At 35.9% G+C, this 72,089-nt stretch overlaps 1 pseudogene; it reads right to left on the minus strand.

The window, feature by feature from the left end:
• Positions 1-50,054: 50,054 nt before the first annotated feature.
• On the minus strand, positions 50,055-50,587 carry LOC132357601 (ADP-ribosylation factor-like protein 5A; annotated as a pseudogene).
• Between the last annotated feature and the right edge of the window lie 21,502 nt (positions 50,588-72,089).

A 72,089-nucleotide genomic window follows, 5' to 3' on the forward strand; every position in this document is an offset into this window, starting at 1 on the left:
CCTTTTAATGTGTTGTTGGATTCTGTTTGCTAGTATTTTGTTGAGGATTTTTGCATCTATGTTCATCAGTGATATTGGTCTGTAAATTTTTGTGTGATATCTTTGCCTGGTTTTGGTATCAGGTTGATGGTGGCTTTGTAGAATGAATTTGGGAGTGTTCCTCCCTCTGCAACTTTTTGGAAGAGTTTGCGAAGGATAGGTGTTAGCTCTTCTCTAAATGTTTGATAGAATTCACGTGTAAAGCCATCTGGTCCTGGACTTTTGTTGTGGGAAGGTTTTTAATCACAGTTTCAATTTCATTACTTGTGATAGGTCTCTTTATATTTTCTAATTCTTCCTGGTTCAGTCTTGGAAAGTTGTACCTTTCCAAGAATTTGTCTATTTCTTCATGGTTGTGCATTTTATTGGCATATAGTTGTTTGTAGTAGTGTCTTATAATCTTTTGCATTTCTGTGGTATCAGTTGTGATTTCTCCTTTTTCATTTCTAATTTTATTGATTTGAGTCCTCTCCCTTTTCTTCTTGATGAGTCTGGCTAAGGGCTTATCAATTTTGTTTATCTTCTCAAAGAACCAACTGTTAGTTTTATTGATCTTTTCTGTTGTTTTCTTCATTTCTATTTCATTTATTCCTGCTCTGAACTTTATTATTTATTTCCTTATACTGACTTTGGGTTTTCTTTGTTCTTCTTTCTTTAGTTGATTTAGGTGTAAAGTTAGATTGTTTATTTGAGATCTTTCATGTTTCTTGAGGTGAGATTGAATTGCTAGAAACTTCCCTCTTAGAAATGCTTTTGCTGTGTCCCATATGTTTTGCTTCGTCCTGTTTTCATTGTCATTTGTTTCTGTGTATTTTTTATTTCTTCTTTGCTTTCTTCAGTGATCTCTTTGTTATTTAGTAGCAGACTGTTTAGCCTCCATGTACTTGTGTTTCTTACAGCCTTTTTTTTTTTTTTCCTGTAATTGATTTCCAGTCTCATAGCATTGTGGTCAGAAAAGATACTTGTTATAATTTCAATTTCCTTAAATTTACCAAGGCTTTATTTGTGACTCAAGATGTGATCTACCTTGGAGAATGTTCCACATGGACTTGAGAAGAAAGAGTAATCTGCCGTTTTTGGATGGAATGTCCTATAAATATCAATTAAATCTATTGGGTCTGTTGTGTCATTTAAAGCTTGTTTTTCCTTATAAATTTTCTGTCTGGATGATCTGTCTATTGGTGTAAGTTTGGTGTTAAAGTCCCCCACTATTAGTGTGTTGCTTTCGATTTCCTCTTTTATAGCTGTTAGCATTTGCCTTATGTATTGTGGTGTTCCTATGTTGGGTGCATATATGTTTATAATTTGTATATCTTCTTCTTGAATTGATCCCTTGATCATTATGTAGTTTCCTTCCTTATCTCTTGTAACATTTTTTAATTTTAAAGTCTATTTTATCTGATATGAGTATTGCTACTCCAGCTTTCTTCTGATTTCCATTTGCATGGAATATCTTTTTCAATCCCTTGACTTTCAGTCTGTATGTTTCCCTAGGTCTAAAGTGGGTCTCTTGTAGACAGGATTTATATGGGTCTTGTTTTTGTATCCATTCAGCCAGCTGTGTCTTTCGTTTGGAGCATTTAATCCACTTACATTCAAGGTTATTATCAATATTTATGTTCATATTAACATTTCTTAACTGTTTTGGGTTTGTTTTTGTGGGTCTTTTTCTTCTCTTGTGTTTCCCACCTAGAGAATTTCCTGTAGCATTTGTTGTAAAGCTGGTTTGGTGTTGCTGAATTCTCTTAACTGTTGCTTGTCTGAAAAGCTTCTGATTTCTCTGTTGAGTTTTAATGAGATCTTTTCTGGTTAGAGTAATCTTGGTTGTAGGTTATTCTCTTTCATCACTTTAAATATATCCTGTCACTCCCTTCCCGCCTGCGGAGTTTCTGCTGAAAAATCAGCTGATAACCTTAATGGGATTCCTTTCTATGTTATTTGTTGGTTTTTCCTTGCTTCTTTAATATTCTTTCTTTGAATTTAATTTTTATTACTTTGATTAATATGTGTCTTGTTGTGTTTCTCCTAGGATTTAGCCTGTTTGGGACTGTCTGCACTTCCTGGACTTGACTATTTCCTTTCCCATGTTAGGGAAGTTTTTGACTATAATCTCTTCAAATATTTTCTCAGACACTTTCTTTTTTTCTTCTTCTTCTGAGACCCCTATGTTTTAATGTTGGTGCATTTAACGTTGCCCCAGAGGTCTCTGATATTGTCTTCAGTTCTTTTCATTGTTTTTTCTTTATTCTGTTCATCAGCAGTTATTTCCACCATTCTGTCTTCCAGCTCACTTATTCATTCTTCTGTCTTCAGTTATTCTGTTTTTGATTCCTTCTAGTGTATTTTTCATTTCAGTTATTGTGTTGTTCATCTCTCTTTGTTCTTCTGCTCTTGTAGATCTTTGTTAAACATTTCTTGTATTTTCTCATGTGTGCCTCCATTCTATTTTTGAGATTCTGGATCATCTTTACTATCATTACTCTGAATTCTTCTTAAGGTAGGTTGCCTATATTCTCTTCATTTATTTGGTCTTGTAGGTTTTTACTTTGCTCCTTCATCTGTGACATATTTTTTGTCATCTCATTTTTTTAAATTTTTTGATAGGTGAGATTGTGTTCCTGTCTTACTGGTTGTTTGGCCTGAGGCTTCCAGCACTAGAGTTTGTAGGCTGTTGGGTACAGCTGCGTCTTGGTGCTGAGATGAGGACGTCTGGGAGACCTCACTCTGATGAATATTCCCTGGGGTCTGAGGTTCTCTGTTAGTCCAGTGGTTCAGACTTGGAGTTCCTACCACAGGAGCTCTGGCCCAACCCCCAGCTCATGAACCAAATCCTGCAAACCACACAGGGCAGCAAAAAAAAATAAAAGGAAAGAAAAAAGAAAAAAATGTGCAAAACAATAGCAAAGAATAAAAAATAAAATAATATTAGAAAACTAACAGATATGTTAGAAAGAATAAATAATAAAAAATATAGATGAAACAACAACCGGAAGGTAAAACAGAACCACAACAGTAAAAACGAGGAGAAAAAAAAAAAAGCCAGAAAAGGCCTTGGCTGGGGGGGCGGGGCTTGGGAAGTGGTGGGGTTTAGGCAGTGGTCGGGGCCCATGCTTAAGACCCACAGGGCCTGAAAAGGCCCTAGGGTATGAGGGGTGGAGCTTAGGTTCTACACAGCAGGAGGCTCCCAGGAATGCCTCTGGCCTTGGAGGTTGGAAGACTAGGTCCAAGACCCCAGCTGGCTCACTGGGGCCAGTTGGGCTGGGGAAATGCTAAGCACATTGCCCCCTCATCCTCTGATCCTGCAGGGACCCTCCCCATTTGCATCTCTTCTTCCCCCACCATGCCCCTAGGAGCCATGAAACCAGAGGGGGCTTCTGAAGCCCAACAGGCTTCCTGGGGCCAAGTGCGTGGGGGAAACGCCCTCTGCATCCCCCTGAGGCTCCAACCCCAGAAGGACCCTCCCCATCTGCCTCTCCTCCTCTTCTCCCTCCTACGCCTGGAAGACCAAAGTGGCCTGAAGGGGGCCTTGGAGGGTGGAGGACCTGGTGTGGTAGCCCTGCAGGCTTCCCAGGTCCTGATTGGGTAGGGGAAATGCTAGGCACATTCCCCCCCTGATCCTCTGAGCCTCCAAGGTTCCCTCCAGGTGTGGTAACCCCTTGCCCCTCCCAGTCACCCCTCAGGGGCACTGGTCCTGTCTAGCCTCCACTTCTCCTCCCCCCTCAGTTCCCCCATGTCCTAACTGGTAACTTGGCACCTCCTCCCATCTACTTGGGTGTCTAGGTACCCCACCAGCATCTGGCAGGCGCCCTGTTTGTGGGGATTCGTGAACTCCACATCTTCCCATGCCGCCATCTTGACTCACATCTTGACTCATCTTGCCCCCTACCTTCTTTAATCATAAAGATATAGAGGTTCAGAATGATTAAAGAGACAACTATTAGTTGGCAGAGACAAGATTAGAACCTAGCAGGACTTTTACCTCCTCATCCAGTAGTCTATACAATATAAGTTTGCCATATATAATTAAAGAAAAACAAAGTGTATAAAAGGAGACAAATGTGCTAGTGATTGTACATTTAAATGTTACCCATAGTATGTTGGGAAAAAGATTGAAAATTGTTGGTTTAAATAATGCTACATTTACTTTGCCTTCCTCATCAGTATGCACACCAGTTGGTTTTTGTCATTGTACATTTTTCATCTTCTATTCCTTTTGCATTACAACTTAGGAGCAACTTCCATTTATAGGTTTAGCATAGCTCTTATGCTGGAAATTGAAAGGTATTGAATAATCTTCATAAGTAGTGAAGGAAAGATTCTATTCAATCAAAAGATGACACAAATTGTTCTATAATAAGAATTTTTGTCTTACTTTTAGAAGAGGCCATAAAGGCTAGATTTATTGGTTACATCTTTTTTCTCTGTGTCAGCTCCAGATGAGTGCATAGAATACTGAACAGTGATACAAGTGTTATAATAAAAAGCTACGTTATCTAGTTTTTCAAAAGTGAATAACCTCGACTTACTATTTCTTTTGGAATGGGACAATTGTATCTAGCATACCCCTCTTTAATTATACATCTCAATTAGATTGTTATAAAGAATAAAAATACCAGTAAACAAATGGAAACTGTATTTATATAATTTAACTGTGAGAAATTTAATCATTTAGAAAAAATCTTTTGTTCTTAAAGCAATCACAACCTTAATATAATTAGGTTTGTTCTCCTAGAAGGAGTTTTAACAGAGTGATGACTGCAAGATAATGAAGTAGAATATTCTGGACTCTCCTCTCCCCATGGAGACACTGATTCAACAGTAACACACAGATCAATTCCCTCTGTGAAAAATTCATAAACTTGTTTAGAGGCTCCTGTGTCCCTGGTAAGTGTGAAACTACCCACATCAAAACTGGTAGAAAAAGCAGAAACACACTTTTATCATTATCACTATGCCTAGCACAGTGCCATAAGATAAGGAGGGAACCCCAACAATCATTCTCTACCTGAGGAGTGAAGGGTTGGACTGCAAATCTAGCACCCCAACTTCTGGATGATACCAGAGGCTCTGGTTGCTAACTCACCTTTCTCTGAGTTGACAGGGTCAAATATACACTAGTCCCCTGGGGTCTACATACAAGAGAGCTCCCATACAAGAGAATTTTTTCTCAGCAGAAGTCTTGCATGTTAGAAGGGAGTGGGCTGATATATTCAAAGTAATAAAAGGAAAAAAAATGAACAGCCAATCAAGAATACTCTACCTGGAAAAACTGCCTTTAAAAACTGAAGGAAAGATAAAGACTTTCCCAAACAAATGAAAGTTGATGGAGTTCATCACCCCTAGTCCTGCATTACAAGAAATACAAAGGAAATTTTCAACTTGAAATGAAAGGACGCTAAACAACAGTACAATAACATAAGAAAGTATAAAACTTATTGTTAAAAGTAAATATATACAAAAATACAAAATATTGTATTATCGTAGTGGGGTGGATAAATCACTTTTAACTCTCATGTAAAAGTTAAAAGAGAAAATTATTAAAATATATTAATAAGTATAAACAGGAGATACAAACAGGTGTAAACTGTGACACAGATAACATATAATGTCAAGGGAGACAGGTTAAGTGTAGAGTTTTTGTATGCAACTGAAGTTAACTTGTTATCAGCTTAAGACAGATGGTTAAAACTGTAAGATATTTATGTAATCCCATAGTAACCACAAAGATAATATGCATATAAGTTACAAAAATGAAAAAGAGAAGGGGAAAAATAAAGCATATTAATACAAACTGAAAATAGAAAAAGAGCAACAAAAGAACTGCAAAACAAAGAGAAAACAATTAACAAAATAGCAACAGTAAACCGTTCCCTATTAATAATTACTTTCAATGTATATGAATTAACCCCCCTGCCCCAAGTGAAAGACACAGAACAGCTGAATGGATTAAAAAGAAAAGAATACTACATACTGTCTATAAGATACTCACCTTAAGCTGAAAGTAAAAGGATGGAATAAGATATTCCATGCAAATTGTAACCAGAAGAGAACAGGGATGGCTATACTTACATCAGACAAAATAGACTTCAGGTCAAAAACTCTCACAAGACACAAAGTAAGACATTTCATAATGACAAAAGGGTCACTCCTCCAGGAAGATATAACAATTATACATATATATATATACACACATATATCCTCAACATTAGAACACCTAAATATATAAAGCAAACACAGAACTGAAGAGAGAGAAAGACATTAATAAAATAACAATAGGAGACTTTAATACCCCACTTTCTATAATGGATAGATCAATCAGACAGAAAATCAACAAAGAAACAGTGGAATTGAATAACACCAGAGACCAAATGGACCTAACTGATAGAAACAGAATTTAAACCCAACAAATAGATTATACATTCTTCTCATGTGCAGATAGAACATTCTCCAGGGTAAATCATATGTTAAGTCATAATGCAAGTCCTAGAAAATTTAAGAAGATTGATATCTTACCAAATATCTTTTTCTTCCATAATGGTATAGAACTAGAAATCAATAATAGGAGGAAAACTGGAAAATTTATAAATATGTGGAAACTAAACAATGCATTCCTGAATAACAATGGGTCACAAAATAAATCAAAAGAGAAATTAGAAAATATCTCAAGAAAAACAAAATTGAAAACACAACATACTGAAACTTATGGAATGCAGCAAATGCACTACTAAGAGTGAAGTTTATAGCAATAAACATCTACTACATTACCAAAGAAAAAAGATCTCAAATTATCAACCTAACTTTGTATCTCAAGGAAACTGAAAAAGAAGAAAACACTAAACTTAAATGGATCAGAAAGATTAAAATAATAAAGATTGTAGCAGAAATAATGAAAATTTAAAAATAGAAAACAATGGAAAAAATAAAGCTAAGAATTGGTTTTTTGAAAATATAATAAGATTGAGGAATTTTTTACTAGACTAAGGAAAAAGGACAGAAAACTCAAATAAATAAAATCATAAATTAAAGAGGAGACATTGCAATTGATGCCACAGAAATAAAAATGGTCTTAAGAGATTGTAAACAGTTAAAAGGCCAAAAAAAAAAAAAATAGCCTAGAAGAAATAGATAAAGTTCTAGAAACATGAACCTACCAAGACTGAACCATGAAGAAACAGAAAGTCTGAACAAAACTATATTTAGTAAGGACATTGAATCAGTAATCAAAAAATTCCCAATAAAGAAAAGCCAAGGAAGAGATGGTTTTCCTGGGGAATTCTATGAAACATTCAGAGAAGACAATTCCAATCCTTCTCAAACTCTTCCAAAAATACTGTATTCATTAGAGAAGGGGTGTTAAGGAAAGCTCATCTGAATATACAAAACACTATATTCAGACACCCATAATCTCAAACCATCAGGATTTGATATACCATTCTGAGGGGATTTTACAAATAATCATTAAGACTGTTGAGGAATTTGAAATATTCCTGTGAAATCTTGTACCTAAAATGTCAGGTGGTTTTCAGGGGGAATATTTAGGGGAAGAGCCTGTATTTTATTTGCAGATAATGAATGTCGGAAGTAAAAGGTTATGGAAGCAGTACCAAAATATTTCCAAAAACCCTTACCTTTGGATCAATATTCATTTAGTAGTAGTTTTGTATTGAAAATCAATTAAAATCTTAGGTTCAAAGAGTTTGAAAATATTCACTACTTCATTCTTTTTCTCTTGTTTCTCCATACTCCTCTGTCTCCCTAATTTTTTCCCTTTACTTCCTGCTTTACACAATATGATGTGTTTATTGGTGAATGGGCATACTAAAAAGAAAAGTATCAATTGCTCAAGCTCTTGATGAAATGTATTATTCAAGGGGTAAAGATAATTGATATAATTATTAATGTTTTGTATATTTTCTAGTTACTGGACCAGGTTTCCCACTGGCAAGATTTTGATTTTTTTTATTTTCTGAAGTGATGGTTTTTCTTGTATAATATCCCTGGTTTCTGGATTAAACCATAGCATGGCTTGTGGAGCATTAAAGAACAACCAGTGGCTTCTGCTGAACATTTATATATTTTATTTATTTTATTTTTTTGTAGCAAAAGAATCCTTGGTTGTGGAATGTTTTTAAATGTTATAAGTTGTTTTCTCTCTGATTTCATAGTATAGCTGAATGTTAATCATAAGTTGTACAAGTATGAAGGTGATGGATTTAACCAGTAATCTGTGATTTTGTTTTGTTGGGTTGTATTTGTGTCCAATTGAAACCTTGAACAAATGATAAAACCTGCTTGCAGTATTTTAATAGCTTAGGAGTATTCAAATAAATACATTACAAAGATTTATTTATTTATTTATTTATTTATTCTTTGTTCTGGAGGTGAGATGACCATTAACAGCAGTTTATAACCTTTGCCACAAATCAATTGTTTTCAACAAGATGATGACTTTTTGAGAACTTCAAAGACAAACAATGCTTAAAAATCTTTTCAAAAATTCAATCTGGAGGATTAACCAAGATGGTGGAGTAGGAGGACGTGCTCTCACTCCCTCTTGCGAGAGCACCAGAATCACAACTGGCTGCTGGACAATCATTGACAGGAAGACCCTGGACTTCACAAAGGAGGATACCCCACGTTCAAGGACAGAGGAGAAGCCACAGTGAGACGATAGGAGGGGCGCAATCAGAGTAAAATCAAATCCCATAACCGCTGGGTGGGTGACTCACAGACTGGCGAACACTTATACCACAGAAGTCCACCCACTGGAGTGAAGGTTCTGAGCCCCACGTCAGGCTTCCCAACCTGGGGGTCCGGCTACGGGAGGAGGAATTCCTAGAGAATCAGACTTTGATGCCTAGTGGGAATTGATTGCAGGACTTTGACAGGACTGGGGGAAAGAGAGACCCCACTCTTGGAGGGCACACACAAAGTAATGTGTGCATCGGGACCCAGGGGAAGGAGCAGTGACCCTGGGGGAGACTGAACCAGACCTACCTGCTAGTGTTGTGGGGTCTCCTGCAGAGGCGGGTGGTGGCTCTGTTTCACCGTGGGGATAAGGACACTGGCAGCAGAGGTTCTGGGAAGTTCTCCTTGGCGTGAGCCCTCCCAGAGTCTGCCATTAACCCCACCAAAGAGCATGGGTAGGATCCAGTGTTGGGTTGCCTCAGGCAAAACAACCAACAGGGAAGGAACCCAGCCCCACCCATCAACAGTCAAGTGGATTAAGGTTTTACTGAGCTCTGACCGCCACAGCAACAGTCAGCTCTACCCACCACCAGAGCCTCCCATCAAGCCTCTTAGATAGCCTCAACCACCAGAGGGAAGACAGCAGAAGCAAGAAAAACTACAATCCTGCAGCCTGTGGAACAAAAATCACAGTTACAGAAAGATAGGCAAGATGAAAAGGCAGAGAGCTATGTACCAGATGAAGGAACAAGAAAAAAACCCAGAAAAACAACTAAATGAAGTGGAGATAGGCAACCTTCCAGAAAAAGAATTCAGAATAATGATAGTGAAGATGATCCAGGACCTCGGAATAAGAATGGAGGCAAAGATTGAGAAGATGCAAGAAATGATTAACAAAGACCTAGAAGAATTAAAGAACAAACAAACAGAAATGACCAGTACAATAACTGAAATGAAAACTACACTAGAAGGAATCAATAGCAGAATAACTGAGGCAGAAGAACGGATAAGTGACCTGGAAGACAGAATGGTGGAATTCACTGCTGCGGAACAGACTAAAGAAAAAAGACTGAAAAGAAATGAAGACAGCCTAAGAGACCTCTGGGACAACATTAAACGCAACAACATTCGCATTATAGGGGTCCCAGAAGGAGAAGAGAGAGAGAAAGGACCAGAGAAAATATTTGAAGAGATTATAGTCGAAAACTTCCCTAACATGGGAAAGGAAATAGCCACCCAAGTCCAGGAAGCACAGAGAGTCCCATACAGAATAAACCCAAGGAGAAACACGCCGAGACACATAGTAATCAAAGTGGCAAAAATTAAAGACAAAGAAAAATTATTGAAAGCAGCAAGGGAAAAATGACAAATAACATACAAGGGAACTCCCATAAGGTTAACAGCTGATTTCTCAGCAGAAACTCTGCAAGCCAGAAGGGAGTGGCATGATATACTTAAAGTGATGAAAGGGAAGAACCTACAACCAAGATTACTCTACCCGGCAAGGATCTCATTTAGATTTGATGGAGAAATCAAAAGCTTTACAGACAAGCAAAAGCTAAGAGAATTCAGCACCACCAAACCAGCTCTACAACAAATGCTAAAGGAACTTCTCTAAGTGGGAAACACAAGAGAAGAAAAGGACCTACAAAAACAAACCCAAAACAATTAAGAAAATGGTCATAGGAACATACATATCGATAATTACCTTAAACGTGAATGGATTAAATGCCCCAACCAAAAGACATAGACTGGCTGAATGGCTACAAAAACAAGACCCGTATATATGCTGTCTACAAGAGACCCACTTTAGACCTAGGGACACATACAGACTGAAAGTGAGGGGATGGAAAAAGATGTTCCATGCAAATGGAAATCAAAAGAAAGCTGGAGTAGCTATACTCATATCAGATAAAATAGACTTTAAAATAAAGAGTGTTACAAGAGACAAGGAAGGACACTACATAATGATCCAGGGATCAATCCAAGAAGAAGATATAACAATTATAAATATATATGCACCCAACGTAGGAGCACCTCAATACATAAGGCAACTGCTAACAGCTATAAAAGAGGAAATCGACAGTAACACAGTAATAGTGGGGGACTTTAACACCTCACTTACACCAATGGACAGATCATCCAAAATGAAAATAAATAAGGAAACAGAAGCTTTAAATGACACAATAGACCAGATAGATTTAATTGGTATATATAGGACATTCCATCCAAAAACAGCAGATTACACGTTCTTCTCAAGTGCGCACGGAACATTCTCCAGGATAGATCACATCTTGGGTCACAAATCAAGCCTCAGTAAATTTAAGAAAATTGAAATCATATCAAGCATCTTTTCTGACCACAACGCTATGAGATTAAAAATGAATTACAGGGGAAAAAAACGTAAAAAACACAAACACATGGAGGCTAAACAATACGTTACTAAATAACCAAGAGATCACTGAAGAAATCAAAGAGGAAATAAAAAAATACCTAGAGACAAATGACAATGGAAACACGACGACCCAAAACCTATGGAATGCAGCAAAAGCAGTTCTAAGAGGGAAGTTTATAGCTATACAAGCCTACCTAAAGAAACAAGAAAAATCTCAAGTAAACAATCTAACCTTACACCTAAAGAAACTAGAGAAAGAAGAACAAAGAAAACCCAAAGTTAGCAGAAGGAAAGAAATCATAAAGATCAGAGCAGAAATAAATGAAATAGAAACAAAGAAAATAATAAAAAAGATCAATAAAACTAAAAGTTGGTTCTTTGAGAAGATAAACAAAATTGATAAGCCATTAGCCAGACTCATCAAGAAAAAGAGGGAGAGGACTCAAATCAATAAAATCAGAAATGAAAAAGGAGAAGTTACAACAGACACTGCAGAAATACAAAGCATCCTAAGAGACTACTACAAGCAACTTTATGCCAATAAAATGGACAACCTGGAAGAAATGGACAAATTCTTAGAAAGGTATAACCTTCCAAGACTGAACCAGGAAGAAACAGAAAATAAGAACAGACCAATCACAAGTAATGGAATTGAAACTGTGATTAAAAATCTTCCAACAAACAAAAGTCCAGGACCAGATGGCTTCACAGGTGAATTCTATCAAACATTTAGAGAAGAGCTAACACCCATCCTTCTCAAACTCTTCCAAAAAATTGCAGAGGAAGGAACACTCCCAAACTCATTCTATGAGGCCACCATCACCCTGATACCAAAACCAGATAAAGACACTACGAAAAAAGAAAATTACAGACCAATATCACTGATGAATATAGATGCAAAAATCCTCAACAAAATACTAGCAAACAGAATCCAACAACACATTAAAAGGATCATACACCACGATCAAGTGGGATTTATCCCAGGGATGCAAGGATTCTTCAATATACGCAAATCAATCAATGTGATACACCATATTAACAAATTGAAGAATAAAAACCATATGATCATCTCAATAGATGCAGAAAAAGCTTTTGACAAAATTCAACACCCATTTCTGATAAAAACTCTCCAGAAAGTGGGCATAGAGGGAACCTACCTCAACATAATAAAGGCCATATATGACAAACCCACAGCAAACATCATTCTCAATGGTGAAAAACTGAAAGCATTTCCTCTAAGATCAGGAACGAGACAAGGATGTCCACTCTCACCACTATTATTCAACATAGTTCTGGAAGTCCTAGCCACGGCAATCAGAGAAGAAAAAGAAATAAAAGGAATACAAATTGGAAAAGAAGAAGTAAAACTGTCACTGTTTGCGGATGACATGATACTATACATAGAGAATCCTAAAACTGCCACCAGAAAACTGCTAGAGCTAATCAATGAATATGGTAACGTTGCAGGATACAAAATTAATGCACAGAAATCTCTTGCATTCCTGTACACTAATGATGAAAAATCTGAAAGAGAAATTAAGGAAACACTGCCATTTACCATTACAACAAAAAGAATAAAATATCTAGGAATAAACCTACCTAGGGAGACAAAAGACCTGTATGCAGAAAACTATAAGACACTGATGAAAGAAATTAAAGATGATACCAATAGATGGAGAGATATACCATGTTCTTGGATTGGAAGAATCAACATTGTGAAAATGAGTATACTACCCAAAGCAATCTACAGATTCAATGCAATTCCTATTAAATTACCAATGGCATTTTTTACGGAGCTAGAACAAATCATCTTAAAATTTGTATGGAGACACAAAAGACCCCAAACAGCCAAAGCAGTCTTGAGGGAAAAAAATGGAGCTGGAGCAATCAGACTCCCTTACTTCAGACTATTCTACAAAGCTACAGTAATCAAGACAATATGGTACTGGCACAAAAACAGAAACATAGATCAATGGAACAAGATAGAAAGCCCAGAGATTAACCCACGCACCTATGGTCAACTAATCTATGACAAAGGAGGCAAAAATATACAATGGAGAAAGACAGTCTCTTCAATAAGTGGTGCTGGGAACACTGGACAGCTACATGTAAAAGAATGAAATTAGAATACTCCCTAACACCATACACAAAAATAAACTCAAAATGGATTAGAGACCTAAATATAAGAATGGACACTATAAAACTCTTAGAGGAAAACATAGGAAGAACACTCTTTGACATAAATCACAGCAAGATCTTTTTTGATCCACCTCCTAGAGTAATGGATATAAAAACAAAAATAAACAAGTGGGACCTAATGAAACTTCAAAGCTTTTGCACAGCAAAGGAAACCATAAACAAGACGAAAAGACAACCCTCAGAATGGGAGAAAATATTTGCAAATGAATCAACGGACAAAGGATTAATCTCCAAAATATATAAACAGCTCATTCAGCTCAATATTAAAGAAACAAACACCCCAATCCAAAAATGGGCAGAAGACCTAAATAGACATTTCTCCAAAGAAGACATACAGACGGCCACGAAGCACATGAAAAGATGCTCAACATCACTAATTATTAGAGAAATGCAAATCAAAACTACAATGAGGTATCACCTCACTCCTGTTAGAATGGGCATCATCAGTAAATCTACAAACAACAAATGCTGGAGAGGGTGTGGAGAAAAGGGAACCCTCTTGCACTGTTGGTGGGAATGTAAATTGATACAGCCACTATGGAGAACAATATGGAGGTTCCTTAAAAATCTAAAACTAGAATTACCATATGACCCAGCAATCCCACTACTGGGCATATACCCAGAGAAAACCGAAATTCAAAAAGACACATGCACCCGAATGTTCATTGTAGCACTATTTACAATAGGCAGGTCATGGAAGCAACCTAAATGCCCATCAACAGATGAATGGATAAAGAAGTTGTGGTACATATATACAATGGAATATTACTCAGCCATAAAAAGGAACGAAATTGAGTCATTTGTTGAGACGTGGATGGATCTAGAGACTGTCATACAGAGTGAAGTAAGTCAGAAAGAGAAAAACAAATATCGTATATTAATGCATGTATGTGGAACCTAGAAAAATGGTACAGATGAGCCAGTTTGCAGGGCAGAATTTGAGACACAGATGTAGAGAATGGACATATGGACACCAAGGGGGGAAAACTGCAGTGGGGTGGGGATGGTGGTGTGCTGAATTGGGCGATTGGGATTGTCATGTATACACTGTTGTGTATAAAATTGATGCCTAATAAGAACCTGCAGTATAAAAAAACAAACAAAACAACTAATACTAAACTTTCATTAGGTTATTTGTATGGAAATATGTTAATATAAATGTTTCAGACATTACATGAAATTTCTAAAAATCTTATATTTGTATGTGTATGGAAATATGTATGGAAATATGTTAATATAAATGTTTCAGACATTACATGAAATTTCTAAAAATCTTATATGTTCTGGTATAATGTTATATGTAATAATCCTAGTTATTACTTTAAAATGTATATCTCAGAAATAAAAAAAAAAAAATTCAATCTGCATCAAATGAGAGGATGTGCTTCATTTCTATACGTGAGAGAATAGGAAATCTTTCATTAGAACGTAAATTAATTCTATTTTTCCTTATCAAATAAACGTAAATAAGTTGGATGCAAAATGAGAGCTACCAAAGTCAACAGAACTAAATGAACCCTTGTAGATCTTAAGAAATTTAATATTAAAGGTAAAACAACAAGTCTCCTTTAACAGTAAGCCTAACAGTTCTATCTGTATTTCAGTTTTCATTCTTTTGCTTGGAGATTACCTCTTTTAGAAATAATTCTTTTCATATTTACTTCTGCTTGTAAGAAGGGAACAATATTAAATGTTAAAGTAGCTTACAGTATAGCTAATTAACCCAAATTTTCAAAACACAATTTATACATATATACTACCTAATTTCTCTTATCCTATAACTAAGTGGACCTCAAAATTATAATTATTATATTTTCTAGAAGGTTTTTTTCTTTACAACTCTTCCATTTTTATTATTATGTATTTTTCTAGGAATATATAATTTTATGTGAACTAGAAATTATAATTAGGGAAAAGGAGATCATTTATTCAGCAGTTCTCAGACATTTTGATATCATGACCCCCTTAAAAATTGATGGCTGCACATAACTTTGTTTATGTGGGTTATATTTATCAATATTTATCATATTAAAAATTAAAAGAGAAATTTAAAAAATATATTTATTTAAAAACAACTGTAACAACCCATTAGATATTACATAAACAATGTATTTTTATTAAAATATATGTATATTTCCAAAACAAAAACTAATGAGAAGAGTTGCATACTTTAGTATGCAACATAAGTTCTTTATCTATATTTCCATTTCATTATGCAGAATAATAAAAAAGACATATACTATGGTCAAGATTTAATAAAATTAATAATTTTTATTGTTTTATCAAGAACATCCTTAAGTAATGAAATCAATCTTTTTTTTTATCTGCAGCAAGTGTATAATGTTGAAGCATACAAGAACTACTAGAACAGCTTTGCATTTCTAGCTTGATTCATGTTAAGGTACCAGCAGTTTTACCCACCACTGCTTTTTCATCATTAATGTAAATATTAATGTATCAAAAAAGCAAATAAAGTCCTAAAATTATTATTAAAAATAATTAGACTTCCTGAATCTTGTGAAAATGTCTCAAAGTTCCATGCACTTTGAAAAATTCTGGTATATGTTAACCTTACTATCAGTGGCATACATCATAGGCTTCTAAACAATAATTCTATCAAAAGGAAAGAAGCATTATTAATTGAAGTATATTCTAGCTAAAAATAGACTTTTCATATGATCTGTTGAATACGTACATATATACTCATTTTATATTACTTGTTTAGGGAAAAGAGCTACACTATCACAAAATATCACAAAAACGCACAGATAAAAAGCACTGTATCTTCATCTCAAACACTTTTAGGATGATAGGGCAATCGATTTTGCTAATGACGAACCTGATACTCTATAAATTTGAAGCCATCAAATTGAAATTGAAATTGTCTTTCCAACCATCAAAGAAATTTTCGTCACTAACATATTTCATTTCTTCTAGGTCTCATATATGGAAGCTTTTTACAGTGTGTAAGATATGCAATTAGCCTACCTTTCCCAGCTACTCTTTTGAACCACTTGTGGCACCAATTGTGCTGGCATTTGTTCTCTGGGAAGCAGACACAGTTACAAAGTTAGGAGTGCTCTATAACTTTAAAATATGGGGAAAAGAGTGGGGGAGTTCATGAATATTTCTTAAGAGTACTAAAATAACTGATTTCAATATATTATTCCCAATGGGTTGTCAATTTAATTATGTGGATGATTACTCCAAAAACATAACGGGAATCAGAAAGACCACATCTAGTCTCTAATATTTCTGAGTCTTAAAAGAATCATATTGCACCATGTGAAGATTTTCTTTGTAACTGTCCTCCAGTCTTACTAAAAATTAAAAAAAATACTCTTGTGTTCCATATATTGTATTGATAAGTATTGGATTCTGTTTCAAGATTGTTGGTGCATTTTACAAGGTCTCTTTAAAAGCAACAAAACTGTAGCTAAAAATATACTATGCTTATTGACCTTTTGACATATTATGTTGTATAAGTCTCTTGTGCAACAAAACTGATTTTTCTTTCAGAAATTGGAGGCCACAGCTTTCAATTTGAGAAACAGCAAAAATAACCACACCAACTAATGTCAGAATTAGTTCGCAGAAACAAAATGTTTAGCAATTAATTTCTTCCCTGCTCTTTCTAAAATATTACTGTCCAGTTTTCAAAAATGCTACCTGTTTGATGTTCTTGGTTTGTTATGCCAACTATAGATACCTAGTCTCCCAGTTACATAGAACTACATCTGCAATAAAGGGTTTATGATTATATACATTTACAGGTCTGCAACATTAAAAAATAATTATAATGCTATATCAGCAAAGAGCACACATCATATATAGAACTCACTCTTTGGAATCAAAAGCTTGAAAATTACTTCCCCAAGCTGAGGCAGGGAAGAAATTAGTTCCTGGATCATCAGGAATTGTATCACTGCCCTCTAGGATGCTCAATACTATGCAGTGGACAAGTTCGTAGGTATCCTGTCATCTCTGTAAAATATTGGGGGAATAAATCTCCAAAGAGTGATAGGAATGAGATAAGGGGTTAGATATATAATTGAAAAACTCAAACTCAGGAAGGGAGACCTCATTTATAACTACCTTGCAGAGAGAAGTGCTTTCAGCATCAAATTTTCCATTTTAGAAAATGTCTTATTCAAAAAATTCCCTAGAGTTTACTTTAAAAAGCAAGAAAATTCAGTAGTAAGCTAAAGGAAGGTAATAGATATTCTTATACTATTTTCAGGTAATTTTTGTGTTGTCAAAAGTAGCATATAGGGCTTCCCTGGTGGCGCAGTGGTTGAGAATCTGCCTGCCAATGCAGGGGACGCGGGTTCGAGCCCTGGTCTGGGAAGATCCCACATGCCGCGGAGCAACTGGGCCCGTGAGCCACAATTTCTGAGCTTGCGCGTCTGGAGCCTGTGCTCCGCAACAAGAGAGGCCGCGATAGTGAGAGGCCTGCGCACCGCGATGAAGAGTGGCCCCCACTTGCCGCAACTGGAGAAAGCCCTCGGACAGAAACGAAGACCCAACACAGCCATAAATAAATAAATAAATAAATAAAATTAAAAAAAAAAAGTAGCATATAAAATCCATTTTGTTAATTTATAAACCTTTGTGTGAAGTTAGTAAATTTTAACATAAATTTTAATGGAATGAATTCTACATATTAAAAAATCTATGTCCATACTAGATTATTTATTGATGATAAATTATTAGATTAATAATAAAAAGCTAAACTACATTTTATAGATACTGTTTTAAGGACTATAATGATAAGGGGATGTTTAGACACATCATATGCCTTATGACAATAGAGAAGATGTTTTCCCCATATGGATCTTTAAAGCAACAAGAACAAAACCTTTTTGCTGAGTTTCACAGAAAGAACCAAAGTGAAAGTGTCTATCAAACCTATTTTTCCTTCTCTCAAGTAGACCCACCAAAGTAATAGTTTAATAAGTAGTCATCAATACAAAGCATAGCCTAAACTAAGGATGGCAGTGGTACTCATTACTTCAAGTGATGTTATGAGAGGGAGCCATAGGGGAATGGGTAGTAAGATTCTAATTTTCTTTATAAATAAAACCATTGAGATCTAATTTTTCCTTATGTAAATGCCACTAAGATGATTATTTTTAAGATATCAAACTCAAAATAATTTGATTGGAATAAGTACTTTGATCACATTTTCTAAAACTTTAATGATGATTCATGAAAAGGTAACTCCTTTATTTTTAATAACAACCACTTTGAATAAATAATAAGAATTAAAGGTGTATGAATAACTTAATAAGACTTTGCTATCTCAAGATAAATCTTTCAGTGAACAATAATTATGAAGTATAATTTTTGAAACTCTAACTTTTCAAAGCAATTTTGAGAAACTATAAGCATCTGTATCAGGACACATATATGTGTATCTATATCTATCTATTTATCTATCTATCTATGTATCTATCTGTATATATATATGTTGAACATATATGTCCAACCATAACATATATATGTTTGTACACATATCTATGTATACATGTATGCATATATATTCAATATACATATACATATGCACACATCTATATAGTGTGTCTCTACATGTTTGTATATATACTCATATATGTGAAATACATTTGTATTTCAGGGAATTGGCTTATGCATTTATGGATATTGTCTAAGCAAACTCTGCATGGTGGTCTCTGTGCCCAACGCTGGAACACAAAGTCTCTGGAAGGAAGGATCATAAAAAGTCTGGAATTCCACAAGCATGAGCTGAAACCTGAAAACATACAAGAGAGAATTCTGGGAAATATAGTTCAACCCAACTAAATTGGCACATTATAAAGACATCAGACCATCTGATGTTAAAATATCTCTCAGGACCGTAAAACACTCCAAAATATCTGTAATAAAAATAAAATTATAATAAAGTACTTTGCATCCCAAGTCTACATGGTCAACATTTTTAGCTAGCAGTGTGTAATACTATAGTATAAACTAGAAAAACATAGCAACACAAGGGTTCAAAGAGAGAATAATGGATGAGCTGTAACATTTCTTGTCAAGGTGTAAGCTGCCTTTTTGGAAAGAAAGAAAGAATAATAGTTATTGCATGTCTGTTAGGTGGAGTGTGCCACTTATCGATTTATTGCCTCTCAGCTCCAAATTCACTCTTTAATAATCTGTTCTCCTGTAATGGGTAGAATTCCTTTAAACATTTATCCTTTACAGTGAATGTCATGTTGAGCTTTCTCAGTAGAGTCTCAGTAGAGCCATGCTCCCAGAAAACAGTCTTTTGGGGGCTTTGTAGTCCCAGCCCAACCTGATAATCTTTCTAAACCTGTCCCTAAACTGGCTCTGCATTCTCCAGGCATCCTGCTCAAACTAGTATCACTCTGAATAGTTCTGCTTGTCTGTCCCCAAAGAGGTTTATCCTCTATGATCCCTCTGGAGCCATAGCCCTTCCAATATAGACATTAAGCTCTACAGCTCTCCCTCCTAGCTACATCAAAAACCCCATACCACTGTACTTAGTCTCTGCTGATGCACATATCCAACGACCTGTTGAAGTTTGTTCTCTGGAGGGTTGCTTATTGCTTGCCCAGCAACTACTGACTAGCTCAAGTCTGGACAAATCAGCAAACATCTCTAACATCCACTGGGCTACAAATACACAATCACAAATGAGATCTGAACCACAGCCTTGGGGAAAGTATATTAATCCAAGATTGACCTTCTTTGGGTGATCCCCTTAAGTCTTTGTGGTATTCTATAACATCTTCTTACCTCTTACAACCTTTCACCATAGTTTAATAATTCTTTATATTAAACTACCCCTGTTTAAATAACTGTGTGGTTTCTGTCTCCTAAATGGACACTGGTTGATACATAGGAAACATTTTATTTGAGAAAGTGAGAACTAAATTGCTTATATAACTTTGAAGAGGTGTTAAATACCTTGATAGAACATGAAGGAAAGAATTGGGAGGTGGGATCAAGATGGCAGAATAAGAAGACGTGGAGCTCGCCTCCTCCAAGGAACACATCAAAGATACATCTATATGTGGAACAATTCACACTGATAATTAACTTGAAACTGGCAGAAGTACTACTGTACAAACAAGGCTGAAAGAAAGACATACAGATAATCAAGTAAGAAGGGAAGAAAAGCAATCAGGTCGGGACTTCTGCTCCTAGGAGGGGACTCAGAGAAAGAGAAAGATTACATGGGCAGATACCAGCCCTGGAGAGTGAGAGGTTGAAACCACAGACTGGGCATCCAAGTCCTGGGGTCTTACATGGGGAGACAAGTTCCCTTGGTTAGTTGGAGGACAGCTAGGACAAACATAAGGGCTGTGTGAAACCTAGACTCTGTTCATGAAGAGCAGGAGCATGCTTGCTAGACCCCAAGGCAGGGCAGAGATAGGTCTGCTATAGGAGCTGCCTGATTTCCTGTGACCACCTCATCACACTCCCCAGCCTGAGTAGAATAAGCACTCTGGCCCTGCTGACTCTGCCTTAGCACAGCACTAAACTTGGGGCAACCACAACTGGGGAAAAGACTCAACTGTGGGATGCAGAAGCAGCCTGATCCCAGTGTGGAGCCTGCATGAGTTGGAAGTGACCATTGTTGGCACTTACTCAAGCAGCATACCAGAAGCAGCTCAAAACTCTGACAGCAGCCACTCTACCACAGCTTACCCCTTGATACATACTGAAAGTCCACATGGGCTCTTTGCCAGCAGTTCCACAACAGGGTGGGAGCAGCACAGGCTGGGGGCAGTGATTGGCTGAGAGGGACAAAGGGGACTTGCACATGAGGCTGTGTCTGAGCAGAGACACAGGCACCTGCACAGAAAGTGCACTGAACATCTGTCTATACATGGGCTCCACTTGCTCCAGCACTCCCCTCCTCTGGAGCAAGGATCCCAATGCAGGAAGAAAGAAAATCACACACTTAAACTGAACAGAGCCAGCTTGGTCCGACACTCAGGGCTTCTGCTCCAGCAACATGGTACTGGACCCAACCCATGATGGGACAACAATGGCCACTGAACAGAGAGGAAATACTGTTTCACACCTAGAGCCAGCTCTAGCCCCTCCATTTCCACCCCAACCCCTTAACATGGTAATTGCTTCCAGCACACCCCAAGGAAAAATGTGATTGCAACCATGTCAAAGCCAGCTCTCCCACCAAAGGCATTGGGCACACACAGTATATATAGGGATTCTCCCACATAAGAACACCCCTTTAAGACTGCAGTAAGTAACTGATTCACCTACATTAATAGAGATAGAGAAAGATAAGCAAAATGAAAATGGAGAGGAACAAAAGGGAAAAAAAAAACTGAGAAAAGAAATCATGAAACAGAAATGAACAATTTACCAGATAAAGAATTCAAAGCATTGGTAATAAAAACGTTAACTAAATTAGGGAAAGGAATTGATGTAAACAGTGAACACTTTACCAAGGAACTAGAAAATATAAAAAAAGACCAAATCAAAAATGAGAATTCCATAGCTGGGGAAAAAACACACTAGAAGGAATGAATAGCAGACTAAGTGGTAAAGAAGAACGCATAAGTGATCTGGAAGATAGAATAATGGAAATTACCCAATCAGAACAGTGAAAAGGAAAACTAATTTTTAAAAATGATATCAAGTTAAGTGATCTCTGAAATAATATTAAGCATAACAACATTCACATTATAGGGGTCCCAGAAGGAGACGAGAAAAAGAAGGGTATTGAAAATATATTTGAGGAAATTATGGCTAAAATCTCCCAAACCTGAAGAAGGAAACAGATTTCCAGCACAGGAAGCACAGAGGATCCCAAACAAGATGAACCCAAACAAACCCACACCAAGACATATCATAATTAAAATTGCAAAAGTTAAAAATAAAGAGATAATTCTAAAAGCAACAAGAGGAAAACAGTTATATATAAAGGAACATCCATAAAGTTATCAGCTGATTTTTCTGCAGAAACTTTGCAGGTCAGAAGGGAGTGACATGATATATTCAAAGAGCTGAAAGGGAAAAAAACTGCAACCTAGGATACTCTACCCAGTAAGAGTATCATTTAGAATAGGAGAGAAAAAGAATTTCTCAGACAAGCAAAAAACTAAGAGTTCATCAAAACTAAACTTACCCTAAAAGAAAAGGAAACACTTGTACACTGTTGCTGACAATATAAATTGATGCAGCCACTATGGAAAACAGTATGGAAGTTCCTCACAAAACTAAAAATAGAACTACCATATGTTCCAACAATTCCACTTCTGGGTATGTATCCAGAAAAAAAAATGAAAACACTAATTTAAAAGGATATATGCATGCCAGTGTTTATAGCAATACTATTTACAATAGCTAAAATATGGAAGCAGCCCAAGTGACTATCAACAGAAGAATGGATAAAGAAGATGCAGTACATATATACATATATGAATATTACTCAGCCATAAATAAATGAAATTCTGCCATTGGCAGCAACTTGGATGGACTTAGAGAACATTATGCTTAGTGAAATAAGTCAAAAAGAGAAAGACAAATACTGTGTGATTCACTTATATGTGGAATCTAAAGAAATAATACAAATGAATGCATATAGCAAAACAGAAGCAGATCCACATATGTAGAAAACAAACTCGTGGTTACCAGCAGGGAGAGGGAAGGAAGCAGAGGCAAGTTAGGGGCATGGGAGTAAAAGATACAAACCACTATGTATAAAATAGATAAGCAACAAAGATTATATAGTACAAAGAATTATACCCATTATTTTTTAATAACTTATAATGGAGTATAATCTGTAAAAATACTGGATGGCTATGCTATACATCTGAAACTAACATATTGTAAATCACCATACTTCAAAAAATAATTTGTACATCAATATACATATAGTTCTTTAGTCAATTTGGGAGTCACAAATGAAGTAAAGAGCATGATGTCTTGAACTTAAAATGTAATGTGGAAAAAAGACAAACAAATTGAAGAATAAGAATAGAAAAACATAGCATTGGAAATTCAGTGATGTACATAAAATCAATTACAGAAGTATTCACATGCAAAGAGTTGCTAGGGAGAGTAATGGAAAATGTGTTGTTGATGTGGTCATTTTCAGGGAAGAGTCAATTCTTATGCAGGATATTTAAATAGGGAAATAATATAGTTCAAGGAAAGGACTTAGGGGTGAATTCTTTGAGATTAGCTGAGTTTTTATAAATTGAAACAAGATTTATCTATTTTTGCATGATTTTCATATAAAACAATCCAACATACCTGGTATTGATAAATATCTTACAAAATTAACTTATATTAAAACCTGTCAGTCTCAACCCATTTTCTTTGTCTTAATGCTATGCCAAGAAATAGTGAACTCTAAGATACATAGATGGCAGTACTAAAAGTAGTGGACTCATAAAAAGAGTTTTGTCAACATATCTGCAATTTTTTGAATACTTTCCCAAAAACCTGCCTGAAATTCAAATATTTCACAGTACTTCAAGGGGAGCATTTGCCTAGAAATCTCCTTTTTTTCAGGCCTTTCTGCATTTAGCAGCAAAATGTACTGCTGAGACTAATCAACGTGTGTGTGTGTGTGTGTGTGTGTGTGTGTGTGTACGTGTATGTATGTTTTACATTTTTGAATCTGTAAAGGATAAAAAAAAATAGCTTCAAAATCTCACAAAAGGACTTATTCTTGAGAGGAAACATCCAGTTGTGCTTTCTGATGATCCAATAGTAGTATGAAGTATATCACAGCTAGTAACCAGCCCAGGAATTTCTAATGTGTACTTCATGTAGAAATTAAATCTATCTCCCTATTGGGGGCATTGTTAATGAACTGTCATAATTTTCTCCTTAACAACAGGGATGCTCCATGGGAATGAATGGAACATAATCATGTAGTTGAACCAAATACACTATTTTTTCTGTGAATGGATTTTCTTGTTATCTCAGCATGCACAGCATGGAAATGATGCTATTTTTAGCCCTATGCATCTTAGTATATTAAGAGTAATGAATTTAAATTATTTAAGAAAACTATTTTATATTTAGTTACCAACTTTTGAAAATACATCATGACATCATTTATTAGAAATATTTTATTTTCCAGTGATTTTTGCATAAGTGCTTCTTTTTTCATAAATGATTGATAATGAAATGCAAATGTGTTTAGTTGGGAATTGAGAATCCTGATATGTATTATTATCTTCACTTTAGAGATAATGATAGCAATATTAATAATAATAACCACATTGTTAAGGATAGCTGGCATTACTATTTACTAAGTACATATTATGTATTAAGATACACATGCAAAAAATTACTGATATATAAGTATATATACAAAATGTCAAAATAACTTAGTTCACATTTTCTTACTTTAATGAGAATGTTGCAGATAAAACAATGTGCATATAAAACCTGTAATTTTCAAAAAGAGTTGGCATTGTTGATTGTGTAAGGCATAAATATATCATTTGTCTAAGTTGGAAGTCATTTTTGTGATTTTAGGACTTTTATTTAACACTTAATGACTCTGAAGTATATCCATAACAGAAATATTACAATGGCCAATAAATACATAACTAAAAATACAACAACAAGATCAGATATGGTAGGATATTGAGAGACATCAGAATAGAAGGGTGACCTTTTTTAACACTAGATAATCTTGATCAAAGAACAAATAATTTCATTTCCAAAAGTAAACTGTTAAATAAAAAATAATAATCCCAATTATTCACTCCAAGACACAATAGTGACTTCTCATTGTTTTATAGTCCAAAGAAAATTTTATTTAGTTCCAATAGGCACAGAAGTAGTGGCTATTTGGGAATATATAGAGTACAGAGTCTAGAATAGAATTTTCTTGATAACTTGAATAAATTAATAACTTCCAAGATACCTAGAGAGTTATTTCTCTGTCTACTAATCTAACCCTAAAACCAACTCTAATCTATGTGTTAGAGAAGAGTTTGGTACATCTAGCAATTACACTGTGTGTTGCTTGAGGGAAGAAAAAATAGGAATGTGTCACTTATTTATTTGGCCCATGACTACCACTCTAATATAATCTGCTACTACCCTCCTATTTGTTCATCAGTTTTCAGCCTCACTCTTCTTTCTTCTTTCTTTGAATAAACTAAACATGCATCAAAATGTCATTCTCAAAAAGACTAACAGTTAATTTTCATTGAAAACAATGGAGGTCAGAAAACAGTGTGATAATATATTCATAGTACTGAAAGAAAAACTTTGTCAACCAAGAATTCCATATCTAGTAAAACTATCTTTCAAAAATTGAAGTTGAAATTAAGATATTTTCAAAGAAAAACAGAGAATTTGTCACTAACGTGCCTGATCTAAAAATACTAAAATGAGCCCTTCAGTCTGAAATAAAAAAAAAAAAACCAAAAACACTAAAAGGTAACTCAAATCCTCATAAAGAGATAAAGCACACCAGTAGAGTAACTATATAGGTAAATATAAAAGGAAATATAGTATATATATATATATATATATATTTGTTTTTAAATCTTTTTTTCACCTATCTACTTAAAAAACAAACTGCATATGGTAATAATTATATTACTGTGTTGATGCACTTATGATATTTAAAGATGTGCAGAGACCAACACAAAATTGTAAATCAACTATACTCCAATAAAAATTAATTTATAAAACAAAAATATTTAAAGATGTAATTTGTATAACAATAATAATACAAGGAATATGTGAGGGAATGGAGGTGTATAGGAGCTACATTTTTGTATACTACTGAAATTAGGTTGATATTAATCCAAACTTGATTGTGTTAAGATTGTAATTGTAATTGCCAGAACAACCACAAAGAAACTAACTCTATAAAATATATTGTATTTATTTCCCATTTCTGCTGTAGCAAATTACCAATAACATAATGGATTAAAGCAACACAAATGTATCATTTTACATTAATGGAATGCAGAGGTCATTAATTGGTTATATGAGGCTGAAGTCACATTCTTAACAAGACTGCATTCCTTTTGGAGGCTGTAGGGGAGATCCATTATTTGCCATTTCCAGCTTCTAGAGGCTTCCCAGATTTCTTGGCTAATGGCCCTCTTCTATCTTTAAAGCCCAAAATCACATCACTCATCAACTTCTAGCCTATAAGTATCATTGTGATTATATTGGGCTCGTCAAGATAATTTAGGATGACCTTGTCCTCTCGAGATTTTAAACTTAATCACACTTGCAAAGCCCCCTTTTCCATACTGCAACATATTCACAGGTTTCAGGACAAGGACATGTACATCTTTCAGGGGGCATTATTCTGCTACATAAGAAATTGAAAGGAAATTAAAATGGTACATGATAAAATATCTATTTAACACAGGAATAGACAATAATTGAATAATAGAGCATTGGGGCAAGACAGGCATATATAAAATAAACAGCGAAGTGACAGACATAAATCCTACCTTATCAATAATTACATTAAAAGTAAATGGATTGGAAACTCAAAACAAAAACCAGAGTTTCAAAAAGTGAATAAAAATAACATGACCAACTCTATACTGCCTACTAGAGAAATACTTTAGATTCAAAGACAAATATAGGTTGACAGTAAAAGAACGGAAAAAGACACACCATGCAAATGGTAACCAAAAGAGAGCTGAGGTGGTTAAGCTAATATCAGACAAAATAGATTTTAAGACAAAAAAATTATTACTAGACATAAAGAAGGGCATTTTATAATGATAAAAAGTTAATCCATCAAGAATGGGCAGAAGGTCAAAGGGTACAAATTTTCAGTTATATGATGAATAAGTTCATGGTGACTACAGTTAATAGTACTGTATTGTATACTTGAAATTTGCTAAGAGAGTAGATCTTAAGTGTTTTTACCAAACACACTCACAAAATGGTAACTATGTGAAATAATGGATGTGTTAATTAACTTGATTGTGGTAATTATTTCACAATATATACATATATCAAACCATCATGTTTTATGCCTTAAATATATTCAATAATTATTTGTCAATTATACTGCAGTAAAACTGGGAAAAAGGAATATACATAACGATTATAAAAATACACGTTTATTGTACAGCAAAGGAAACCATAAACAAAATGAAAAGACAACCTATGGACTGGAAGAAAGTATTTGCAAATGATGTGACCTACAAAGGCTTAATTTCCAAAATATACAAACAACTCATACAACTCAATAACAAAAAATCAAACAACCTCATCAAAAAACTGGGCAGAAGACCGAACTAGACATTTCTCCAAAGAAGACATACAGATGGCCAATAAGCACATGAAAAGATGCTCAATATTTCTAATTACTAGAGAAATGCAAATCAAAATCACAATGAGATATTACCTCACACCTGTCAGAATAGCCATCAACAAAAACGAACACAAATAACAAATGTTGGCGAGTATGTGGAGAAAAGGGAACCCTTGTACACTGTTGGTAGGAATGTAAACTGATGCAGCCACTGTAGAAAACAGTATGCAGTTTTCTCAAAAAAACTAAAAGTAGAACTACCTTATGACCCAGCAATTACACTCCTGGGTATATATGTGAAAAAAGCAAAACACTAATTTTGTAAAGATATATGCATGCCAATGTTCATAGCAGCATTACTTACGATTGCCAAGATATGGAAGAAACCTAAATGTCCATCAAGAGAGGAATGGATAAAGAAGATGTGATACACACACACACACACAATGGGATACTGCTCAGCCATAAAAAAGAATGAAATTTTGCCATTTGCAGCAACATGGATGGACTTGGAGGGCATTATGCTAAGTGAAATGAGTCAGAGAAAGACAAATTTGTGAAAGTAACAAAAAAGAAGTAGACTCACAGATATAGAAAACAAACTTGTGGTTCCTAATGGGGGTCCATATGGAGTGGGGGGAATGGGAGATACAAACTATTGGGTGTAAGATAAGCTCAAGGATGTATTGTACAACACAGGGAATATAGCCAATATTTTGAAATAACTGTAAATGGAAAATAACATTTAAAAATTGTATAAAAATGTTAAAAATAAATAATTATAAATAAATAATTATTTAAAATTTTTAAATTGAGGTAAGTTAATGTACAATGTTATATAAGTTTCAGGTTTACAACATAGTGAATCACAATTTTTAAAGGATATACTCCATTTATTGTGTGATATCACTTATATGTGGAATCTAAAAAAAAAAAAACTAGCGATATAAAAATATTTAAAAATAAAAGACATATTGAAAAGAAAAAAAAAATCCTAATGATGCTTTTGCAGAAATATAAAAATGTATCCTTAAATTTATTCATGGAATCTCAAGGGATCCCAAATAATCAAATCAATCTTGAAAAATAGGAATAATGTCAGAGGTCTCATATATCCAGATTTCAAAATGTATTACAAAGCCATAATAATCAAAATAGTGTGGCACTGCCATGGATATAGACATATAGACAAATGGAAATTAAATAGAGAGCCCAGAAATAAACCCTCATACATAGGGTCAAATGATTTTTAATAAAGTTGCCAAGACCATTCAATGGGAAAGGGCAATATTTTCAACATATGGTATGAGGTAAACTAGATATCTACATATAAAAGCATGAAGTGGTATACTTATCGTACATCATATACAAAAATTAACTCAAAATGGATCAAAAACCCAAACATAAGAGCTAAAACTGTAAAAGTTTTAGAAGAAAACATAGTGGAAAATCTTCATTATATTGAATTTGGTAATGATTTCTTGGATACGACATCAAAAGCACAGGCAATGAAAGATAGAGTAGATAAAATGCACTTTATAAAAATTTAAAAATTTGTGCATCAAAGGACAATATCAACAGAGTGAAATGGCAACCCATAGAATGGGAAAATATTTCAAATTGTATATCTGAGAAGGGATTAACATGCAGAATATATAAAGAATACCCACAACTGAGCAACAAATAAACAATCTGATTTAAAAATGGGTAAAGACTTAAAAGACTTTTGTCCAAAGAAGATATAAATGGTCAATAAACCCTGGAAAGATGCTCAAATTCAACCATCTTTAGGGAAATGCAAATAAATACCACAATGACATATCACGTCATATCCATTAGGATGGCTATTATTAAGAAAAAAAAATAACAAGTGTTGTCAAGGATGTGGAGAAATTGGAATTCTTGTGCATTGCTGGGGGGAATGTAAAATGATGCGAAATGATGATGTGAAATGATGTGAAAAATAGTATGATGGCTCCTCAAAAAAGTAAAATAATATTACCCTTTGATACGGCAATTCCACTTCTGGATACATACCCAAAAGAATCAAAGTAGGGACAGTTGAACATCTGTATACCCATTATTAACAATAGCCAAAATGTGGAAGCAACCCGAGTGTCTGTTGACATATGAGCAGATAAACAAATTGTGTTATATACATACAATGGAATATTATTAAGCCTTAAAAGGAATGAAATTCTGACGTATGCTACAACATGTATGAACCTTGAAGACGTTAAGTGAAATAAGCCAATCACAAAAGCCAAATAGTGTATAATTCCACTTATATGAAGTACCTAAAGTAATCAAATTCATAGCGACAGCAAGTATAATGGTGTTTGTCAGGGGGTTGGGGGACAAAGGAATGGGGAGTTATTGTTTAATGGGTAGAGTTTCAATATTGGAAGACAGTGGTGGAAATGGTCATGATGGTTGCACAACAATGTGAATGTAATTAATGCTAGTGAACTGTACACTTAAAATATTGAAAATAATAAATTTTTTATGCATATTTTACCATAATAAAAAATAAAGATACTATGTAAATAATGTAACCACAGTTAATTAGCAAATTAATGTCTTTCTTGAAATTAAACACCTAAAGACCAAAATCAAAAAAAAGAAGCAATTTTGGTTTCTCTTTCCTTTTTTTTTCCCCCACAGAATAACAATATATTCATAAGATCTTTTTCTTGTGCATTTGAAAAAAACTGATCAAACCTGGGAAATAGGTAGCAAAAATAGAGTTTATGTTTCTTTCTTCCTAAGGGTGACCATAGTATGGGCATAAAATGCCCTTGGCCATGGCTCCTGATTCCATTGTGATTATACAAGATCAAAAACATCAGTATAGGGGCTTCCCTGGTGGCGCAGTGGTTGAGAGTCTGCCTGCCAATGCAGGGGACAGGGGTTCGAGCCCTGGTCTGGGAGGATCCCACATGCCGCGGAGCAACTAGGCCCATGAGCCACAATTGCTGAGCCTGCGCGTCTGGAGCCTGTGCTCCACAACAAGAGAGGCCGCGATAGTGAGAGGCCCGCGCACCGCGATGAAGAGTGGCCCCCACTTGCCACAACTAGAGAAAGCCCTCGCACAGAAACAAAGACCCAACACAGCCATAAATAAATAAATAAATAATTCCCATTAAAAAAAAAAAAGAACAATAGGCTCCACTAATCACAATAATGAAAAAAAAAATTAAAAAAAAAACAAAAAAACATCCGTATACCCATTTTCCCACCTCAGACTGCTTAAGCTCATATTTTTCAACAATATATCCTCTGAAAACTAACTAGTATACTTAGATTAATATGAATGAATAATTAACAGAAGTAATACTGGTGTGGCCATATTGACTTCAGCACAATGGGGTGTAAAGTGGAGACTGCAAGCAATGGATGGGAATAATTCCACTCATCTTTTACTACATCCTATTATATTTTAATTTATACTTGAAAATTTACTGAATTTGAGTGCAAATAAAAATCTTACTACTGTTCACATAAAGACAAAGAATTAAAATCCACATTTCTTTCACCGCCACCACCAATATTGACTGAAACGAAGAGGCATTAAATCTGATTAAGAGAAAACTGTAGAGCAAATTGGTAGAGAGAAAAAGAAGCAAAAGATAGTTCCATTCTGGTTCCAGAGTGTCCCTAAGGCCTAGCTGTGCCCCTGCTTTTTATTTCCACAAGATGCCCCTGTACCCTATATAAGTATGATTAGCTTCCCCTATTTCTTAAGTTAGTTACTGTGGATTTCGGCTATTTTTGACTAAAAAGCTCAAATATACATATGTTATTATTATTAATGTTAATATAATAATATATATTATTAAGCCTTAATATAAATAACATATATTAGAGATATAGATAATATTATATAATATAATATAGATAATATTATATAGTATATATTGACTCCTTCTCTACCTCAATCACCTATTTTCTCGCTGCCTCAGCTAATCCTATCCCCGTCATAAGATGTCACCTGACTCCAGAGCATTCACCCTCTTAAGCCCCTCGGCTGTCACTGACCCAAAAGGCTGAGAGCTAAGGTTTTAACTTATTAGAAATCACTAAGCCGCATAGCACAGGGAGATCAGCTCTGTGCTTTGTGACCACCTAGAGGGGTGGGATAGGGAGGGTGGGAGGGAGGGAGATGCAAGAGGGAAGAGATATAGGAACATATGTATATGTATAACTGATTCACTTTGTTATAAAGCAGAAACTAACACACCATTGTAAAGCAATTATACTTCAATAAAGATGTTTAAAAAAAAAAAAGAAATCACTAAACTGGGAGATGAAGGTTAGAGAGGTCTTTACAACTAAAAATTAATGAGATTATATACATGAAGTATTTAGAATAGTGCTTGGAATATAGGAAAGCCTCAATAGGTAATAGCTATCACATAAAATATAAAATACAGCAATAGTTCTTCCAATTACCACAATCTTCACTAGTTAGGTCACAGGTGATTTCAACCAATTCAACAATGACAGGCTGGAAATACATAGCCAATAATTGATGTGACATTTTATAAATAGTGAAAGTTAAAGTAGTGAATTATCTATGGTTATTGATGAATAATAAATGGTAATGTTGTATTCATCAGACACACACATACATATACAACCAACCAGATACTCACCTATGAGACACAAGAGAAGGAACACAATTTTAAATCAGGTTATGTAAACACACAAAAGCAAGTAATTTGAGAAGGTTGCAACTTTTTCCTTATAAGCCTTAAAGATCTCAGAGTTGCCTAGGTTTTAACTAGATTTATGAGATAAAATATCATCAGGTAGAATGGACTAGGTTCATTCACTGTAATATGTTTGTCACTGATTGCAAATTAGGCTTCTTTGAAATATTAATGAATTCTCAGGCTAGTATCTTGGTGAGAAACACCACAAAGATCCTAAAAAGGAAATACTTATTTCGAAAATTATATTCACTGGGGAAAATTCTATGTGAATACACATTAAAGTGTTGTATTTTCTTTCATGGTCACAATGTGTGTTAAAACTACTACTTGCAAGTAAATCTCATTAAGTTATCTTTATTTCAATCATTATTGTGAAATAATTTAAGGCAAATAACACGAGTCATGAAGTAACTATCAGTCCAAGTAAAAACACAGGTGTAGGGTTCTTTTTACATACAAAGTAAAATAAAAAGTATTCTTTTTAGTAAAAGATTAAAGTTGGTTCAGAAATATTTTAATGTATCTTTCCTTAGGTGTGGCATTAGCAAAACCAAAGAGAAAATACCAACTGTTTGCTGGTTTCTGGTGTTTGGTTGCATTCTGTTCCATCCTGGGACCAAACAGAAGGCAGAGACAACACTGTATGGCTCAGTCCAGTATTCCCTGACCAGTGGAATGCATTAAATGAACATCTAGTGTAACTCAGTTCTATGCTAAGTACAGGTCATGGAAAAGTGGCTAAAACCTTGTCCCTGCCCTCAGAAGCTCACATGCCACACAGCCTCCTGCTACATGTCACCCAAAAGAATATACTTTCCAAAAATCTCCAAAGTACAATAGATGTAAAACAGTTTTTTAAATCTATTTCAATCAAAAATGTTGAAATGAGAAACAAGCTGATTCATGTCTTTCTTGGTAACATCATGCCATGTACAGATATCATTTCTACTTAGTATGAAGTGTGTCAGTTTCTTGATATAAAATTGTTGGAATGTCTACATTCTAGCTTATGACTATAGCCCTTCATACTGTTTCTAAAGCATTACTTCTTTAAATAATTTCCTTTTTATACTCAATATTGCCTTCTTAAAATAGCAAGCATTTAATATCATAAACAAAAAGTACAACTATTTACAGTATTCATCAAAATTACTACGTGCAAAGCATTTTAATAGACATTGTGGGAAAACCAATGAAATGGACAGAATGAACTAGTGTAGTTAAGACATGTGCCTAGATAATTATAACACAATGTAGAAACAAATAAGATGCCAACAGAGAGTAAAAAATATTTTGAGGAAGTTTTGGAAATGGTAGGTGACTCTAAACTTTTTACTTATTGACTTATTAAAGCACTTCAAAATTACACTGAAGGAGACCTACATGAATATAAAGTAAAAATGTTATTCAATAAATAAATAACATAAATGTTGAGATCATTATATTAATGCATCTATTCATTAATTACTTCATTGACATTCATTAACCTTAACCATCTACTTTTCACCAAACACTCTGATAATACTGTATCATACTGAAAGAAAGAATATGGTGTGAAAAACCAGATCACATAACAATAATAGAAGAAGGAGGAGCAATGCTGTGTCATTCACAAGAACTTCATTTCAAAAAGACCTCAGAGAGGGCTACTCATTAGTCTGAAGCTGGGAACCACCACACCGACAAACATCAAATTACATGCTTTCTTTTATATATGAGTACAACCTTAGACTTCCCACTGAGAATAGACAAGTGGTCAGCAGGAGTGCCCCCTGACACTCAGGTAGAGGTTACAAGATGAGACTTCATGCTACTCAGGTAGGGAATTTTGCAAAAGTCCTGGTGAGGCTCAGCAAGAGTGGCAGTTGAGCCTACTTGAAGTAAAGAAGCCAACATCAAATAATATCCATCTAAAAGGATTCCCATTATTGACTCATGCTACATTAATATTCTTATTTAGTGAGATGAATTTTAATATATCTACTGATATATGTGTGTGTGTGTGTATATATATACATATATACATATATATATATATATATATATATATATATATATATGTATGTATGTATATGATGTAGATTGGCATAATAGTGTTAGGTGCCTTAAGTTGGGTCTCTGAGCTGTGCTATTCATCCAATAATCTTTTAGTAACTCAGACTCGACACATCATTTCCTTCATCTCTCTGTGACTAAGTCTCCTCATATGTAAATGTTCTACTTCATAGTTTTCACATTGCTTTCTATGCAGTACTAGAGACCAAAAGGTAATTGTAATCTTTTCAAATCCTAATATTTTTCAGTCTACACAGATATATATATTCCATACCATATCTGTGATTTCTAATTTTATATTTTTATTGCAATGTGAATCACAAATCATTTAAACTTTTAAAAGTTTTAGTTTAGTATTATTTTTAAAAATTAACAAACTTTTTATTTTGAAATATTTTAAACATTTACAAAATTAGAGAGTAGTTTAATAAACTTGCCCAAAGTTTATCACCCAGATTCAACAATTATCAACATTTTGCCACATTTATTTCTTTTCTCTTTTTCAACTTTATTGAGATATAATAGACACATAACATTGTGTAACTTTAAGGTGTACAACACGTTGATTTGATACAAGTACATGTTGCCAAGTGATTACCACCATAACATTAGCTCCATCATGACACATGATTACCATTTCAGTTTTGAAGTGAGAACATATAAGATCTATTCTCTTAGCAACATTCAAGCATATAATAGAGAATTACTAACTATAATCACCATGCTGTACATTAAATCCCTGGAACTAATTCATCTTAAACCTGGAAGTTCGTACCCTTTGACCAACATCTCCTCATTTCCCTCACCCCTCAGCCCCTGGTAACCACCAGTCTAATCTCTGTTTCTATGAGTTTAGCTTTATTACATTCTAAATATAAATAACGTCAACAGAATTTGTCTTTCTGGGTCTGACTTATCTCATATAGCGTATACCCTCAAGGTCCATCTATGTTGTCCCAAATGGTAGAATCTCTTTCTTTCTCATGGCTGAATAATATTCAGTTGTATATATATATAACATATCACCTTTACCCAGTTATCTGCTGACAGACACTTAGCTTGTTTTGCAATCTTGGCTATTGTGAATAATGTTACAACGGGAATGCAGATATCTCAAGTTCCTGTTTTCATTTCCACTGAATATACCCAGAATCGGGATTGCTGGATTATATGGTAATTTTATTTTTAATATATGAGGAAGCCCCATAATGTTTTTTATAATGGCTGAACCAACCAATGTGCATTCCCACCAACAGTGCACTAGGGTTCCCTTTTTTCTACATCCTTGCTAAAATTTGTCATCTCATGTCTTTTTGATGATAGCTGTTCCAACAATTCTGAGGTGTTACCTCATTGTAGTTTAGAATTGCATTTCCCTGATTAGTGATGTTGAGCAACTTTTCATATACCTGTTGGCCATTTGGGTATCTTCTTTGGAAAAATCTCTACTGAGTTCCTCAGCCCATTTTTTAATGTACATGGTTTTTCTTTGATATCAGGTGGTATTAGTTCTTTTATATTTTGAGTATATTGATATTAACCCCTTGTCAAACAAGTCATTTGCAAATATTTTCTCCCATCTGGTAGGTTGTCTTTTTATTTTGTTAAAGGCTTTTTATTTGCATTTTTAATTTTTTTAAACATATTTATTGGAGTATAATTGCTTTACAATGGTGTGTTAGTTTCTGCTTTATAACGAAGTGAATCAGTTATACATATACATATGTTCCCATACTTCTTCCCTCTTGCATCTCCCTCTCTCCCATCCTCCCTATCCCACCCCCCTAGGTGGTCACAAAGCACAGAGCTGATCTCCCTGTGTTATGCGGCTGCTTCCCACTAGCTATCTATTTTACGTTTGGTAGTGTATATATGTCCATGCCACTCCCTCACTTTGTCACATCTTACCCTTCCCCCTCCCCATATCCTCAAGTCCATTCTCTAGTAGGTCTGTGTCTTTATTCCCGTCTTGCCACAAGGTTCTTCACGACCTTTTTTTTTTTTTGCCTTAGATTCCATATATATGTGTTAGCATACTGTATTTGTTTTTCTCTTTCTGACTTACTTCACTCTGAATGACAGACTCTAGGTCCATCCACCTCACTACAAATAACTCCATTTCGTTTCTTTTTATGGCTGAGAAATATTCCATTGTATATATGTGCCACATCTTCTTTATCCATTCATCCGATGATGGACATTTAGGTTGCTTCCATGTCCTGGCTATTGTAAATAGAGCTGCAATGAACATTTTGGTACATGACTCTTTTAGAATTATAGTTTTCTCAGGGTATATGCCCAGGAGTGGGATTGCTGGGTAGTATGGTAGTTCTATTTGTAGTTTTTGAAGGAACCTCCATACTGTTCTCCATAGTGGCTGTATCAATTTACATTCCCACCAACAGTGCAAGAGTGTTCCCTTTTCTCCACACCCTCTCCATAATTTATTATTTCTACATTTTTTGATGATGGCCATTCTGACCGGTGTGAGATGATAACTCATTGTAGTTTTGATTTGCATTTCTCTAATGATTAATGATGTTGAGCATTCTTTCATGTGTTTGTTGGCAATCTGTATATCTTCTTTGGAGAAATGTCTATTTAGATCTTCTGCCCATTTATGGATTGGGTTGTTTGTTTTTTTGTTATTGAGCTGCATGAGCTGCTTGAAAATCCTGGAGATTAACCCTTTGTCAGTTGCTTCATTTGCAAATATTTTCTCCCATTCTGAGGATTGTCTTCTGGTCTTGTTTATGGTTTCCTTTGCTGTGCAAAAGCTTTTACGCTTCACTAGGTCGCATTTGTTTATTTTTGTTTTTATTTCCTTTCTCTAGGAGCTGGGTTAAAAAGGATCTTGCTGTGATTTATGTCATACAGTGTTCGGCCTATGTTTTCCTTTAAGAGTTTCATAGTGTCTGGCCTTACATTTAGGCCTTTAATACATTTTGAGTTTATTTTTGTGTATGGTGTTAGGGAGTGTTCTAATTTCATACTTTTACATGTACCTGTCCAGTGTTCCCATCACCACTTATTGAAGAGGCTGTCTTTTCTCCATTGTATATGCTTGCCTCCTTTATCAAAGATAAGGTGACCATATGTGTGCGGGTTTACCTTGAGGCTTTCTATCCTGTTCCATTGATCTGTTTCTGTGCCAGTACCCTACTGTCTTGATTACTGTAGCTTTGTAGTATAGTCTGAAGTCAGGGAGCCTGATTCCTCCAGCTCCATTTTTCGTTCTCAAGTTTGCTTTGGCTATTCAGGGTCTTTTGTGTTTCCATACAAATGGTGAAATTTTTTGTTAGAGTTCTGTGAAAAATGCCAGTGGTAGTTTGATAGGGATTGCATTAAATCTGTAGATTGCTTTGGGTAGTAGAGTCATTCTCACAATGTTGATTCTTCCAATCCAAGAACATGGTATATCTCTCCATCTATTTGTATCATCTTTATTTTCTTTCATCAGTGTCTTATAATTTTCTGCATACAGTTCTTTTGTCTCCTTAGGTAGGTTTATTCCTAGATATTTTATTCTTTTTGTTGCAATGGTAAATGGGAGTGTTTTCTTAATTTCACTTTCAGATATTTCATCATTAGTGTATAGGAATGCAAGAGATTTCTGTGCATTAATTTTGTATCCTACTACTTTACCAAATTCATTGATTAGCTCTAGTAGTTTTCTGGTAGCATCTTTAGGATCCTCTATGTATAGTATCATGTCATCTGCAAACAGTGACAGCTTTACTTCTTCTTTTCCGATTTGGATTCCCTTTATTTCTTTTTCTTCTCTGATTGCTGTGGCTAAAACTTCCAAAACTATGTTGAATAATAGTGGTGAGAGTGGGCGACCTTGTCTTGTTCCTGATCTTAGTGGAAATGTTTTCAGTTTTTCACCATTGAGGATGATGTTGGCTGTGGGTTTGTCATATATGGCCTTTATTATGTTGAGGAAAGTTCCCTGTATGCCTACTTTCTGCAGGGCTTTTATCATAAATGGGTGTTGAATTTTGTCAAAAGCTTTCTCTGCTTCTGTTGAGATGATCATATGGTTTGTCTCCTTCAATGTGTTAATATGGTGTATCATGTTGATTGATTTGCATATATTGAAGAATCCTTACATTCCTGGGATAAAACCCACTTGATCATGGTGTATGATCCTTTTAATGTGCTGTTGGATTCTGTTTGCTAGTATTTTGTTGAGGATTTTTGCATCTATGTTCATCAGTGATATTGGCCTGTAGTTTTCTTTCTTTGTGACATCTTTTTCTGGTTTTGATATCAGGGTGATGGTGGCCTCATAGAATGAGTTGGGTAGTGTTCCTCTCTCTGCAATATTTTGAAAGAGTTTGAGAAGGATAGTTGTTAGCTCTTCTCTAAATGTTTGATAGAATTCGCCTGTGAAGCGATCTTGTCCTGGGCTTTTGTTTTTCGAAGATTTTTAATCACAGTTTCAATTTCAGTGCTTGTGATTAGTCTGTTCATATTTTCTATTTCTTCCTGGTTCAGTCTCGGCAGGATGTGCATTTCTAAGAATTTGTCCATTTCTTCCAGGTTGTCCATTTTATTGGCATAGGGCTGCTTGTATTAATCTCTCATGATCGTTTGTATTTCTGCAGTGTCAGTGGTTACTTCTCCTTTTTCATTTCTAATTCTATTGATTTGAGTCTTTTCCCTTTTTTTCTTGATGAGTTTGGCTAATGGTTTATCAATTTTGTTTATCTTCTCAAAGAACCAGCTTTTAGTTTTATTGATCTTTGCTATTGTTTTCTTCATGTCTTTTTCATTTATTTCTGATCTGATCTTTATGATTTCTTTCCTTCTGCTAACTTTGGGGTTTTTTGTTCTTCTTTCTCTAATTGCTTTAGATGCAAGGTTAGGTTGTTTATTTGAGATGTTTCCTGTTTCTTAAGGTAGAATTGTATTCCTATAAACTTCCCTCTTAGAAGTGCTTTTGCTGCATCCCATAGGTTTTGGTTCGTCGTGTCTCCATTGTCATTTGTTTCTAGGTATTTTTTGATTTCCCCTTGGATTTCTTCAGTGATCACTTCGTTATTAAATAGTGTATTGTTTAGCCTCCATGTGTTTGTGTTTTACAATGTTGTGTTAGTTTCTACTGTACAGAGGATAGAATAAAGTAAAATAAAATAAAGTAAGCTAAAATAAAATAAAGTTATTAAAATAAAAATTTAAAAAAATTACTAAGAAGAAAGAAAAAAAATTTTAAAGTAAAAAAAAACACAGTAAAACAGACGGACAGAACCCTAGGACAAATGGTGAAAGCAAAGCTATAGAGACAAAATCTCACACAGAACCATACACCTACACATTCACAAAAGAGATAAAGGGGAAAAAATAATATATCTTGCTCCCAAAGTCCACCTCCTCAATTTGGGATGATTCGTTGTCTATTCAGGTATTCCACAGATGCAGGTACATCAAGTTGTTTGTGTAGCTTTAATCCGCTGCTTCTGAGGCTGCTGGGAGAAATTTCCCTTTCTCTTCTTTGTTCGCACAGCTCCCAGGGTTCAGCTTTGGATTTGGACCCGCCTCTGCGTGTAGATAGCCTGAGGGTGTCTCTTCTTCGCTCAGACAGGACGGGGTTAAAGGAGCAGCTGCTTTGGGGGCTCTGGCTCATTCAGGCCGAGGGGAGGGAAGGGTACGCATGCAGGGCGAGCCTGCGGCAGCAGAGGGCTGCATGATGTTGCAGCAGCCTGAGGCGCGCCGTGCGTTCTCCCGGGGAAGTTGTCCTTGGATCACGGGACCCTGGCAGTGGCGGACTGCGCAGACTCCCAGGAGGGGCAGTGTGGAGAGTGACCTGTGCTAGCACACAGGCTTCTTGGTGGTGGCAGCAGCAGCCTTAGCATTTCATGCGCATCTCTGGGGTCCACGCTCATATCCGCGGCTCGCGCCCGTCTCTGGAGCTCGTTTAGGCGGCGCTCTGAATACTCTCTCGTCGTGCACCAGGAAACAAAGAAGCAAGAAAAAGTCTCTTGCCTCTTTGGCAGCTCCAGACCTCTTTCCGGACTCCCTCCCGGCTAGCTGTGGTGCGCTAACCCCTTCAGGCTGTGTTTACGCCGCCAACCCCAGTCCTCTCCCTGCAATCCGAGGGAAGCCCAAGCCTCAGCTCCCAGCCCCCGCCCAACCCGCGGGTGAACAGACAAGCCTCTCGGGCAGGTGAGTGCTGGTCGGCACCGCTCCTCTGTGCGGGAATCTCTCCTCTTTGCCCTCCGCAGCCCTGTGGCTGCGCTCTCCTCCGTGGCTCCGAAGCTTCCCCCCTCTGCCACCTGCAGTCTCCGCCCGCGAAGGGGCTTCCTAGTGTGTGGAAACCTTTCCTCTTTCACAGCTCCCTCCCACTTGTGCAGGTCCCAATCCTATTCTTTTGTCTCTGTTGTTTCTTTTTTCTTTTACCCTACCCAGGTACGTGGGGAGTTTCTTGCCTTTTGGGAGGTCTGACGTCTTCTTCCAGTGTTCAGTGCATGTTCTATAGAAGCAGTTCCACGTGTAGATGTATTTCTGATGTATCTGTGGGGAGGAAGGTGATCTCCGCGTTTTACTCTTCTGCCATCTTCTCCTTTCCTATGCATCTGCTTTTAAGCCAGTACCATACTGTTGTGATTGCTATAGCATTGTAGTATAGTTTGAAATCAAAAAGTGTGATCCTTCCAGTTTCAGTCTTCCTTCTCAGGATTGCTTGGGCTATTTGGGGTCTTTTGCAGCTTCATACAAATTTTAGGATTTTTTTTTTCTATTTCTGTGAATAACGGTATTGGAATTTTTACAGATTGAATGTAATCTACAAATGGTTTTGTAAAGTAAAGACATTTTAATAATATTGATTCTTCTAACTCATGGACACAGGATATCTTTCCATTTGTTGTATCCTCTTCGATTTATTTCATCAAAATTATGTAATTTTTATTGTACATAACTTTTACCCTCTTTTCTGTTTTTTCTTTTTGATGTTTTATTGTTAGTCTATAGAATCAAAATTATTTTCCTTTTTTCTTCTTAGTAATTTAGGTTTTACTTTTGTAAAAGCAAATTGACAAATATTACAATGCTATATTTGCATTTTGAACATATGAATATAAAATACAAAACATCCAATGTTTATTTTTTAATTGGGGTATATTTGTTTTACAATGTTGTGTTAGTTTCTACTGTACAGCATAATGGATTTCCCTGTGTGCTATACAGCAGGTTCCCATTAGTTATCTATTTTATACATATTAGTGTATATACATCAATCCCAATCTCCCAATTCATCCCTCCCTCCTTCCCCTCCTGGTGTCCATACCTCTGTTCTGTACATCTGTGTCTCTATTTCTGCCTTGCAAACAGGTTCATCTGTATGATTTTTCTGGATTCTACATATATGCATTAATATATGATATTTGCTTTGCTTTCTGACTTACTTCACTCTGTATGAAAGTCTCTAGGTCCATCCATGTCTCTACAAATGACCCAATTGTATTCCTTTTTATGGCTGAATAATATTCCATTGTATATATATAACATGTTGTCTTTATCCATTCATCTGTCGATGAACACATAGGTAGCTTCTATGTCTTGGCTATTGTAAATAGTGCTGCAATAAATATTGGGATGCATGTGTCTTTTTGAATTATGGTTTGCTCTGTGCATATGCCCAGTAGTATGATTGCTGGGTCATATGGTTATTCTATTTTCAGTTTTTTAAGGAACTTCCATACTGTTCTCCATAGTGGCTGTATCAATTTACATACCCACCAACAGTGCAAGAAGGTTCTCTTTTGTCCAAACCCTCTCCAGCATTTATTGTTTGTAGATTTTTTGATGATGCCCATTCTAACTGGTGTTAGGTGATACCTCATTGTAGTTTTGATGTGCATTTCTCTAATAATTAGAGGTGTTGAGGATCTTTCCATGTGCCTCTTGGCCATTTGAATACCTTCTTTGGAGAAAAGTCTATTTAGGTCTTCTGCCCATTTTTTGATTGGGTTGTTTGTTTTTCTTAATATTGAGCTGCATGAGCTGTTTATATATTTTGGAGATTAAGGCATTGTCTACTGAATCGTTGGCAAATATTTTCTCCCATTCTGAGGGTTGCCTTTCCGTCTTGTTTATGGTTTCCTTTGCTGTGCAAAAGCTTTGAAGTTTCATTAGGTCCCATTTGTTTATATTTGTTTTTATTTCCATTACTCTAGGAGGTGGGTCAAAAAAATCTTGCTGTGATTTATGTCAAAGAGTGTTCTACCTATGTTTTCCTCTAAGAGTTTTATAGTGTCCGGCCTTACATTTAGGTTTTTAATCCATTTTGAGTTTATCTTTGTGTATGGGTGTTAGGAAGTGCTCTAGTTTCATTCTTTTACATGTAGCTGTCTAGTTTTCCCAACACCACTTATTGAAGAAACTGTCTTTTCTCCATTGTATATCCTTACCTCTTTGTCATAGATTAGTTTACCATAGATTGGTGGGTTTACCTCTGGGCTTTCTATCCTGTTCCATTGATCTTTATTTCTATTTTGGTGCAAGTACCATACTGTCTTGATTACTGTAGCTTTGTAGTATAGTCTGAAGTCATGGATCCTGATTCCTCCAGCTCCGTTTTTCATTCTCAAGCTTGCTTTGACTATTCGGGGTCTTTTGTGTCTCCATATAAATTTTAAGATCTTATGTTCTACTTCTGTGAAAAATGATATTGGTAATTTGATAGGGATTGCATTGAATCTGTAGATTGCTTTGGGTGGTATAGTCATTTTCACAATATTGATTCTTCCAATCCAAGAACATGCTATACCTCTCCATCTGTTTGTGTCATCTTTGATTTCTTTCATCAGTGTCTTACAGTTTTCTGAGTACAGTTTTTTACCTCCTCAGGCAGGTTTATTCCTAGGTATTTTATTACTTTTGTTGCAGTGGTGAATGGGATTGCTTCCTTAATTTCTCTTTATGATCTTTCATTGTTATTGTATAGGAATTCAAAAGATTTCTGTGCATTAATTTTGTATACTGCAACTTTACCCAATGAATTGATTAGCTCTAGTAGTTTTCTGGTTGCATTTTTAGGATTTTCTATATAGTATCATGTCATCTGCAAACAGTGACAGTTTTCCTTCTTTTCCAACTTGTATTTCTTTTATTTCTTTTTCTTCTCTGACTATTGTGGCTAGGACTTCCAAAACTTTGTTGAATAGTAGTGGTGAGAGTGGACATTCTTGTCTTGTTACTGATCCTAGAGGAAATGGTTTCAGTTTTTCACCATTGAGAATGATGTTTACTGTTGGTTTGTCATATATGGCTTTATTATGTTGAGGCAGCTTCCCTCTATACCCAATTTCTAGAGTTTTTATTATAAATGGGTGTTGAATTTTGTCAAAAGCCTTTTCTGCATCTATTGATCTGATCATATGGTTTTTATTTTTCAATTTGTTAATATGGTATATCACATTGATCGATTTGCATATATTGAATCCTTGCATCCCAGGCATAAATCCCACTTGATCGTGGTGTATGATCCTTTTTATGTGTTGCTGGATTCTATTTGCTAGTATTTTGTTCAGTATTTTTGCATCCAGTTTCATCAGTGATATTGGTCTGTAATTTTCTTTTTTTGTGGTATCTTTGCCTGGTTTTGGTATCAGGGTGATTGTGGCCTCGTAGAATGAGTTTGGGAGTGTTCCTTCCTCTGAAATTTTTGGAAGAGTTTGAGAAAGATATGTGTTAGCTCTTCTTTAAATGTTTGATAGTATCCACCTATGAAGCCATCCGGTCCTGGGGTTTTGTTTTTCAGAAGATTTTTTATCACAATTTCAATTTCATTACTTGTGATTGGTCTGTTCGTATTTTCTATTTCTTCCTTGTTCAGTCTTGGAAGCTTATACCTTTCTAAGGATTTGTCCATTTCTTCCAGGTTGTCCCTTTTATTGGCATATATTTGCTTGTAGTATTCTATTTTGATGCTTTGTATTTCTGAAGTGTCCATTGTAACTTCTTTTTCATTTCTAATTTTATTGATTTGAATCCTTTTTTTCTTGATGAGTCTGGCTAGTGGTTTATCAATTTTGTTTATCTTCTGAAAGAAACATTTTTCTGTTTTATTGATCTTTGCTACTGTTTTCTTCATTTACATTTCATTTATTTCTGCTCTGATCTTTCTGATTTCTTTCCTTCTACTAATTTGGGTTTTTTTTTTCTTCTTTCTGTAGTTCATTTAGGTGTAAGGTTAGATTGTTTATTTGAGATTTTTCTTGGTCCTTGAAGTAGGATTCTATTGCTATAAACATCCCTGTTAGAACTGCTTTTGATGCATCCCATAGGTTTTCAGTCATCGTGTTTTCATTGTCATTTGTCTCCAGGTAGCTTTTGATTTCCACTTTGATTTCTTCAGTGATCTCTTGGTTATTCTTTTTTTTTTTTTTGGTCTCTTGGTTATTGATTAGCCTCCATGTGTTTGTTTTTTTCCTGTAATTGATTTCTAATGTCTTAGCATTGTGGCCAGAAAAGATGCTTGATATGATTTCAATTTTCTTAAATTTACTGAGGCTTGATTTGTGACCCAAGTTGTGGTCTATCCTAGAGAATGTTCCAAGGGCACTTGAGACGAAAGTGTAATCTGCTGTTTTTGGATGGAATGCCCTACAAATATCAGTTAAATGTATCTGGTCTATTATGTCATTTAAACTTGTGTTTCCTTATTAATTTTCTGTCTGGATGATTTACCCATTGGTGTAAGTGAAGTGTTACAGTCCCCACTATTATTGTGTTACTGTTGATTTCCAATTTTATAGCTGTTAGCATTTGCCTTATGTATTGAGGTGTTCCTATGTTGGGTCCATATATATTTATAATTGTTATCTCTTCTTCTTGGATTGTTTCCTTGATCATTATGTAGTGTCCTTCCTTGTCTCTTGTAATAGTCTTTATTTTAAAGTCTATTTTACCTGATATGAGTATTGCTACTCCAGCTTCCTGTTGGGATACTTTTCGACTATAATCTCTTTGAATGTTTTCTCAGACCCTTTCTTCTTCTCTTCTTCTTCTGGGACTCCAATAATACAAATGCTGGTGCATGTAATGTTGTCCCAGATGTCCCTGAGACTGTCCTCATTTCTTTTCTTTGTTTTTTCTTTATTCTGCTCTGTGGCAGTTATTTCCACCATTCTATCCTCCAGCTTACTTATCCATCTGTCTGCCTCAGTTATTCTGCTCTTGATCCTTCTAGAGTATGTTTAATTTCAGTTATTGTGTTGTTCATCACTGTTTGTTTGCTCTTTACTTCTTCTAGGTACTTGTTAAACATTTCTTGTATTTTCTCCTTTCTCTTTCCGAGATTTTGGATCATCTTTACTATCATTACTCTGTATTCTTTTCCAGGTAGACTGCTTGTTTCCTCTCCATTTTTTTGGTCTTGTGGGTTTTTACCTTGCTCCTTCATCTGCTGTGTATTTCACAGTCTTCTCATTTTGTTTAACTTACTGTGTTTGGGGTCTCCTTTCTGCAGACTGCAGTGTCATATTTTCTCTTACTTCTGGTGTCTGCCACCAGTGGGTGAGATTGGTCCAGTGGCTTGTGTAAGCTTCCTGGTGAGGGGGACTGGTGTCTGTGTTCTGGTGGGTGGAACTGGACCTTGTCCCTCTGATGGGCAGGGCTGCATCCAGTGGTGTGTTTCTGGGTGTCTGTGAGCTTACTATGGCTTTAGGCAGCCTGTCTGCTAATAGGTGGGGTTGTGTTCCTGACTCACTAGTTGTTTGGTGGGAGGTGTCCAGCACTGGAACTTGCTGGCCTTTGGGTGGAGCCAGGTCTTAGTGTTGATACAGGGACCTCTGGGAGAGCTCTCGCTGATTAATATTTCGTGGGTCCAGGAGTTCTCTTGTAATCCAGAATCCTGGACTCAGCTCTCCCACCTCGGAGGCTCAGGTCTGACCACAGGCCAGAGCACCAAGACCCTGCATGCCTCATGGCACAGAAGAAAGGAAGAAAAAAAGAACAGAAAACGAAAAAAAACAACAAGAAAAATGAACACACAACCCCAAGACAAATGGTAAAAGCAAAACTTAACAGACAAAATCACACAAACACACACACACACACAAAGAAAAGAAAAAAAAAATTAAAAAAGGGAAAACAAAAAAGAAGAGAGCAACCAAACCAGTAAATGATCCCTAGAATGAAAACGAACAGTAAAACCTAAACTAACAAAAACATGAAACGAAAAACAAATCAAGCACAAAAATCAAACTAAAAAAAGGCAAAGAAAGCATTAAACAAACTCACAAAAATGATTCAAAAAACTATAAAGACAAAAGAATGATGGAAACAAAAGGAAAAAATTACAAAACAACAAAGAAGTAAGAATAGAACAATATAGAGTATAGTTAAAAATAATGTAAAAACAAAGCAAAATAAAGGGAAAAGAAAAACAAAACAAAGAATAAACACAATACAACAAATAAGTACAGTAGAAATAGAAAAAATAAATAAAAACTATATTAAAAATAAAAGCATAAAAAAGAAAAGAAAAAGTACATAAAAAATAAAAATTGAAAGAATAATTAAAAAATGATTAACAACAAAACAAAACAATAAAAGCAAAAATAAGTAGTAATAATAGTTTCCTGTGGCCTCAGCTGTCAGTGTCCTTGCCCCCACAGTGAGCCACAGCCAGTCCCTGCCTACCCAGGAAGTCCTCCAATACTTGCACCTAAGTCTCTGGATCTGCTGTGGGCCCTGTGGGGGCAGCTCAGACTCTGATCTGGCCTTACTCCTGCATGTACTTACTCCCAAAGTCCACAGTTGCCCCCAAAGTCCACAGCCTCAATTGTGGAAACACTCATTGTCTATTCAGATACTCCACAGATGCAGGGTTTACCAAGCCAATTGTGGGGATTTAATTTGCTGCTCCTTCAGCTGCATGGAGAGATTTGCCTTTCTTTTCTTTGGTCGCACAGCCCCTGGCTTTCAGGTTTGTTTTTGGCCCTGCCTCTGCATGTGTGCCACCCTCAGGTGTCTCCTCTCTGCCCAGGCAAGAGGGGGTGAAAGCAGCTGCTGATTAAGGCTCACTTGCTCACTCAGGCTTGGGATAGGGATGGATACAGCAGTCACAGTTGGAATATGTGGGGAGCGCCTGCTGAGGCAGAGGCCGGCATGAAGTTGCAACAGCCTGAGGCATGCCCTGCATTCTCCGGGTAAAGTTGGTCCCGTATTGGGGGACCCTTGGCAGTGGTGGGCTGTAGAGGCTCCTGGGAAGGTGTGGGCAATTACCTGCACTTTCACACAGGACCTTTGGTGGCAGCGGCAGCAGTAGTGGTGCCAGCCTTTGTGGTCTGAGATAACAGCCACAGCTCACACCTGCCTCTGGAGCTTGCATAGGCGGTGCCCTGCCCTCTGTGGGTGCATGGAGCAGGGACCTCCTATGGCGGGCTCACCCCCCTCCTCGTGCACCTTGAGACAATGGTCTTTTGCCTCTCCAGCAGGCCCAGGTTTTTTCCTGGACTCCCTCCTGGCTAGCTGAGGTGCACTAGCCCCCTCAGACTGTCTTCAAGCAGCCAACCCCAGTCCTCTCCCTGTGGTCTGACCTCCAAACCCTGAACTTCTGCTCCCAGACCCTGCCTGCCCCGGTGGGTGAGCAGAGAAGCATCTCAGGCTGGTGAGTGCTGCTTGGCACCAATCCTCTGTGTGGGAATCTCTCTGCTTTCCCTCTGCACTCCTGTTGCTGCCCTCTCCTCTGAGGCTCTGAAGCTCCCCACAGTCCCTGCCAGTGAGGGGCTTCCTAGTGTGTGGAAACATTTCCTCCTTCACAGCTCCCTCCTTGAGGTGCAGGTCCTATCCCTATTCTTTTGTCTCTGTTTTTTCTTTTTTCTTTTGCCCTACCCAGGTATGTGGGGAGTTTCATGCCTTTTGGGAAGTCTGAGGTATTCTGCCAGCGTTCAATAGGTGTTCTGTAGGAGTTGTTCCACATGTAGATGTATTTTTGATATATTTTTGGGGAGGAAGGTGATCTCCAAGTCTTACTCCTCCGCTTTCTTGAAGGTCTCCCCATCCAATGTTAAACACTGATCTCCCGTGCCAGACTTGGATTTACATAATGAGCATTTTATATTCTATAGAAAGGAACGTCCAAAGTTTTGTCAATGCTTATAGTATGTACTATTATTCCTTATAAAAATCTTAATGAAATCTAAAAGACTAGTATTATAAGAGGTTACTTCTTGAATATTCTAAAACATGCCAGTTTTAGCCATCAGATTTTCAGAGCATGAAAGACACACTAACAGAATACCCAAGAATATGCTTTAACACAGTTAGGATAAGTTTGTTTTCAGTTACAACAGAAATACCTTCAAATTTCAGATATTGAAAAAATACCTTAAGCAAATATAAGAGATACTTTGGGCCAAGTTACTTCTTAGTAAAAATAATACATTTTATCTATCAATTTTTAAAACAAATATGTAAAAACATTAAAAAATAATATGTATTCTCTAATTGTCAAACAATGCATTCACATGGTGTAAGAAGACAGAAGAAATCTTATAGATACACACAAAAAGATCTCAAGCTATTCCAACTCCTAAGACAAGAAGTAAAAAAATTATCTTTGTTGCTTCAAAAATATGTTTTATTTTTCATCTCAAATTCACTTTAAATGTTTGTCATATAATTTAATACCTAAGAAGACTCTAGATAAAATTAATTGATAATATTTACAAGGTAATATTTCTCTGGGTAGACATATTTCACACAACAGTTTTCAACTAATGCTGAAAAAATCAATTTTAATCACAATTATTGATTGATTAATGGATTAACAATTTACTCAGTAATTTAGATGGCATAAGGTCCAATAAAGGGGACAGTCTGATAATTGCTTAATGTGCAATTCTGCCCATTAGTAATACTAAGTCAACAATATGACAGATATTCCACTTAGCTGGATTACGTTTCCATATATGTGGTTTGATCAAATAAAAATAAGTACACGATGTCAAGCTTTTTCCATTTTCTTTCTTTCTTTCCTTCTTTCTTATTTTTTATTTTTAAAGAACAGCTCAATGATATTGGAGTTTGGTTAGTATGGTACAGAGAACAGAGGGGAAAGTACAAAATAACAACACCAATGTCAGTACTCATTTCATTATTGTTAAAACTAAGGATATTGTTAATTTTTGTGTTTCTTCACTTTTCTTTAGAACATAAATCAAAGCCATTAACTTGAATTTAAAGTATATAAACAGTACATACACAAACTTATGCAAACTACTTTTCATAAGTAACACTATATTTTAAAATTGGGAAACAATATCTGTGCTGATTTGTATTTTGACTTAATAGAAGAAGAGGAGAACAACTTTCAACTAGGGAGGGTTATACTGATAATAAACCTCTTAAAGATAAAAATGTCTTCCGCTCCCTTTGTACTTACCACAGGCTACACAGTCTCATGAAAGGATTCATTATGAGAAAAATATCAATCACAGCTTTAAAGCTTTGCTTTGGAAGGAACTAATAAGAATGCAGATTGAAAGGTGATACTTCATCCTTGTTTTCTTATATGTGTTCTTGTCTTCAAATGTTTTCTTCTTATAGAAGAAGTTTAAGTGTTTAAATCAGTTTATTATAAATATATCTAAACTATTAATTTTTGCAGCTTTCAGGTAAAGTCCAGCACATTGTTTATACAAAGTCTATGAGAAGCAGTCAGTAGAGATTATCTAATCTTAAATAGTGACATTATCCATTCAAATCCTTGCCATAATCCTTCCCCAGTAAGAGCACAGTATGCCTGAATATGCCACTGGTAATAATTAATAGAATTTAGTTTCAAAAATGGATATATTTCTGCAACAGGTATGCTTTCTTTAACATCTTGTTTGTTAGCAAAAATCAGCAATCCAGGTTTACTTAGATCCTCATGGGCTAATATTTTATAGAGTTCCTTTCTAGCTACAGAACTCCTTTCTCTGTCTGTACTGTCCACAACAACTTTTGCAAATTCTATGTTAGTATAGTAAGTGTTCCAGGAAGAACGAATAAATTCTTGGCCACCAATATCCCACATTAGGAAATGTGTCTTATTAATCACTATCTCTTTTACATTACTTCCTATTGTAAGTGTACAACTTCATTCATAGAAAATTAGTAAAGGATGGTAGTTCTCCCTTTATTATCCAGCCCATGAATGATAAATTTGTGCTTCTGGTGTTTGAACAGTCTCCATGTCCTGGTGAAGAGAATTCCCATTCTCAGGCAGTGGACCTGTTCCAGTCACCTGGGCCACCTGGCCTCCCCAGACTCAGGCTGAAGGGGAGGAGAGAGACATGCCTGAGCCTCAGCCTCTGCAACTGCTGCTTCCATGCTAGCCACTGGCTGCTTCCTAGGAACTGGAGGGAGGCTGGCACTCACCTGGCTCCTTTTTTTCTGTTTCTGCCTTACTTTGTAAGTTGGTGATTTTCTGAGGTGATATGTTCAGTTTGCCCTTTCTTCATTTTTTGTGGATCTGCTCTAGGTTTTTGTTTTGTGGTCAGGAAAATATTTACAGAAGACATTTCTTAAATAAAACAATCCATTGCAAGCAAATAACAACTTAACTTTGATTGTCTACAAAAGCTTCTCCATTTTACTCCCCCTCTTTATATTTTATGTCATTATTTACCTCTTTTTATAGTGCATATTTATTAACAAATTATAATTACTATAATTATTTTTACTACTGTTTTCCTATTTATCATTATACTATAGTTAAGTGGTTATCACACCATCCTATTAGAGAATCAGAGTGTTGGAAGTCTGTATATATACCGTTGCTGGTGTGTTGCATACTTTCATATGTCTTCATATAACAGTTGCTAATTGGTGTCATTTTTTTTTTCAGCTTGAATAACTTCTTTTGGTATTTCTTTCAAGGTGGGTCTAGCGGTGATGAACTCCCTCATTTTTTGTGTGCCAAGAAAAGTCTTTATTCCTCCTACTTATATGGAGAATAATTTTGCCAGATAAAGTATTCTTGGCTGGCCATTTTTTTCTTTCAGCTGTTTGAATATGTCATTCCATTCTCTCCCAGCCTTTGGGATTTTTGCTGAGAATTCCACTGATAGCCTAATGGGGGCTCTTTGTAAGTTACACTCTTTTATTTTCCCCCTAGCTATTTTCAGGATTCTCTTTATCTTTGATTTTTGACAGTTTCTTTATAATGTGTCCAGGAGAAGTTAATTTTGTATTGAGATAATTTGGTGATCTATTGGTTTCATGAACTTGGATGTCCAAATCTTTTCCCAGGTTCAGGAAGTCCTCATCTATTATTTCTTTAAATAAGCTTCCTACTCCCTCTTCTTTCTCTCTTCTTCTGGAATCACCATTATTTTAGTATTTATTCTATTGCTGGTTTCCATAAATTATAAAGGCTTTTTTTACTCTTTTTCTACCTTATTCATTTGTTCTTCTCTAACTGGGTTATTTCAAAATTCCTATCTTCTAACTAACCTATTCTGTGTTCTTTGCCCTACTTGCCTGCAGATGCTCTCTATAGCATTTTTTATCACATTCATTGAGATCTTCAGATCTGTAATATCTGGTTCTTTTTTATTATTTCTATCTCTTTTGTAAATATCTTATTTTGAACATGTATTTTATTGTGATTTCATTGAAATGTCTTTCTGAGTTTTCTTGTAGCTCACTGAGTTTCTTCAAAAAAGCTATTTTTATTCTTAGCTAGATTACAAAATTCTGTGACTTTGGGCTCAGTATTGTCAAATAATTTTTATCATTTAGTGATGCCATATTTCCTTGATTTTTCATGTTTCTCTTGTTTTGCAATTCTGATTTTGCATTTGAAGTAGTAAACACCTCCTAGAGTATTTGTTAGTTGCCTTCAGATGGGGTATTCTGTTAGTTGGTGCTGTTATTATCTGGTGTTTTCCCTGCCTTTGTTTAGGTACACCTGTTCCACACTTCTTGCTCCCTCTTGGAGACAGAATTCTTAAGCTTTTATGTCTTCTCTGGTTCTTAGAATTCACCAGGCTGGCTACTGGAAACCTCCTGTTTTATTCCCAGAAGGTGACACTATAGCTCAAGTTTATGGTTTCTTCCTTGCCCACAGATCCTGGCCTGTGTTCTGAATACACTCCAAGTCTACCTGAACATATTCTCACTGCTGCACTTGAGATAATGCACAAGGAGCTGCCACAGAGTTCAGGGAGATGTGGGTTAAGTACATGTGGTGTTATGGGTTCCCACAGACACGGTAGGGAAATCCCTGAGTGTGGAACTCCCAGAGGCTTGTGGCTAAACTTTCTACTGAATGCAGTCATCAGGAACCAAAACCCTTTAATGCCTCTTGTTAATTTTATCTGCCTCTTTCCTGATCTTCTCCCTCCTCCTAGTCATGGAAGTCCTGCCTCAGTACTGTTGTAGAGAAATGGAGTTCTCCAGTTGCATCCCACACTACTGGAGTAGCTGGGTGCTCACTTACTGTTCCCCTTTATCCCTGTGGGATAAAGGTTTGCCTGAAGGTTTAGCCTTGTGCAGTGTTATCTTGGTAGGGGGCATCACTGGTAAATTTCTTCTTACCATCTCAGCTGTGTCAAAACTTTTATTTATTTATTAATATTTTGCTCCAATGGCATGTTATGATATCCCTTTAGTAAGACTGGAATTCTGAAGTTTCTCTCTTGCCCATGGGAATTTGCAGAAGTCAGCACTCTCCAGATTTTTTCCTGACTGTAGTGAGAGGGGTCAGGGCAGGTTTTTGCTCTGCTTGTTTCACCACTCATATCGAGGTCTGTCTGCATATTCCTGGATGTACAGGTGGGCCAGACTCCTGGGTTCCTTGGAATATGGTGCTAGATCCCACAACTCCTACAAATGCACTTTTGTTCATTGATGAATGTCTACTTCTTTGTTGAAAATGGGGTACAAAAAGGAGAAATGTCTTATGCTGACATCATGCTGACATTAATCCAGCTTTCTTTCATTTCAACTTGAAGGATTCCCTATGTTACTTCTTGTCATGAAGTTCTAGTGGTATGAACTCCCTCAATTTTTGTTTATCTGGGATGACTTAATATATCCCTCATTTTTGAAGAAAGTTTTGCCAGCGTTACCAAACTCAGGTTCACCTACTTGCTGCTCATAAGCCAATAATGCAAGAGACAAGTATCAGTAGAAATGAAAGTCACTTTAATCAGAAAAGCCAGCAATCTGAGGAGGTGATGGACTCCTGTCCAGAGACCAACTCTGAAGATTCTGCTCAGCCATAACAGTTTTTAAGGGAAAAATTGGGGGAAGAATCTCAGTGAATCATTGAGGCAGGAGGTTGCATTCTGCATCATTCTCCATCGCGTGCAAACTAGCTGACTCTCTCATCAGATGTTATCTTGCCCACGGATCTGCCTGCAGGATTCTTTAGAGGGCTGTTTGGGTTAAAGAGTTAATCATTCTTTAACTACTTAATTTGTCATTCTTATTTCTTTTTATCTAGGAAAAGAATCAACAGGTTAGACAAGGCATGGTGTACATTCAGAAGAGCATAAATCAGGAGTTAGTTTCAATTGCTTAGTGATCTCATTCCTATAATTAGATTTTTAAGGTTAGAGGGAGACAGAAATGGGTAAACAGGGAAGAAGCAAAAGAGCTGCTTCCACCAGGTGTACAGGTCTTCCTTGACAGGATTTTTTCTTTCATCAATTGCTATATATACCATTCCATTGTCTTCTGGCCTGCAAGATTTCTGATGAAAAATCCTCTAATAATCTTACTGAGGATCCTTCATACATGATGTGTTGCTTTTCTCTTGCTGCTTTCAAGATACTTTCTTTGTATTTATCTTTCAACAGCTTGATTATAATGGATTTATCCTACTACTTGGAGTTCACCTTCTTGGATATATGGATTCATGCATTTCCACAAACTGTGGAAGTTTTCAGCCATGATTCCTTCAGTAATCTCTTTGCCCTTTTCTCCTCTCTCTTCTCATCCTGGGACTCTTGTAATGTGTGTGCTTGTCTTCTTGATAATATCTCAAAGGTCCTTTAGGCTCCATTCACTTTTCTTCATTCTTTTTTCTTCTGTTTCTCAGACTCAATCATTTCACATGACCAATCTTCAACTTTTCTCATTCTTTCTTCTGCTTCTTCAAGTCTTCTTTGAATCCCTCTAGTGAATTTTTTCAGTGCAGTTAATGTATTTTTCAGCTCAGGTTCTATTTAATTCATGTTCGTAATTTTTATCTCTGGTTTTATATTATCATTTTATTTTTCTGATTTTCTCTACTTAAGTGTTTTTCTTTAGCTCTTTGAATATATTTAAGATGGTTATTTTAAACTCTTTGTGTAAGTCCAAAGACTGTATTTCTTCAGGTAGTCTCTGGAGATTTATTTTGTTCTTTTAAATGGACTATGTTTTCTGGTTTTAGTTTTTGTACTTATTGTACTCGTTTGTTGAAAATTGGGCATTTGAAATAACAGACACCACTCCCAGTCTTTACAGAATGGTTCTAAGACATTTAATAATCAGTAGAGTATGTTTTGAGCCTTGGAATCAGCCTAGATGAAAGCTGAATGTCTCCTAAGTTTTTTTTCCAGACTTGTGTTCTGCCTAGACCTATATTTGTTCTATTTGATTCCTCCCATATATTCTGTTGTCTTTAAATATTTTAATTTCTCAAAGACTCTCACATCAGCTTTTTCTTGGGGCTTTAGATGTTCCACTGTATCCTCTACCCATTATCTCTTGCCTTAGGCATCTGTGGGTCTAAAGTCACCTACAACCTTCACATTCCACAGTGTCCAACATTGTCTTCTGTGGCTTTTGCTAGCATGGGATCCCATTTATACTGCCTTTTCCTGTCTGAGCTCTGAGTCAGGCAAGACAGAGATCAGTCCATTGAGCAGCCCAAATAACTTTTTCTCTCTCCTTCAAGCCTAAGGGGAGAACCAGGATTTGGGCCACTTACACCTGAGTACACTGAACTGTGCCAGAGTGTGTGGGACAAGGGAGAGTAAAGTTGTCATGAAATTTCCTATCATTTTAAATGTGGCTTTTTACTGATTGCACATTTACTCAGCTGCTTAGATCTTTGAGTCGTTACAAGAACTCATGTAAAATTATTTTAGCCAGTCTCTAATTTTTTACAAATGTTTCCTTGGGGAAACCAGGGCCTTGAGTTTCCTAGTCTGCCATTTTGCTGACATCACTACTCTATTTAAATAGTTTTAATCATCTTAAAATATAACATAAAGTTTAGAAAGCTTGAGAGACAACTTCAATATTTTCATCAAAGCATTTGGTATAGGTAAAAAGTAAAATTTACATACTTGGTATATTTATTATAATTTTATTTTTATTTTAAATATACTGATTACTTACCCAACTTTGAACAAGATCTCATTGCTTTATCAAGCTGAAATATTTATACTATGGGGCTAGATGGAAAGAACAATATTATCTTTTAGTATCTTTTCTTAAATATGTCTATATTGTTTTGATAGAACTTTAGAAATTGAACCTACAATCATCAAAGTGATAGCTATACAATATTAAAATAAAATTAATGCAAAGGACTTTAATTGGAACATACTCTTTGCCTTCTGAGCTGACGATTTCCTTTAGAGGACTTTGGTAGGGGAAGCAAGGTCTATGTCACCATTACATTCTTCTAAAGATGAGTTTAAAAGTCTTTATACTTAACCCAAAAGAACAAGTATTATGTAAAAAGAAACATATCATGCTGTTTTGGGGGATATTCAAAAGACTCTTTTAGGGTCGCTTTTGGACTTAAGCACTTTTATTTTTTTCTTTTCATTTTAACATGCACAAACACCTAGAAGAAGGAGAAATTCAAATAATTTGAATCTGAATTATATTTAATATTTGTTTAACATGTTATTCTAATTTTATCCATTTAAAATATAAATACATAAATGCTTAGGAAAGATGGACTCAAAATTAATGGTTGTTCCTTTTTACTTACTATCAGATATTTAATAATACAACACTTGTTTAGCAATATTAAGATATTTTAATCATTATGCAATGCCCCATAAAATGCATCAAAGCACAGAGTACTTAAAAATATAAATGAGATCAAGTAGTAAAGCATGATGCAGCTGAACACTTTATTAAAGGGAATATAGAGGGCAAATCTAGCTTAAAGAAAAATTTTTCTTGTTTGGTTTTTATTTTTAAGTTTAAGATGGCATATTTTGTTAACTTTGAAATGCCCCCTATGAAAATTTTAATCATAACTGTATTTAAATACTAATTTTAAATGAAACAAATAGAAGGCCAAATTTTTAATTTTAGCTTAATTGTATAGTATTTTTTTTGTTATAGAAAGACATTTGCTATAATCATATAGATAAATACTTGTAAAAGCATAAATTAGTGCATAGAATATAGAGAAGGGAAAGTGAGATTGCTTTTAATTTAACTCAGCCTCTGAATTAATAGATTTATTTTCCTTTTTGATCAGATAGATATTACATTCAGCTATACTTGTCCTAAGGTCATTTTAATGTCTTCAGATACTTATTCTCGAAGTTAGAAGTCTTAGGAAGGAGTCTAATGGGTTGACATTGCTTTAGTTCTTACCTGATTTCATATTTATCAGTGAGATATTTCATTTTATTAATAGCAAGAAGCCAGACAAAATGGAGCAGCTGGACTGTCTCTAGGTGTGCACAGTAATGTAAGGAAAATGCCGATGGGGCTACATTTCTCTTGTTCAGATACCTAAGGGAGACCTTCCACCAAATGTACAAAAACAGAGCAAAAGGCTTATAAAAGATAGTTACCATGGCAGAATGAACTAAGAGAACTCAATATTTAAATAATAATAACTACCCTTTATTGAGAATTCACAATGATTATTGTGTTAGTTGTCTCACACAAATCACAAGAAGAGTCTAGCTCCTGGCTAAAAACTTTGTGTTATCTGACTTAAGGTAAGATTTTTCATATCCAATCATAAGCAGTTAATTACAAAGATTTTACCTGGACGTCTTCACAGGACAAGGTTGTCTTCTCAATATCATGCTTGGTATATAGCCAAATGCATTGAGTACCTGAGGGCAGTTGCAGTCAAAAACTTAGGCTTCCCTGGCCAGCCATGCTCTTAAGCATGTCTGCATTTCTAGCCCAGGCATCTTCATTCAGAGGCTTCTTTATCTGGGCCTTTGACTAAGGCTTTCCTCAGGTGTCTCTGCCAAGACATTCTTATGAGGAGGGAAAGATGGAAGGGAACTTGAAGACATTTTTTCTCCACTTTGACTCAGTACTCAGTACTTTTACACTCTTTCTCTTCTCCCTACCCCAGGTCCTGTTTCCATAAAATGACATGAGCCTTTTGTTCAGTGAAATAATTCCTCACATCAGTGCTCATCCACTGTACCCTAAAGCATCAATATTCCATTTGAAAAGATGGAACAGTGGGAGTATCAGCACTTTCTCTGGTTTAACCTCTTGCTTATACTATCACAGTAAGTGATTAAAGCCTTGGTTGTTATTTCAGTTTTGGCTTGTTATTTTAACCAACCACTCAACTCTCTCTAGCTCAGCTCAGCTCCTGACGTATAAGTTAAACGTCTCAATAACTCCATGAATTATGTTCTATTATTATACACATTTATCTGTGGGAAATACTGGTTTAGAGGAAGGTTTATATAACTTGCTTAAGGTCACACAAGTAATAAGTGATAGAGCCAATATATATGAACTTGAAACTGACTGGACTGCCAAGACCAGCACTCATGAACAACACACTCATCAACTTGGGTGAAGAACCAACGTTATCAGAATTGGGTTACCTTTGATGGATAGGGATTAAGGTGTGACAAGTAATGAGTTCAGAAGAAATAACTGGGCACTGTTTCTCAACTGAGTTAATTGAATCAGTATTCAGGCTCACTAGATTGGAGTTGAGAAGTATGTGCTAGAGTAGTTGAGATGCTCCTTACCTAAGTCAGTTGAAATTCCAAGTAGATGAGCATCAAGGGTGCATGGCTTATAGGAACTGGCACTGACCAAGGCAAGAGATCACAGTTTGAACACCTTTGTGTAGACTGCATTGTCAGTGAAAAGCCTATTTAAAAAAAAGAAAGTTGCATTATAGTATCTTGGAGATCACACTAATATTATCTTTCTCAAAGTGTAATGGCCATTCTAAGTATAATAATTTGATACAGATATTTACAATGTATTAGTTTTCTCTTTGCTGCTGTAATAAATTACCACAAACTAGTGGCTTAAAAACACACATTTATTATCTTACAGTATTGTACATAAATAGTCCAACATGGGTCTCATTGGGTTAAAATCAAAGTGTTGGGTGGGCTGTGTCCCTTTCTTGTGACTCCAAAGGAGAATCCATTTTCTTGTTTCTTTTTTTCCAGCTTCTACTTGCTGTTAATTGTCCTTGACTCATGGCTTCTCCCTCCATCTTCAAAACCAGAAACATCAGGCTGAGCCCTCGTGCTTCCACCTCTGTGGTATTCTTTTTTGTCGTCACATCTCTCTCTGACTCTGATTCTACCTTTTTGGATGATTTTAACATCAAAGGATGTGCTTTAATGTAACTGAGACATTTCCATTTGGAGGCTCTAAACAGAATTCAGTTTAGAGAAAATTAATGAGACACAGTTCCTCTCCTTGGAGAGTCTACAAGCTATTGGAGACTTCTGTGGGAAGCAGTGTAACACAGAGGCTCTCCTGTATCTTCATCTTGCCGTTTGCAGATCTTGGAAATTGTCACCTTTCATTATCTATTGGTTCTGTTTTATTTCTCTGGAGAATGCTGATTAACAGATATTTTGGTACCCAGAGTGACTTTAGAGGAACAGAATTTTTAGGATGAATTTTCTTAGAGTTTCTGGAATTGATTATATAATCTGATTACATTTAAATATGTCAATGACTCTTTCCAGTAGTAAAGAGAGCACGAATAGTCCATGGTGTGAGCTGGCAATAGAGATACACAAAATATCTTCATTGGCTACTCCTATTCAAACACTTATGGAAAAGAAGGATCTGGGTGACAGTGTATATGATACTTTTGAACAATTTTGGCAAAAAGCAAATATAATGAAATTTGATGGTTACTCCTAAAGTTGCTTGAAAAAGTGAAGCAGAGAAAAGGATGAGCTCAAGGATTTGAATTCCCAGCTAAAGCACTGCATAAGTAACCTGAAAGCTTCTATATGTGACCTGAAGGAAACACTTATCTACTGTAGACACAGAGCTGAGATTGCCAAAAATCAAACACAGAATCTCTTCTTGTGACTGGCTGAATTACAATGCAGTGGAACTCCCAGCCTCAAAGAATAACTGTTTTTAAAGCGAGAATTGATTGGGAAGGAATGGAATTCTGAAAGTTGAAGTAGGGATATGTGAGAAGTCCATGATGAAGCTGGGGATATTGAGCCCCTAAATTCTGATTAGTCTTCTTCGTTAGTGGAAAAAGCCTCTCCACTCCCATGTGAGAGGATTAGCTCTGCATGACCTGGGGAATTTTTAATGGCCTCCCCTGAGTTAGTTGCCATTCAAGATAATGGTGAGTTTCCTTAGGAACCACCCTTTTCAAGCTTCTTTACTTCTAGAGCTATACTTAGGCTCAAATTTCAGCAGGTCCCTAAAGGTGAGGTACATAGTGTAACCCCTGAGGAGGTGCACTACAATCCAAATAAACTACTTGAATTTTCTAATTTATACAAATTGAAACCTGGGGAAAATGTGTGAGAATGGATATTAAGGGTATGGGCTAATGGTGAAAGGAACATAAAGTTGGATGAGGCCAAATTTACTGATAAGTGCTCACTAAGTACAGATTCTGCATTTAATATTGCAGGTGGGGGGGGGGGTGGAAAGAACTCTAACAGTTTGTTTGGTTGGCAAAAACATGGGCCAAATGGTGGGCAACAGTGAGTAAGTTGAAAATGCTGGACCTGCCTTGGTTTAATGTAGAGGGAGGGATTCAAAGGCTTAGGGAGACTGGAGTATTAGAGTGGATTTTTCATTTAAGACCTACTCACCCACACTGAGAGGGTTATGAGACATACCTTCCACTGTGACTATGAGAAATAAATTTATGAGTGGAGCCCCAGCATCCTTTAAATCTCTATGATTGCTTTCCTTCATAGGCCAGATCTTACAGAGAGGACTGTAGTCACTGAATTAGGAAACCTAAATGAAATGGGAGTAATAGGATTCTGAGGTGACAGGGGCCAAGTGTTGGCATTCAAATTTCAAAGGCAAGGTGGGCATGATTACTGTAATGAACAGTAGAGTCAAAGCAGCAACCAGAATAGTCTGACTTATGCAGACCAATGGCATTGACTAGTTGATCATGTGTCCCTGGAAGTGAAATAGGAAGCTTACTAAATTCTTACTTGATCTGTACAAACAGAAAAGTTCTAGTTCAAGTGAACAAAGCCTAACCTGAATCATAAAAACAGAGTCAATCTATCCCCATACTTGAGCTAGTTTATATGCCCACAACACCTTGTATAAAGGAGAGGCTGAGTCCTCTTGAGGAAGAACTCTCATTCACTACCAAAAATTTATACAGTTAATCTTTCTCCCTGCCTCCGCCTAAAAGGATTTATGGCCTTGTACCAGGGTAACTGTGCATTAATGAGAAAGAAATAATCACAACATTTGGGAAATACTGGACCTTGGCTCTAAACTGACACTACTTCTGGGAGACCCAAAAGGTCACTCTGATCCACCTGTCCCATTCTGGGTAGTTATACAAAGAATACAAAAACACTAATTGAAAAAGATATTTGCACTTCCATATTCATCACAGCATTATTTACAATACCCAAGATATGTAAATACCCAGGTGCTCATCAACATATATAGGATTTGAGATAGTGGTCTAGTTTCATTTTTTTGCATGTGCTATTTAGTTTTTTCAACACCACTTATTGAAGAGATTATCCTTTTTTCATTGCATATTCTTTGTCCCTTTGTTGTAAATCAATTGTCCATATACACATGGGTTTATTTCTGGGCTCTTGATTCTCTTCCATTGATTTCTGTGTCTGTTTTTCTGCTAGAACCATGCTGTTTTGGTTACTATGGCTTTGTAGTCTATTTTGAAATCAGGGAGTGTGATACCTCCAGCTTTGTTATTTTTTCTCAGGATTGCTTTGGCTATTCAGGGTGTTTTGTAGTTCCATATAAATTTTAGAACTTTTTGTTCTATTTCTATGGAAAATGTTATTGGAATTTTGGTAGGGATTGCATTGAATCTGTAGATTGCTTTAGTTAATATGGACATTTTGACAATGTTAATTCTTCCCATCCATGAGCATGGAATATCTTTGTATTAAGTTGTGTCTTCTTTAATTTCTTTCAACAGTGCTTTATAGTTTTTATTGTACAGGTCTTTCACCTTCTTGGGTAAATTTATTTCTAGATATATTATTCTTTTTGATGCAAGTATTAATAGAATTGTTTTCTTAACTTCTATTTCTGCTAGTTTGTTATTAATGTATAGAAACACAGTAGATTTTTGCAAGTTGATTTTGTACCCTGCAACTTTACTGTATTGGTTTATTATTTCTAATAATTTTTGGTGAAGTTTTCAGGATTTTCTATATATAAAATCATGTCATCTGAAAATAGTGAAGTTTTATTTCTCCCTTTTCTATTTGGATGCCTTTTGTTTATTTTTATTGCATAATTTCTCTGGCTAGGACTTCCAGTACTGTGTTGAATAAGAGTGGCAAGAGTGGCATTTTTGTCTTGTTCCTGATATTAGAGGGATAGCTTTCAGTTTTTCATCATTGAGTGAGTATGATGCTAACTGTGAGTTTGTCATATGCGGCCTTTATTATGCTGAGGTATATTACCTCCATACCCATTTTATTGAGAGTTTGTATCATAAATGGATGTTGAGTTTTGTTAAATGTTTTTTTTCTGCATTTATTGAGATGACCATCTGTTTTTTTAGCTTTCATTTTGTTAATGATGTGTACTTCTTGATTGATTTGTGGATGTTGAGCCACTCTTGTGTCCCTGGAATACATCTCAATTAATTATGGCGTAGGATCCTTTTAATGTATTTAGTTTCCCAATATTTTTTTTTTAAAGAAGTTTATTTTTTCAAGTTTATTTATTTATTTATTTATTTATTTTTGGCTGTGTCAGGTCTTCGTTTCTGTGCGAGGGCTTTCTCCAGTCGCGGCAAGCGGGGGCCACTCTTCATTGCGGTGCCACTCTTCATCACGGTGCGCAGGCCTCTCACCATCGCGGCCTCTCCCGCTGTGGAGCAGAGGCTCCAGACGCACAGGCTCAGTAGTTGTGGCCCACCGGCCCAGTTGCTCCGCGGCATGTGGGATCCTCCCAGACCAGGGCTTGAACCCGCGTCCCCTGCATTGGCAGGCAGACTCCCAACCACTGCGCCACCAGGGAAGCCCTTAGTTTCCTAATATTTTGTTGAGAATTTTTGCATTTACGTTCATCAGAGATATTGACTTATAATTTTCTTTTTTTCGTGTTGTCCTTTTCTGGTTTTGGCATCAGGGTAATGTTGGCTTTGTAAAATGACTTAGGAAGCAATCCCTCCTCTTCAATTTTTTAGAAGAGTTTGCAAAGGATAAGTATTAAATCTTTGAATATTTCATATAATTCAACACTGAAATCATATGGTTCTGGACTTTTTTTTTTTGAATATTTTTGATTACTGTTTGGATCTCCTTACTAGTTATTGGTATATTAAGATTTTCTATTTCTTCATGATTCAGTTTTGGAAGATTGCATGAATCTAAAAATGTATATACTTCTTCTAGGTTGGCCAATTTGTTAGCATATTGTTTGTAGTAGTCTCTCATAATCTTTTGTATTTCTATGGTATCCATTGCAACTTCTCTTTTGTTTCTGATTTTTTTTGAGCCTTCTCCCTTTTTTTCTTAGTGAGTTTAGCTACAGGTTTGTCACTTTGTTTATCTTTCCAAAGAATCAGCTTTTAGTTTAATTTATCACTTCTATTGTTTTTTAGTCTCTATTTCACTTATTTCCACTCTGATTTTTATTATATCCTTCCTTCTACTGACTTTGAACTTCATTTGTTCTTCTTTTTCTAGTTCCTTTAGGTGTAAGATTAGATTGCTTATTTGAGGTTTCTCTTATTTCTTGATGTAGGCCTGTATTGTTATAAATTTCCCTCTTAATAAAACTTTTCCTGCATCCCATGGAGTTTGGCATGTCATATTTTTCCTTTTCATTTGTTTTCATGTATTTGTTTTTATTTATCCTTTGATTTCATTATCGACCCAATAGTTGTTCAGCAATACTTTTGACACTTTTGATATAAAGTGTCTTGGAGAAGGCCTTTTTGCATTGAAATTATTAGCTATTAGCTTCATGGGCTTCTATATCCAGTTCTTTCCCAAGGTTTGGGAAGATCTCAGCTATTATTTCTTTAAATAAGTGTTCTGCTTCCTTCTCCCTCTCTTCTCCTTCTGTGATATCCATTATTCTTATATTGCCTTTTCTAATAGAGTCAAATACTCTTGTAGAGTTTCATCATTTAAAAAAAAAAACTTAGTTCTCTCTCCTCTTCTACTTGAGTCATTTCTGGTTTCTACCTTCTAGTTTTCTCATTCTCTCTTCTATATGGTCTGTTCTATTTCCAATGCTTTCTAATGCATTCTTCATCTCAGTCATCAAGTTCTTCAGCTCCAGAATTCCTTTTGGTTCTTTTTTAGAGTTTCAATCTCTTTGTTAAATTATTCCTTCTGTTCATTAATTTTATTCCTGAGCTAATTGAGCTGCTTTTGTGAGTTTTCTTGTAGCTTATTTTGTTTCTTAATGACAACTCTTTTGAATTCTCTGTCAGTTAGGTCACATTCTTCCATGGTTTCTGGAGAATTTTCATCTTATTTTTGTGATACCATGTTACCATGCTTTCTCATGTTGCTTAATGAGTTTTTATTCTGCTAGTGTATTTGTAGTAGTGAACAGCTTTCTTATTTAGGTAAAGCTTTGTTTGCTTTGACTCTAACTTTTCAAGAGATTGGTAACTAGAGGGCTTTCCTTTGTTTTTCAGTAGGAGGCACTATAGCACAAGTTTTGTTTTCTCTTACCTAATATGCCTTTGGCTATATTTGAGAATCAGGGCTTTCCACCCTCCACAGCCTCTGTCAGAGATGTCCCAGTGCTCTTGTCATTGTCATCACTGCTTGTGTTTCCAAGGTCACTTGTGCCTTCCTGAAGCTGGTGTCACTGACATTGTTGGTGTCACTGTTGGGGGCATCGTGCTGGTAAACATCTTGGCTGTGTTCAGCGTCACTTGTGTCTTTGGCACTACCACTGTAGTCGGGGAAGTGGGAGGGTGGAAGGGGAGCCAGGGTTTTTGGTACCTCCCCCCACTCTGGTGTTGTCTGCTTTATGGGCACTGCCACTGTGAGCAGGGGGGCTGGAGTCACAAACACTGCCATGGCTGAGGGATTGGGATTGTGGTCCCTACTGCCACTGCTGCCTGAGGCTGGAGTCCTTTGTACCACCTCCACTGCTACTACTGGGTTCTCTGTGCCTGCAAGTTCAGCTGCCTTAGCCAGAGGGCCAAGATTGTAGGCACCACCTTTTCTGTTCCTCCAGTTCCACTTTCTGTATGTGTTCCAATACACCCACCTTCAGATGTACAGATGTGGATCTCTCCAGCATCCTGTGTCTTGGGCAGAGGAACTTTTGTTGAGTTATGGATGTTTTACTAGTTATAGATTGAAAGAGCAAGACAAAGGGAGCATCTTATTCTGCCATGATGCTTGAAAGTTATGGTATTCTTATTCAGAAAATTAGTGTAATGTTAAAGGTATTATCATTATATCTGGTCAGGATGAAAAGTGATTACCAAAGCAAGTTGAATAGAGTGACCAAAAGATACTATATACTATATTTTGATTGAAAAGAATATGGTAGTGTTTGTACATGTCCTCATTACTTTTTGTAATACCACATGATTAAAAACCATTTTTATATAGGTGAACTCCTTTTAAATCTTGGTATAGGTAATAGCTTTCTAATTATGACTCAAAATGCAGAAATATTAAAAGAAAAGATTGACCAATTTGACTACACAAAAAGAAAGTGTGTGGGAGAAAAACACCACAGACAAAGTTTACAGACAACAGATAAACTGGGAGAAAATATTGATAGCATATCCTACTGATAAAGAGCTTTTACTGCTAATGAAGAAATCTTAAAATTCAAGGGACAGAGAACTAAAATACTAACAGAAAAATGGGGAAAGGCAAAGAGATAATTCATTCACACACATATATAAAATGTAAAAATAGCCCTCAAACCTATACAAAAGTTTCAAACTCAATAGTAATTAATGAAATACAAATTAAAACAACACTAACAACATGTCTCACTTTTCAGATTGGCAAAAAATTTAAAAGTTAAAAACATATTCTGTTGGCAAGTTTGTACAGAAATAGACACTCATATATTGCTGCTAGGAATGCAAATTGGATATTTGCCTGAAGAAATTTCTAAACGAAGTATTGAAGGAGCAGACTTGTTTCTTTTGAATGCTTATAGTGAAATATCAGAAGAGAAACATAATTTAAAAATGCATTAGTTAATCAAAAACAGAACTTAAAAATTGGAAAATTTCTCAGCCCATCCATATTGAAAGAAATAAGAAAGCTTGTTTGGGAAAGAATTTAAAGGGTGTGGTCAAATTTGAAAAGGACTTTGGCTTGGTTCAACAGTTTCAACAGAAGCTAGGAGCTATTCATTAAGACAATGGGGTGATTGGTTGGCTATCTAAACAGAAGCCAGAACCTATTGTCCAAGACAATGGAAAAATAACTCAGAAGCATTTCAAAGCTCTTCAGGGTGCCCTTCCCATCACAGTCCCAGACTACAGGAGTCTGCAGGGCAGAACAGTTTCAAAGGAGGGGCCACCTTGTCTTGGTCTGTCTCACATTAGGGACTCTGTTTCTCACATTTGGGTGCCATGCTCTTCAGCCACCTCAACTGCAGTGTGCGCTAAGGTGGCTGCCCCTCTGGAGGAGCATCAGCATTCTCTGCCAATGCACAGAGTGCAAGAGCTGTAGGGGCATGACTGTCTTCACCTAGATTTCAAAGGATGCCCTGAAGAGCCAAAGGGCCCAGAAAGAAAACCTCTGCAAAAACAGAGCTACAGCAAAAAGTCCTGACTAGGGCAATGCCCAGTGGAGCTGTGAGAATGGAGTTGTCCCTGAAATCCCAGCCTGGGAGAGCTGCAGGCACAGGACTGCAACCCATGAAAGTTACAGTGTGGGCTGTGTCCAGCAAGGAGATCTTCATCCCAGTGTCTGGAACACAGGACACTTGTCCCAGTGGGCCTTAAATTTTTGGAATTGCCTGGGACCTTTTATCCATTTCTTATTTCTCCCTTTTGGAATGTGAATACCTACCCAATGCCTGTCTTATCATTATATTTTGAAAGCACATAACACATCTTGTAACTGAGCAGGAACCTATGGAGCCTTCCATAGACAGACTCCTCCCTCATAGCCTCTGCTTTAGCTCCTCTCTGAAGTACCTAGATAGTAGTATCTAATGCACATTTCCTGAGTAATTTTACAGATGCCAAAACCACCACCAAATGGAAGAAATTAACTACTTGATGATCATGAGCATGTAGCCCCCAGACCTACTGGCACCTAAGGATTGATAATGTTAACCCCTGTGACACTGCCCTGTTACCTCATCATCAGCCAATCAGAGAATTGTACATGAGATCATCACATACCCTGGGACACCCCTCCCTCAACTTGCCTTTAAAATAGTTTGCTGAAACCTATCCAGGAGCTTGGGTATTTTGAGCACCAGCTGTTCTGAACCCCTTGTTTGGCTCCCTGTAATAAATGCTGCACTTTCCTTCACCACAATCAGTGTTAGTAGATTGGCTTTACTGCTCATGGGCAAGTGGACCCAAGTTTGGTTTCATAAAAGTTTGATTTCATATGTTTACAGCAATCCTTAAGTGCCAGTAGGTCTGGGGGCTACTTGCTCATATGTTTACTGCTAGAAAGCAATTTGCTGTAAGATGAATAGTACCATGAGTCTCACCCATATCTGATTTAATTGATATTTAATGAGGCTTTGGACTTAGACTTTTGAGTTACATGCTGAAATAAGTTAAGACTTTGGGGGCTACTGGGATAAAATTAATGTATTTTGCATGCAAGAAGGACATGAGTTTTGGTAAGCCAGGGGCAGAATGCTATGGGATGACTGGTTGTGTCCCCTTAAAATTCATAAGTTGAAATTTATCCCCAAGGTGACAGTATTAGAAATTTTGGCTTTTGGAAGTTGATTAGGTGACGAGGTCAGAGCCCTCATGCAAGGGATTAGTGCCTTTATAAAAGAGGCTCCAGAAAGATTCCTTGTCCCCTCCACCATGTGAGGAAACAAGGATAGGGCACTCTGATCTCACACTTCTCATAGAGGTATTGGTTAACAATTGTGAAACTGCTTTAAGTGTATACTAAAATTGAGCTATATATATTGATAGTTTTATATATATACATATATATAAACAGCTAATAAGAGCTGAGTTTTAACTGTTGGAAAAAGAAGTTATAGATGAGAAAGAGGGAAAGCTAATATGAACCCTGTGTTGGATTGCCATTGGATTAGAATCAGAGATATTAAATATGAATTCATTGACCTTATATGTATAGATGGATAGATAGATATATAGATATTGAAATAGAGATGCATGGACAAGTGTGCGTTAGCTCTGTCTCCTGAATCAATGTCACTCCAGTAGCAATGAACAAATTTAGTGCTAACATATTGGTTTCTAAATACCTTTCCCCAATACAACAATTCAGGGCTCCTTGAAGAAGTGACTAACTCTAGGGTTGTGGCAGAAAAAAAAAAAAAAAAACAGAAGATGAACCTGGGATATCTTCTGGTTTCAGAAATTAAAGAAGAGGGCTTGTTGAAAGGACAACTAAACTAAAGGAGTGACTAATGGCCAAAGTTGTAAAGTTTTGAGGAAGAAAATAAGTAAAGATAGTATAGGATAATAATCCAAGTAATAAAATAAGTATCCATGAGCTCATACTGTTATAAATAAATAAATAAATAAATAAATAAATAAATAACATTTGAGAAGGGATAACTCTTCCTTATGGAAGAATTCCAATTTAAAAATATTAGAAGAAAAGTGGGAACTAGAAAAATCACCAGTAGACAAACAACACAATAATAATTGCTGCAGACAAGTTCCATCGATGGCTGATAAAATTAGTAGCTAAATGTTTTAGGAGAAACATGATACTTTCACAGTTTTAAAGTAGCTTAATCAAGATAGTAAGTAAAATGGGGAAAATAGTAGCTTCACAGTTGATAAACCTGGTAAACTCCACCTTAACCAAGATTAGTATTATCAATAATTAGGCATATCAATATTTTGAGTCCCTGATACAATTTGCAGAGAAGGTTATAATATCATCTCTGTGATCTTTGTGTCAAAAATCTATATCCTGAATCTATGCATGAGACAATATCAGGCAAAGCCAAATTGAGAGATATTCTACAAAATAACTGAACAGTATTCCTCTAAAAGTGTCAAGATCATAAAAAAATGAAGACTGAAGAACTATAACAAACTAGAGAAGGCAAAGGAAACATGTCAAATAAATGTCATGTGGGTTCCTGGATTGAATCCTGAAAAAGAAAATGGATATTTAGTAGAAAAGCTGGTGAAATATGAATAAGGTGTGAAGTTAATAGTTTTGTGCCAGTATTAATTTCTTAGTTTTGACAATTATACTATGGTTATATAGCATGTTAATATTAGGAGAAACTGAGTGAAATTATATAGAAACTCTGTGTACCATTTTTGCAACTTTTCTGTAAGTCTAAAATTAGTTCAAAGTTATAAATTAAAACAATTAATAAATCGATTAAAATTCTAACTGTATACAAAAACTGTTTAGATCTGAGGATTTCAGTTCATGTCGGTTTGATAAATGTGTATTATTATTTATTATGTGGAAAATACTGTGATAGGCACCTAAGAAGGGTGTGAGGAAGGAAGAAAGATTAATAAGGCATAGTCCCTATCCTTGAGGAGTTTAGAGTTCAGAAGCATGAGGAACAATCACATACTCCAATAATTTTACTCTAATTTGCTAAGCAGTAATATAATGGTATGCCCCAGGCATCATTGGAACACAGAGGCAGAGCTCTTAGTCTAACCCTAGAGAATACTTATTGGAATAGACAATTTCTGGGTCAAATCTTTCTGGAGGAATACAAGTTATTCAGGAAAAACATAGCACATATTTTTATTTTGTACTTTAATAATTCTTTTCATATTTACTCATTAGTTAACTAATTTATTCCTAGTGGCTTATAGATTTTCAGATGTCTTTCTGATTTTAGTGAAAATATCAAAATAACAAAGATAAGTTAGATTTTCCAGTTCTTTTAGCTTTATCTTTGCACAGCTATCAACACAAGCTATGATACAGTGTTTTGCATATCTTCATAATTGATTTCAACTGTCAAGCTGAATTGATCGCTGAGCCACAAAAATCATCAACTTTGTGCAAAGAACTGTTTGGGTATGGTGTGTTCTATTTGATAATATTATTGGATAAGGGAGGGTTAAAACTGCAAATTTATATCTCTCCCAATCAATCTTCTACACTTGAAACAAATTGCCATATCAATTGATACTTCCATATTAAGTTACAACAAATAGTGATTTAACTAATATAGCTATTTAACTTCAGCATTAATGCTTGCTTGTTAGATCAGCAGCTTTTTACACATTTTATATTCTTAACACTTGCCATGGAGTGAGCCCAATAAGGTCAGCCAGATAATTACCAGCCTTGTCACACATGTCAGCTCTACAATTATCCTTAATTAACTGGAACCCTGATGCAATCACCAGAGGTAATCAACAGTAATCATTCTGAACTGTTCTCCTTTGACTCCCCCAGAGTGGGTTATTGGAGTATTGTCTGATTTTAAGCAAGTAACTATAAAAGTAAGAGTCTGAAATGCTCTTTAATAATTCATTTAAACTAATTTCCCAGCAAACGCTCTCATTAATTTTCCTAGCAGTTAGCACTCTAGAACATTTAAGTGGCCATAATGTACAAAGAGTGAATAAGGTGCCCGGAGGAGTCAGCAAAGATATTGATAAAGCATCTTAACTTTGTGACAGGTAAGGTAATCATCAATAGAAATAATAATAAAAACGTTAAACATTTTATACATTAATAGACATAACTGCTTGTAAATGCTAAGGGGCTTAATTGAGGTGTTGTAAATAAATATGGTTGGTTAGAGCAGGGAAAATTGAGTGACATTATTAAAAGCAAGCAGATAGAATTAGATTAATCACATGAAAGTGATAGTAGTATATTGTCATGGTTAGAGCAAAGGGTACACTGTCAATGCAAAAAGACAATAGTAGCTAAGCAATGGATTTTGGAGGACATTAAAGATCAAAATTAGAGATCATTCATTGTTGTTAAAAGAAATTTTGAGGTGTCATAATCTTTAGAGGAGAGTACAAGTTTAAAATGACACCTGGAAACAAGTATTACCTTTTTCTAGGACAATTTAGGAAGGGAGATAGTCATAAAGAAGATTATTCCAATTATTCAAAGTTGGTGAGAACAAGAAAGAGAAGACTAAGGCATTAGCAAAAAGGGATGGATGGTAAATTATATCATAGTCCTGGACAAGATCTGGAGTCATGTACATGACTGTCCATGACTATTGGAGGCAATATGTGTGTAGTGGGATGAGTGTATCAGTTAGGGTTGTCGTCAGCCAAATAATAGAAAGCTCACCCAAACAGTGACTTAGCAAGTAGTTTGTTTTCTATTTGCTTACTTCATATAATAAGAAAACTTGGGGAAGACAGTCCACTGTACAGCCATTACACAGTATTGACAAGGACGCATACGCTTATATATTCCTGCTATATCAATTTCCTATGGCTTCTGTAAAAAAAAAAAACAAAACACAACTTTACTCGCTTAGAACAACACAAATTTATTCTCTTAGACTTCTGGAAGAAGTCCAAAATGAATCCTATGGAGATAAAATCAAGGTGGAGCCATGGCTGGTGCTTTCTGGAGGCTCCAGGGGACAATCTGCTCCTTACCTCTTTCAAATTTTAGAAGCTGCTGGCATCTCTGGGGAGTCATTATTCATACCACCACATTGTCTGTGCCAGCCTTAATGAGTGCCTTTGGTCTTTCTAGTTGCTGTACCTCTGGGCATTGCAAGGAAAAAAAAAAAAAAAGAAGGTGGTGGCTAAAGCAAATACCAGTGGAGTGATCTGCAAGAAAACTTTCCTCAAAACTCCCCCAACAACCTCCACTTTCATTTCATTTACCAAAACCATGTCACATGTCCAGTTCTAGATGCAGGGAAATTTGAGAAGGGCAATATTTTACTTTTCACCTTCTTTATAGGAGGAAAGCAAGAAAAAAATGGTGGCTGGGAATGGGTGTTAAGCAAGCCAAACAAGAGTGTCTTCCATTTTGTGGGAGTCCCAGCATATATGTGTGTGTGTGTGCCTGTGGGGCTATATATAAACACACATAAGTCACATTTCTTCTTCAATTTATGGTGTTTTCTAGTTTTTATGTCCTTGGGCTAGAGAGTGAGGTGGAATGGAGGTAGAAAAATGAGTGAGAATAAAATGGATGTAGGGGCAGAAAACTTTTCCTTTCTTTCCTTCTAGATTCATTGTCTGTCTAATGAT

Source organism: Balaenoptera ricei, chromosome X (genome assembly GCF_028023285.1).
Source record: "Balaenoptera ricei isolate mBalRic1 chromosome X, mBalRic1.hap2, whole genome shotgun sequence".
NCBI classification, from domain to species: Eukaryota; Metazoa; Chordata; class Mammalia; order Artiodactyla; family Balaenopteridae; genus Balaenoptera; species Balaenoptera ricei.